The sequence below is a fragment of the Lolium rigidum genome, chromosome 6, assembly GCF_022539505.1.
Source record: "Lolium rigidum isolate FL_2022 chromosome 6, APGP_CSIRO_Lrig_0.1, whole genome shotgun sequence".
NCBI classification, from domain to species: domain Eukaryota; kingdom Viridiplantae; phylum Streptophyta; class Magnoliopsida; order Poales; family Poaceae; genus Lolium; species Lolium rigidum.
In genome coordinates this window covers 324,287,433-324,359,521 of record NC_061513.1, presented here as the reverse complement: position 1 = coordinate 324,359,521, position 72,089 = coordinate 324,287,433, and the positions used below count along the sequence as shown (strand labels likewise).

General features: G+C 45.7%; 4 protein-coding genes and 1 long non-coding RNA gene across 5 annotated transcripts in view; 1 reads left to right on the top strand and 4 right to left on the bottom strand.

Moving 5' to 3' along the window:
• The first annotated feature begins 27,380 nt into the window (after positions 1–27,380).
• LOC124661935 (late embryogenesis abundant protein 19-like) lies at positions 27,381–28,324 on the top strand. The gene has a single exon (XM_047199821.1). The coding sequence runs from the start codon at positions 27,500–27,502 to the stop codon at positions 28,175–28,177; it is 678 nt and encodes a 225-aa protein (XP_047055777.1). The 5' UTR covers positions 27,381–27,499; the 3' UTR covers positions 28,178–28,324.
• A 4,806-nt stretch (positions 28,325–33,130) lies between these two features.
• On the bottom strand, positions 33,131–36,563 carry LOC124661934 (39S ribosomal protein L46, mitochondrial-like). Its single transcript, XM_047199820.1, has 6 exons — positions 36,373–36,563; positions 36,217–36,282; positions 35,422–35,496; positions 34,599–34,728; positions 33,690–33,812; positions 33,131–33,578 (listed from the first exon to the last, which is right to left on the bottom strand). Exons 1-6 carry the CDS (start codon positions 36,561–36,563, stop codon positions 33,429–33,431), a joined length of 735 nt encoding a protein of 244 aa, XP_047055776.1. The 3' UTR covers positions 33,131–33,428.
• An 8,480-nt stretch (positions 36,564–45,043) lies between these two features.
• LOC124667297 lies at positions 45,044–56,121 on the bottom strand. Its single transcript, XR_006991214.1, has 2 exons — positions 55,327–56,121; positions 45,044–45,307 (listed from the first exon to the last, which is right to left on the bottom strand). It is a non-coding gene; the product is annotated as an uncharacterized LOC124667297 (long non-coding RNA).
• Positions 56,122–59,319: 3,198 nt separating this feature from the next.
• Positions 59,320–62,419, bottom strand: LOC124664725. The gene is made up of 2 exons (XM_047202174.1): positions 62,326–62,419; positions 59,320–60,694 (listed from the first exon to the last, which is right to left on the bottom strand). The coding sequence occupies exon 2, from the start codon at positions 60,658–60,660 to the stop codon at positions 59,320–59,322; it is 1,341 nt and encodes a 446-aa protein (XP_047058130.1). The 5' UTR covers positions 60,661–60,694; positions 62,326–62,419.
• A 9,337-nt stretch (positions 62,420–71,756) lies between these two features.
• The window catches only part of LOC124661715 (ABA-inducible protein PHV A1-like), a 618-nt gene continuing 285 nt past the window's right edge, over positions 71,757–72,089 (bottom strand). Inside the window, exon 1 of the mRNA XM_047199597.1 lies at positions 71,757–72,089. This exon is cut by the window's right edge and continues 285 nt beyond it. Within this exon, the coding sequence (XP_047055553.1) occupies positions 71,941–72,089 (149 nt within the window). The 3' untranslated portion in view covers positions 71,757–71,940.

The following is a 72,089-nucleotide window of genomic DNA, read 5'->3' as shown; positions in this document are numbered from 1 at the left end:
CGGCAACGGCGCCGAGAAAAGTGCTTGATGTCTACGGGAGCTTCTATTCTTGTAGACAGTGTTGGGCCTCCAAGAGCGAGAGGTTTGTAGAACAGCGGCAAGTTTCCCTTAAGTGGATACCCAAGGTTTATCGAACTCGGGGAGGAAGAGGTCAAAGATATCCCTCTCATGCAACCACCGCAACCACAAAGCAAGAAGTCTCTTGTGTCCCCAACACACCTAATAGGTGCACTAGTTCGGCGAAGAGATAGTGAAATACAGGTGGTATGAATGAGTAGTAGCAACGGCGAGAAAAGTGCTCGCCCGGGACGGTAAACAAGCGAGTAGTAACGCAGCAGTAGTAACGCGATAAAACAAGTAAACAAGCAGCAATAGCGGTATTTAGGAACAAGGCCTAGGGATTAGACTTTCACTAGTGGACACTCTCAACATTGATCACATAACGAGAATAGATAAATGCATACTCTACACTTTTGTTGGATGATGAACACATTGCGTAGGATTACACGAACCCTCAATGCCGGAGTTAACAAGCTCCACAATAATGCTCATATTTTAGTAACCTTTAGTGTAAGATAGATCAACACGACTAAACCAAGTATTAGCATAGCATGCACACTGTCACCTTCATGCATATGTAGGAGGAATAGATCACATCAATATTATCATAGCAATAGTTAACTTCGCAATCTACAAGAGATCATGATCATAGCATAAACCAAGTACTAACACGGTGCACGCACTGTCACCTTTGCACACGTGCAGGAGGAATAAAACTACTTTAATAACACATCACTAGAGTAGCACATAGATAAATTGTGATACAAACACATTGCAATCATAAAGAGATATAAATAAGCACCTCACTATGCCATTCAACAGTGAATAAGTATTACGTGAAATATGGCCTAAGAGACCCACACGGTGCACACACTGTCACCTTTACACACGTGGGACAAGGAGTCTCCGGAGATCACATAAGTAAAACTCACTTGACTAGCATAATGACATCTAGATTACAAGCATCATCATATGAATCTCAATCATGTAAGGCAGCTCATGAGATTATTGTATTGAAGCACATAGGAGAGAGATGAACCACATAGCTACCGGTACGGCCCCGAGCCTCGATGGAGAACTACTCCCTCCTCATGGGAGCAGCAGCGGTGATGAAGATGGCGGTGGAGATGGCAGCGGTGTCGATGGAGAAGCCTTCCGGGGGCACTTCCCCGCTCCGGCAGGGTGCCGGAACAGAGACTCCTGTCCCCCAGATCTTGGCTTCGCGATGGCGGCGGCTCCGGAAGGTTTTTGTGGTTTTCGTCGAACGCCCCGAGGTTTTTAGGTCGGGGGCTTTATATAGGCGGAGAGGCGGCGCAGGAGGGCTTACGGGGGGCCCACACCCTAGGGGCGCGCCCCCCTTGGCCGCGCCGGGGTGTGGTGTGGTGGCCCCTGCCCCCTTCTCCGGCGGTTCTCGTGTGTTCCGGATGCTTCGGGTAAAATAGGAACCCGGGCGTTGATTTCGTCCGATTCCGAGAATATTTCGTTACTAGGATTTCGAAACCAAAAACAGCAGAAAACGGAACCGGCACTTCGGCATCTTGTTAATAGGTTAGTTCCGGAAAATGCACGAATATGACATAAAGTGTGCATATAACATGTAGATAACATCAATAATGTGGCATGGAACACAAGAAATTATCGATACGTTGGAGACGTATCGGATGGCGGTCTATGTACTTTGTCGTAATGCCCAATTAAATCTCACTATACTTATCATGTCATGTATGTGCATTGTTATGCCCTCTCTATTTGTCAATTGCCCGACCGTAATTTGTTCACCCAACATGCTTTTATCTTATGGGAGAGACACCTCTAGTGAGCTGTGGACCCCGGTCCATTGTTTAATACTTGAAATACAAATCTGCTCGCAATACTTGTTTTACTATTTTCTCTGCAAACAATCATCTTCCACACAATACGGTTAATCCTTTGTTACGACAAGCCGGTGAGATTGACAACCTCACTGTTTCGTTGGGGCAAAGTACTTTGGTTGTGTTGTGCAGGTTCCACGTTGGCGCCGGAATCCCCGGTGTTGCGCCGCACTACATCCCGCCGCCATCAACCTTCAACGTGCTTCTTGGCTCCTCCTGGTTCGATAAACCTTGGTTTCTTTCCGAGGGAAAACTTGCTGCTGTGCGCATCATACCTTCCTCTTGGGGTTGCCCAACGAACGTGTGAAATACACGCCATCAAGCATATTTTACGGCGCCGTTGCCGGGAGATCGGGACACGGCTGCAAGGGGAGTCTCCACTTCTCAATCTCTTTACTTTGTTTTTGTCTTGCTTTATTTTATTTACTACTTTGTTTGCTGCATTATATCAAAACACAAAAAAATTAGTTGCTAGCTTTACTTTATTTGTTGTCTTGTTTGCTATATCGAAAACACAAAAAAATTAGTTTACTTGCATTTACTTTATCTAGTTTGCTTTATTTACTGTCTTGCACTCTATATTAAAAATACAAAAAAAAAATTTAGTTACTTTTGTTACCATGTCTAGCTCTGAACTTGTTACTTCTTCGCCTGAAGAATTAGTCTTTACTTTTAAACAAGGGGATGAGGAGAGTTTTAAGGATGCTTGGTCTAGAATTTTTATTTCTTATCGCAAAACTGAACCTCAAATGACTCTAAGTTTGCTCCTTAGTAATTTTTATTTTGGTCTTATGATTCGCTATAGATATGCCTTGGATGCTCTAGTGGGAGGAGATTTCCTCCATTGTAATGGGGATCAAGCTTTTAATGCCATAAAGAAGTTGGTTGCATCACATGATTCATCTAATAATTTTGATTCAGCCCTTATCGGCATTCATAATAGATTAAATACTCTTGAGACAAGTGCATCTCGCTTAAATGAAAATTATGGATACATTCGTAACCGTCTTGATCAAGTTTTAGTGAACTCTGAACCTTCATTGTGGAAACCTACTATTAAAATTGTCATAGGTAACCAAACTCTTCGTGCTAATTATGATATTATGACTGAATTTTGCCTAATGCCTAAGGGGATTCATAAATCTTTGAAACTTTGGGAATTCACGAAGGGGAGAAGGAATAACTCTTATTGATAACTCTGTTCTAATTCCAAAAGGGATAGCTGCGGGTGTGCATACAACCATTCTTGGGATAACAATATCCGTTGATTACCTTGTCATTGAATGCGCAGGAACAGGGACAAATCACACTCGGAAGATCCTCGCTGAAATTATTGGGAGCGAGTCATAGACGTGAGAGAAGGCACCATAAAATTCACCTCTACACCCGGGGGTAGTCATATATTTCCTAAGCCAAAGAGTAAGGATAAGAAAGGTAAGGGTAAAGCCCAAGGTAATGTCAATGCTTCACCCCACGATAATACTTGAGTTACACTTTCTGCGCCTAGGCGAAAGGCGTTAAAGAAAAGCGCTTATGGGAGACAACCCATGTTTTTACTACAGTACTTTGTTTTATATTTGTGTCTTGGAAGTTGTTTACTACTGTAGCAACCTCTCCTTATCTTAGTTTTATGTTTTGTTGTGCCAAGTAAAGTCTTTGATAGAAAAGTAAGTACTAGATTTGGATTACTGCGCGGTTCCAGATTTCTTTGCTGTCACGAATCTGGGTCTATCTCCCTGTAGGTAGCTCAGAAAATTACGCCAATTTACGAGCATGATCCTCAGATATGTACGCAACTTTCATTCAATTTGAGCATTTTCGTTTGAGCAAGTCCGGTGGCCTAATAAAATCCATCTTTACGGATTGTTCTGTTTTGACAGATTCTGTCTTTTATTTCGCATTGCCTCTTTTGCTATGTTGGATGAATTTCTTTGATCCATTAATGTCCAGTAGCTTTATGCAATGTCCAGAAGTGTTAAGAATGTTTGTGTCACCTCCGAACATGTGAATTTTTATTATGCACTAACCCTCTAATGAGTTGTTTCGAGTTTGGTGTGGAGGAAGTTTTCAAGGATCAAGAGAGGAGTATGATGCAATATGATCAAGGAGAGTGAAAGCTCTAAGCTTGGGGATGCCCCGGTGGTTCACCCCTGCATATATTAAGAAGACTCAAGCGTCTAAGCTTGGGGATGCCCAAGGCATCCCCTTCTTCATCGACAACATTATCGGGTTCCTCCCACGAAACTATATTTTTATTCGGTCACATCTTATGTACTTTGCTTGGAGCGTCGGTTTGTTTTTGTTTTTTGTTTTGTTTGAATAAAATGGATCCTAGCATTCACTTTATGGGAGAGAGACACGCTCCGCTGTTGCATATGGACAAATATGTCCTTAGGTTCTACTCATAGTATTCATGGCGAAGTTTCTTCTTCGTTAAATTGTTATATGGTTGGAATTGGAAAATGATACATGTAGTAACTCTAAAATGTCTTGGATAATTTGATACTTGGCAATTGTTGTGCTCATGTTTAAGCTCTAGCATCATATACTTTGCACCCATTAATGAAGAAATACTTAGAGCTTGCTAATTTGGTTTGCATATTTGGTTTCTCTAGAGTCTAGATAACATCTAGTATTGAGTTTTGAACAACAAGGAAGACGGTATGGAGTCTTATAATGTTTACCATATGTCTTTTATGTGAGTTTTGCTGTATCGTTCATCCTTGTGTTTGTTTCAAATAACCTTGCTAGCCTAAACCTTGTATCGAGAGGGAATACTTCTCATGCATCCAAAATCCTTGAGCCAACCACTATGCCATTTGTGTCCACCATACCTACCTACTACATGGTATTTATCCGCCATTCCAAAGTAAATTGCTTGAGTGCTACCTTTAAAATCCCATCATTCACCTTTGCAATATATAGCTCATGGGACAAATAGCTTAAAAACTATTGTGGTATTGAATATGTACTTATGCACTTTATCTCTTATTAAGTTGCTTGTTGAGCGATAACCATGTTTCCGGGGACGCCATCAACTATTCTTTGTTGGATATCATGTGAATTGCTATGCATGTCCGTCTTGTCCGAAGCAAGAGAGATCTACCACCTTCATGGTTGGAGCATGCATATTGTTAGAGAAGAACTTTGGGCCGCTAACTAAAGCCATGATTCATGGTGGAAGTTTCAGTTTGGACACATATCCTCAATCTCATATGAGAATAATAATTGTTGCCACATGCTTATGCATTAAAGAGGAGTCCATTATCTGTTGTCCATGTTGTCCCGGTATGGATGTCTAAGTTGAGAATAATCAAAAGCGAGAAATCCAAAATGCGAACTTTCTCCTTAGACCTTTGTACAGGCGGCATGGAGGTACCCCACTGTGACACTTGGTCAAAACATGTGCATTGCAAAGATCCGGTAGTCCAAGTTAATTAGGACAAGGTGCGGGCACTATTAGCATACTATGCATGAGACTTGCAACTTGTAAGATATAATGTACATAACTCATATGCTTTATTACTACCGTTGACAAAATTGTTTCATGTTTTCAAAATAAAAGCTCTAGCACAAATATAGCAATCGATGCTTTCCTCTTTGAAGGACCATTCTTTTTACTTTTATGTTGAGTCAGTTCACCTATCTCTCTCCACCTCAAGAAGCAAACACTTGTGTGAACCGTGCATTGATTCCTACATACTTGCATATTGTACTTGTTATATTACTCTATGTTGACTATTATCCATGAGATATACATGTTACAAGTTGAAAGCAACCGCTGAAACTTAATCTTCCTTTGTGTTGCTTCAATACCTTTACTTTGATTTATTGCTTTATGAGTTAACTCTTATGCAAGACTTATTAATACTTGTCTTGAAGTACTATTCATGAAAAGTCTTTGCTATATGATTCACTGTTTACTCATGTCATCACCATTGTTATGATCGCTGCATCCACTACATATGTTTACAAATAGTATGATCAAGGTTATGATGGCATATCACTTCGAAATTATCTTTGTTATCGTTTTACTCGCTCGGGACGAGCAGAACTAAGCTTGGGGATGCTTGATACGTCTCCGACGACGTATCGATAATTTCTTATGTTCTATGCCATATTATTGATGATACCTACATGTTTTATGCACACTTTATGTCATATTAGTGCATTTTCTGGAACTAACCTATTAACAAGATGCCGAAGTGCCGATTCTTCGTTTTCTCGCTGTTTTTGGTTTCAGAAATCCTAGTAACGAAATATTCTCGGAATTGGACGAAATTAAAGCCCAGGGGCCTATTTTCTCACGAAGCTTCCAGAAGTCCGAAGGAGAGACGAAGAGGGGCCACGGAGGGGCCACACTATAGGGCGGCGCGGCCCCCGCTTGGCCGCGCGGCCCCGTGGTGTGGGGCCCCGTGCCGCCTCTTGACCTGCCCTTCCGCCTATAAAAGTCTCCGTGACGAAACCCCCGGTACCGAGAGCCACGATACGGAAAACCTTGCGAGACGCCGCCGCCGCCGATCCCATCTCGGGGGATCCGAGGAGATCGCCTCCGGCACCTGCTGCGGAGGGGAATCATCTCCCGGAGGACTCTACACCGCCATGGTCGCCTCCGGAGTGATGAGTGAGTAGTTCACCCTGGACTATGGGTCCATAGCGGTAGCTAGATGGTTGTCTTCTCCTCATTGTGCTTCATTGTTGGATCTTGTGAGCTTCCTAACATGATCAAGATCATCTATCACGTAATTCTATATGTTGTGTTTGTCGGGATCCGATGGATAGAGAATACTATGTCATGTTAATTATCAAGTTATTACATATGTGTTGTTTATGATCTTGCATGCTCTCCGTTTCTAGTAGAGGCTGCGGCCAAGTTTTTACTTTTAACTCCAAGAGGGAGTACTTATGCTCGATAGTGGGTTCATGCCGCATTGACACACGGGACGAGTGACGAAAGTTCTAAGGTTGTGTTGTCTTGTTGCCACTAGGGATAAAACATTGGCGCTATGTCAGAGGATGTAGTTGTTGATTACATTACGCACCATACTTAATGCAATTGTCCGTTGTTAGCAACTTAATACTTGGAGGGGTTCGGATGATAACTCGAAGGTGGACTTTTTAGGCATAGATGCAGTTGGATGGCGGTCTATGTACTTTGTCGTAATGCCCAATTAAATCTCACTATACTTATCATGTCATGTATGTGCATTGTTATGCCCTCTCTATTTGTCAATTTCCCGACTGTAATTTGTTCACCCAACATGCTTTTATCTTATGGGAGAGACACCTCTAGTGAGCTGTGGACCCCGGTCCATTCTTTAATACTGAAATACAAATCTGCTTGCAATACTTGTTTTACTATTTTCTCTGCAAACAATCATCTTCCACACAATACGGTTAATCCTTTGTTACAGCAAGCCGGTGAGATTGACAACCTCACTTGTTTCGTTGGGGCAAAGTACTTTGGTTGTGTTGTGCGGGTTCCACGTTGGCGCCGGAATCCACGGTGTTGCGCCGCACTACATCCCGCCGCCATCAACCTTCAACGTGCTTCTTGGCTCCTCCTGGTTCGATAAACCTTGGTTTCTTTCTGAGGGAAAACTTGCTGCTGTGCGCATCATACCTTCCTCTTGGGGTTGCCCAACGAACGTGTGAAATACACGCCATCATACTACAGCAAGTAAAACAAGTGAAGAAATAAAGAAATGTTGTTTAGCTTTTCTATGCATATAAAATGTACTTGTTAACAAGGTTGATCAAGTCTTGCCACCAAATAAATCTTACATGACATAAGAAGAAATAAACCTCAAATCAATCATGTTACCTTATATTGTATTGATATGGACCCAATCATAATATTTTGATATCCTTCTTTAGGCTCATATATAGGACAATCAATAACTCCCACTTTGATAGTTCTCAAATTAGAAATTGTATTAACTCCATATACTTTATCAATCCTCTTGGGAAAATAAACAGTATGCTCCTTGTCATCAACATTGAAAGTAACCTTTCCTTTATTGCAATCAATAACAGCCCCTGCAGTGTTAAGAAAAGGTCTTCCAAGAATAATAGACATATTATCATCTTCAGGCATTTCAACCACAACAAAATAAGTTAATATTAAGCAATTATTAGTAACTTGAACAGGAACATCCTCACATATACCAACAAGAACAGCAGTAGATTTATCAGCCATTTGCAAAGATATATCAGTTGGTATCAACTTATCCAAATAAAAATCTCTTGTAAAGAGAAAAAGGCATAACACTAACTCCTGCTCCCAAATCACATAGAGCAGTTCTAACATAATTATTCTTGATGGAACAAGGAATAGTCGGTATACCTGGGTCTCCCAGCTTCTTTGGAACCTTGTCATTGAAAGAGTAATTAGCAAGCATAGTGGAAATCTCCTCATTAGGAATTTTCCTTTTGTTAGAGACAATATCTTTCATATACTTTGAATAACGAGGCAATTTAATAGCATCAGTCAAAGGGATTTGCAGGAACAAAGGTTTCATCCAATCACAAAATTTATTATAGTGTTCTTCCTCCTTTGATTTTAGTTTCTTAACAGGAAAAGGCATTTGCTTTTGAACCCAAGGTTCTCTTTCATTACCATGTTTCTTAGCAATAAAATCTTATTTAGTGTACTTTTTATTTTTAGCATGCTTTTCAGGTTCATCTTCAACCTCTTATTTATCAGAAATATCATTCTTATCATTATCTTTATCATGTTCATTACCACTTTCAGTTTCAGCATCAGAAATAGAAATACTATTAGGATCATTAACAGGTTCATAAGATTCTACAACAGTTTTATGTTTCTTCTTCTTTTTCTTAGAAGGAGCACTAGTTTCTTTAGTTCGTTGAGAATCTTGTTCAACTCTTTTGGGATGCCCCTCAGGATATAGACGATCCTGAGTTGAAACACCACCTCTAGTTGTTACTTCATAAGCATGTTTTTCTTTAGAAGTATTTTTAACAAGTCATTTTGCACTTTAGTGATTTGATCAATTTGAGTTTGAACCATATGAAAATGTTTAACAAGCATCTTAACATCATTAGAGGTTCTCTCCACAATATCATGCAATTTACTAATAGCTTGAGAATTTTCCATTAAATGATTCTCTACTCTCATATTAAAATTATCTTGCTTAACAATATAATTATCAAACTCATCTAAACATTGATCTGGAGGTTTTGAGTAAGGAATATCTTCTTTATCAAAGCGTTGAAGAGAATGTACCTCAATCATGGATGAAGGGGGAGTTATCTTACATAAATCTTCTATGGGAGGTAAATTCTTCACTTCTTCAGATTTAGTACCTTTCTCTTTAAGAGATTTCTTGGCTTCCCTCATATCTTCATCATTTAATTCAATCATACCCCTCTTCTTCAATATTGGTGTTGGGGTTGGTTCAGGTGTAGTCCAATCATCATGATTTTGGCCTATTCTAGCCATTAATTCTTCAGCTTCGTCTGGAGTTCTCTTCCGAAAACACAACCGAGCACAACTATCCAGGTATGCCCTAGACTCAATGGTTAGTCCACTATAAAATATATCAAGTAAGTCATGCTTTTCCAAATCATGTCCAGGCCGAGCTCTAAGAAGAGAGCAAAACCTTGCCCAAGCTTCAGGCAATTTCTCTCCATCTTCCTGCTCAAAACTATACATTTTCTGCAAAGCAATATGTTGAGCACTAGCAGGAAAATATTTCCGAAAGAAAACATCAAGCAAACCACTTGGACTATCAATAGAATCAGGAGGCAAACTATTATACCAAGTTTTAGCATCATCCTTTAATGAGAAAGGAAAATTTTTAGCAACAAAATAAGTACGCTTCTTGGTATCATCAGAAAACAAGCTACTCAAAGTAGAAAGCTCAATCATGTGCTCTACAGCACTTTCTTTTTCAGTACCACAAAAAGGTGTTTTCTCAACAATAGATATATGAGATAAATCAAGAGAAAAATCATAATCCTTATCCTTAATGTTTATAGGAGATGTGACAAATTTAGGATCAGGAGACAGCTTATATCTAACGGCACATTGTGCAAGAAGCTTTTTAATTTTACTTGCATTAGTAGTAGCATTGCATTTATCAATAAAATCATCATCAAGTTCCACATAATCTTCATCAAGATCATCACTAGAGTATTCAACGGACTCTGGTGAATTAACAGGTGTAACAGTATTTTCATTAGGAATTTCAGTATTTTCAATTTGTCTATACCTAGCAATTGTAGCATCTAGAAAAGGACCTAATGAACCATTATCATCAAGCACAGTAGAAGCATCATCAAGATTATAAGAGAAATTTTCAGATTCAGCAGAAGTACCAGCATGTGAAGCTTGTGGTGGTGAAACAAGTTGACTTATCACAGATGGTGAATCAAGAGCAGCAGAGGTACTCATAGTTGTACCTTTTCTTGTAGTGGATGGTAATATGGCGACTTTAGCATCGCGAGGTTTACCCATGATGGAGGATTTGCAGCGAACAATATCAATTCGGGTGAACTTGCAAATAAAGCTATGCTCCCCGGCAACGGCGCCAGAAAATAGTCTTGATGACCCACAAGTATAGGGGATCGCAACAGTCTTCGAGGGAAGTAAAACCCAATTTATTGATTCGACACAAGGGGAGTGATACGTCTCAAACGTATCTATAATTTCTTATGTTCCATGCTACTTTTATGATGATACTCACATGTTTTATACACATTATATGTCATTATTATGCGTTTTCCGGAACTAACCTATTGACGAGATGCCGAAGGGCCGCTTGTCTGTTTTCTCGCTGTTTTTGGTTTCAGAAATCCTAGTAAGGAAATATTCTCGGAATCGGACGAAATCAACGCCCATCATCTTAGTAATCCACGAAGCTTCCAGAACACCCGGGAAGGACCAGAGGGGGGCCACAGGGCCACCAGATGACAGGGTGGCACGGCCAGGGCCTGGGCCGCGCCCCCCTATTGTGTCACGCCCCCGTCAGCCTTCCGACTCCGCCTCTTCGCCTATTTAAGCCTCCTCGACCTAAATCTTCGATACGGAAAAGCCACGGTACGAGAAACCTTCCAGAGCCGCCGCCATCGCGAAGCCAAGATCTGGGGGACAGGAGTCTCCGTTCCGGCACGCCGCCGGGACGGGGAAGTGCCCCGGAAGGCATCTCCATCGACACCACCGCCATCTTCATCACCGCTGCTGTCTCCCATGAGGAGGGAGTAGTTCTCCTTCGAGGCTAAGGGCTGTACCGGTAGCTATGTGGTTAATCTCTCTCCTATGTACTTTAATACAATGATCTCATGAGCTGCCTTACATGATTGAGATTCATGTGAGTTTTGTATCACTATTCATATATGTGTTACTCTAGTGATGTTATTAAAGTAGTCTATTCCTCCTCCATGGTGTAAAGGTGACAGTGTGTGCATCATGTAGTACTTGGCGTAGGTTATGATTGTAATCTCTTGTAGATTATGAAGTTAATTATTGCTATGATAGTATTTATGTGATCTATTCCTCCTTCATAGTGTGATGGTGACATTGTGCATGCTATGTTAGTACTTGGTGTAATTGCAATGATCTATCATGCACTCTAAGGTTATTTAAATATGAATATCGAATGTTGTGGAGCTTGTTAACTCCGGCACTGAGGTGCTCTTGTAGCCCTACGCAATTAGTGGTGTTCATAATCCAACAAGAGAGTGTAGAGTGGTTTTATTATGTGATCAAAGTTGAGAGTGTCCACTAGTGAAAGTATGATCCCTAGGCCTTATTTCCGAACATCGAATCTCCGTTTATTTACTGTTCTGTTGCATGTTTACTCGCTGCCATATTTTATTCAGATTGCTATTACCACTCATATACATCTATACCACCTGTATTTTACTATCTCTTCGCCGAACTAGTGCACCTATACATCTGACAAGTGTATTAGGTGTGTTGGGGGCACAAGAGACTTCTTGTATCGTGATTGCAGGGGTTGCTTGAGAGGGATATCTTTGACCTCTTCCTCCCCGAGTTCGATAAACCTTGGGTGATCCACTTAAGGGAAACTTGTTGCTTCGTTCTACAAACCTCTGCTCTTGGAGGCCCAACACTGTCTACAAGAATAGAAGCACCCGTAGACATCAAGCACTTTTCTGGCGCCGTTGCCGGGGAGGTAAGGTAAAAGGCACTCATACTCCGGTCCCAGGTAACTAAGTACTTTTCTGGCGCCATTGTGTGTGTGCTCGAAGCTATTTCCTTTAGATCCTGCAATTGCATCTTTTTTTTTCTTGTTTTTATTTTTCACTAGTTAGGCATAATGGAAAACATCTGTGAGCTTTTTGTACTATTTCCTGAGTCAAGACATGAATGGTTTAATGCGAAAATTAAAAAACCTATGGAACCTTATTTGCATGCTAGTAGTAATATTAGTATGAACGCTTTGAACACCATTGTTGATAATGATATAGAAAATTCTAAGCTTGGGGAGGTCGGTTTTGATGAGAATGATCTCTTTAGCCCTCTGTGTATTGAGGAGAAAGTTTATGTTGATTATGATATGCCTCCCATATATGATGATTATAATGATAGTGGTCTTTTGGTGCCGCCTACTATGGAGGATAAGTTTAATTATGATTATACTATGCCTCCTATATTTGATGATGAGAATAATAATGATAGCTACTTTGATGAATTTGCTCCCACTATTACTAATAAAATTGAATATGCTTTTTTATGTTGGGAGTAATAATTATTTTATGCATGACACTCATGATAAGAATGCTTTATGTGATAGTTATATTGTTGAGTTTGTTCATGCTACTACTGAAAGTTATTATGAGAGAGGGAAACATGGTTGTATGCATCTTAATAATATTAAGTTTCCCCTCTTTATGTTGAGAATCTTGAAATTGCGCTTGTGTTATCCTCCTATGCTTGTCACTTTGCTCCTCATGAATTTATTTGTTTACAAGATTCCTATGCATAGGAAGTGGGTTAGACTTAAAGTGTTTCTTATTTGCTTCTTGATGCTCTCTTTTGCTTCAACTCTTATTTCTTGGGAGTGCATCATTAAAACTGCTGAGCTCATCTTAATGGCTATAAAGAAAGCAGGGAGCCAAAGAATATTTGTAAGCCTTAACAGCGGAGTTGTCAATTCAGCTGCACCTGGAAACAGACTTGCTCGCAAGAGTTTATCAGTAGCAACAGTTTTATAGCAGTAGCAGTAGTGAAATATAAGCAGCAGTGTAACAAAGACAGTAGTAGTGATTATAGTAAACAGCAGGATTAAAATACTGTAGGCATAGGGATGGATGAACGAGCGCTGCATGGATAAGATAACTCATGTAATAATCAAGACAAGGCATTTGCAGATAATAATAAAATAGTATCCAAGTACTAAATACCATAGGCATATGTTCCGTATATAGTCGTACGTGCTCGCAATGAGAAACTTGCACAACATCTTTTGTCCTACCAGCCGGTGGCAGCCGGGCCTCTAGGGAAACTACTGGTAATTAAGGTACTCCTTTTAATAGAGCACCGGAGCAAAGCATTAACACTCCGTGAACACATGTGATCCTCATATCACAGCCTTCCCCTCCGGTTGTCCCAATTTCTATCACTTTGGGGCCTCGGGTTCCGGACAGCAATATGTGTATACAACTTGCAGGTAAGATCATAAAACAATGAATATCATCATGAATCAATAACATGTTCAAATCTCAAATCATGGTACTCGGGCCCTAGTAACAAGCATTAAGCATAACAAGTTGCAACAATATCATAAAAGTACTAACAACGGATACTAGGCACTATGACCTAACAATCTTATGGCTATTACATGAACAATCTCATCCAATCCCTACCATCCCCTACAGCCTACAGCGGGGATTTACTCACACATGGATGGGGGGAGCATGGATGGTTGATGGAGAGGCGTCGGTGGTGATGGTGGCGATGATCTCCTCCAATTCCCCGTCCCGGCAGGGTGCCAGAACGGAGTTTCTGATCCCTAGAGTGAGTTTCGCGATGGCGGCGGAGTTCTGGATGTCTTCTGGAAAATTGGTTGAACCCCCGTGCATTTTTAGGTCGAGGGCTTTAAGTAGTCCAGAGGGGAGCGTCGGGGGCTGGCCGAGGCGGCGTCACCATAGGGCGGCGCGGCCCAGGGGCCCACCGCGCCGCCATATGGTGTGCGCCCCTCGTGGCCCCCCTCCGTCTCGTCTTCTGGCTCCGTAAGTCTTGTGTGAAAATAGGCCCATTGCAATTATTTTCGAGGATTTTCCTGAAAGTTGATTTTCTGCACAAAAATAAGACACCAGGGCAATTCTGCTGAAAACAGCGTTAGTCTGTGTTAGTTGTATCCAAAATACACAAATTAGAGGCAAAAAAATAGCAAAAGTGTTCGGGAAAGTAGATACGTTTTGCACGTATCATACATCAGTGAACTACAGGGTTTGGTTCAATTCAGATGAAACTGATACTTTTACTCCCACGAGGGGTATTAGGCAGGGGGATCCCTTGTCCCCTTTCTTATTTTTGTTATGTGCAGAGGGGTTGTCAAGCCTGCTAGCGCACGAGGAGTTGTCTGGTGGTATTCAAGGGATTAAAGTGTGTAGAAATGCACCGTTAGTGTCACACCTTCTTTTTGCTGATGATTCTTTAATCTTGATGTCGGCTGATATGTCAAACGCCATAGCTCTCCGTAATGTTCTAGATATGTATTGTGCAAGCTCTGGACAACTTGTGAGTGTTGCTAAATCGAGTATCTTCTTCATCCCAAATACAAATGTTTTGGTCCGAGAGGAGGTATGTGTCCACTTGAATATTCTGGTGGAAGCTTTATCTAATAAATATCTGGGATTACCAACTTTGGTTAGAATTGATAGGAGTGACTGCTTTCAACATCTGGTGGAGAGAGTATGTCAAAGAATTTGTGGATGGAATGAAAAACTCTTGTCGATGGGAGGGAAAGAGATTCTATTGAAGGCCATGGCGCAGGCCATACCGGCGTATGCGATGTCGGCTTTAACCTACCAAAGCAGATTTGTAAGGAGATCTATAATGCCATTGCCAGGTTCTGGTGGGGAGGGACTAAAACAAATCGAAAAATGCACTGGATGGCATGGTGGAAGATGAGCATCCGCAAAAGTGAAGGTGGAATGGGCTTTCGTGATTTACACTGCTTTAACCAAGCAATGTTGGCAAAACAGTGTTGGTGGCTGTTGAGTTAACCAGACTCACTATGTGCACAAGTTCTCCGGGCAAAGTACTATCCGGACGGAGATCTGATTAATGCCACACTGAAGAAAGGGGCATCGTTTACATGGCAGAGCATTATGTCTGGGCTTAAAACATTCAAGCGTGGTTGTATTTGGAGGTCAGGGAATGGAAGTACTATCATCATATGGTCTGATATGTGGATACCATCTAGCCCGTCACATAAAATAACAACCCCAAGAGGGCTCTGTGTTCTTTCCCGGGTTGAAGAGCTGATTGATCCATCGACGGGGACTTGGGATGAATATCTTATAAGAGATAATTTCCGAGAAGTGGATGTGGAACGGATCTTACGTATTCCACTGCCAAATTTTGGACAGTCGGACTTCATAACCTGGCACGCTACGAAGTCAGGATGCTTCTCGGTCAAGTCAGCCTACCATTTGGAATGGCGAGCAGAGTACCGTAGAAGAGCTCAAAGGGCGGACTCATCGGACAGATCTTCACCGCATGTGGTCTGGAAGAAAATTTGGAGTGCTAAAGTGTCACGGAAAGTCCAGATTTTTAACTAGAGAGCCCTACATGGAATTATACCATGTTTATGTACATTGGCAAACCGTCATATTGGTGCAGCAGTAAATTGCCCAGTATGTAATGTTGAAGCAGAAGATTTACGTCATATGCTTTTCAGATGCGCTAGAGCAACCGAAATTTGGGAAGGTCTAGGTCTTGGGGATGCTGTTGAGGCGGCCTCAAGGTTGGAATTGTCAGGTTCAGTGATTTTAGAAGAGTTGCTGTGCTCTCCTACACCTGGCGGAATTACATGCAATATTGATCATGTAGCAGAATTGATGATGACTGCATGTTGGTATTTATGGTGGTCGAGAAGACAGATAAAAAACAAAGAACCAGTTCCGACACCGGAGAGATCAGTTATAAATATCTCTGGTATTATGGCAAATAATGTGAAAATAAAAGGTTCTGGGAATGCCATCCGTAGAGGTGGATGGACGAAGCCTGCTACGGGTGTTTACAAACTGAATGTTGATGCGGCCTTCGATAGTGATTCAATGCGTGGAGCGTCTGGTGCCATTATCCGTGATGCGGGAAGGAATTTTTTGGCTGCTGCTTGTGACTATATAGACCGAGCTATTGATGCAGCGTCGATGGAGGCCTCGGCTTTACTAGCGGGGCTCAAACTTGCTGAACAGTTCAATGCTCAATCCTTGGTGGTGGAGTCGGACTGTATGGAGGTGGTAATGCCTGTACTCGATCCAAATGAGTATAGAGGTACAAGTGCGGTGGTGATCGACGATTGCTGACATCTGCTGATGGTGTTAGGCATGGCTACATTACAACATTGTCCGCGAGAAGCAAATGAAGCCGCTCATGTGCTTGCTCGCCATGGTTCTACTAGTAGTGCTAGGGAGTTTTGGTTTTCTGATCCTCCCTCTTTTCTTATTCCTGTACTGATGGATGACCGTGTAATGATTAAGTAATAAAGTGAGCCTGAAGTTCAAAAAAAAATATGGTTATGTTCCCTTACATGATACCATGTTCTATTGTCGCTCTATATAAAGGTCCTTCCAACATACGCCACAAAACACACTATAATTGGGTCAGGGTTTTGCCTCCTATCTGTGCTTACCACATCGTAGTCTACTCCATTTCAAGCCTTGGCGTGCACTAGCGAACGGGAGAGAAGACATTTAGAACAAATCTCCATTCTAATTTGTATATGTGAGAGGACGAATTAGATTTTTGAGAAGCGTTTTGTGTGATTGTTCGCATTCTCCATCACATGCGTTGTACTATCCAAGTCGAGCGGTGCAACGTGTCGTCGTCTCCATCGTCATCTATTTTCACTTGTCTTCACCAACATTGCCGTGAACAAATTCAAAGTTGCACTGGTGGCTACTTCATCTACCACCAAGCGGTATGTGCGACATATTTCGATGCCCTCTTTTGTTATGGATGTTATTGCATACGCGCTGCTATTGTTCATGTTGATTACTATATCTAGTGTGTTTGAATTTCACATGATATTAGCTATTATTGTAATGTTTAATATTCTAAAAAATAAGAAATTATTTCCTAATCATCCAACAATCCAAATATCTAATTGTAGGAAATTTGTTAAGTTAACTATGACTGTGTTAGCTCGTGCACTCAACATGGACAAATTTACAAGTGTGCACTTTAAGAGGTAGCAAGTTAATGCCAAGCTCTTTCTTAGTGATCTAAAAATCATGCGGGTGACTAATGGCATGCCTAAACAAAGGATTAGGCATGTTCCCTTTTCCCTTTCAGATTTTTGAAATAAGTATATGAACCATATTTGCGGTGGTGTTAATGATGACACCGGTGTTTGGCGATCTCGTTTATGTCACATAATTTTGGTTTAGTGTCTCACCAATTCAGTACGAGTTTAATTTAGAACTTTACTATTGCCAAAGGTTCTAGGTGGCATATATGTGTGCAATTAAAGCTACTTAGGAAGCCTTATAAGGCAGCCGAGAAGACAAACTTTTCACCTCTCGAACTCATACATTCTAATCTATGTGAGATGAATGGTGTGTTGATAAAAGTTGGAAACAAATATTTCATGACACTGAGATTGATGATGCGACTATGTTTTTCTATCTTTATTTGTTGCAAAATACAAATGAAGCTTTAGACTGTTTAAAAATTTATAAGTTAGGAGTTAAAAATCAAATAGAGAGAAATATCAAGTGTCTTAGGTTGAATTGTGGTGGTGAGTATTTTCCCAAAATATTTAAGGAATTATGCGAGGGACATGGAATTACTCATGAGAGGATGCCTCCGTACTCGCCCCAATCAAACGGGGGTGCCGACAGGAAAAATATACACCGACTAACTAGGTGGATCCCATGTTAGCCATTGTTGATTTATCAAAGCCATGGTGGGGCGGATTTCTTAACTTTGTGTCATGTATTGAATAGAGTTCCTAACAAGAATAAAGAGAAAACCCTATGTGGGTAGTGGGTTGAAAGAAAACCATCACTTTCTTATTTGCAGACTTTGGGATACTTGGCAAAGTTCAACATATGAACCCTAAAGAAAGGGAAATTCAGACCAAGGAAAGTGGATTGTATCAATTACGTTCAGAGGAGCATTGGAAATAGATTATTAGTATTTGAATCCATGTTATCTGATATATTGGTATTATCATGGAATCATATGATGTGATATCTTTTATAATTTGTTTACATATGAAAGATATGATAGCACTGTTACAATTTTTCCAAGGTAATTCCTGAATCTTGTGCATCTAATGAGTATTTTGAACAACCACATAAGAACCTACTTGAGAAGTATGGCAATGATTCTCCTATAAAGGAGCAAGATACAAATGATTACAAAAAAATTTGGAGATGATTTCATTGTGAATCTTGTGGATGATGCTCCCATGTCCATTGCACATGCATATGCATCTCCAAATGTAGATGATTGGAGCGAATCTGCCGATAACGAGATGGACTCGATTATAGTGTAACATGGAAGCTATTAGAATGACCCCATGGTCGTAAGCATGTGGGCTGCAAGTGGATGTTTAAAAAAAGCTAAGATATGATGGTATTATTGAGAAGTACAATGTGTAACTTGTAACAAAAGGTTACACATAGAGAGAAGTCGAAGATTATTGCAACACTTATTCCCTTGTCAATGGACTAACCACCATCAGAGTACTACTTTTCCATGTTGCCTCTAATGGTTGTATCGTTCATCAAAATGGAGGTAAAAGACAATTTTCCTCAATGGAGGTTGGAACACAAAATATATATGGAGCATCCTAATGGGTTTGTGGTAAAGTGTGAAGAGAGAAAAGTGTGCAAGTTCGTAAAATCTTTATATGTCCTAAAACAAGCACCTAAGAATGACATGAGAAATTTAATATAACTTTAACTTATGTTGGCTTTGTTGGTAATGCGGCCAATAAGTGAATTTACTATCACCATGGTGAGGCGAAGGTGTTATAATATGTTTTTATGTGGATGATATCCTGATGTTTATTGCAAACATGAAAGTGATCAACAAGGTCATGTTTCTCTTATGAAAGAGTTATGACTTGAAAGATCTGGAAGAATCTGATGTGATTCTAAACATCAAGTTGATTAAGAACGAAAATGGGATTATTTGACACAATCTCATTAATCATGTGGAAAAGATCTTGATCATGTTTGGATTTATTGATAGCAAGTCTTCTTCAAACACTTTATGGCCCCAGTGTGACAACACGAAAGAACCGAAGGATTGCTAGATATCAATTGAGATCGAGAGGAGGGCGGGCAGAAGTCATAACTATGATATCCTTCTAGCTGAGGCAAGTTAGACGCCGCATTTCATCTCGAAGATCATCCTCAGATAAATCAGTTGTGTTGATCCTCGATTTGTCCGTTACGCCAGTGTATAGCCAGAGTTGATGAGCCCTTGACATCGCTGGCTGCACCCGATGCTTCAGGAACACCGAGACCACTTCAGTGCCGCACATCATCTGGGCCCCTGCATTCTTTAGATCCAAGACCTTTTTCTACAGTTGATCAGCTATTGCGCTTTCTTCGGCAATCAGAGTGTTTTGCCAGGATTTCTTCGACACGACAACAAGAACATCTTCGAATGGTGGCAGGTTGGAGCGCCGTCCCGGTACTAGAATATCTCGAAGATAAAACCACTTTTGTCGCCAGCCTTGGACTACCTCCCTCATCGGGAAGTTGAAGTAGTTAACCTCCTTCCCGACGATGAAGCCAGCGTTGCCAACCATAGGAGGGCCATTATTGCCATTATGGCGCTTGACATAGAAAATCTTCCTCCACAAGCCCCAGTGGGGGTCGATGCCGAGGAAAGCCTCACACAAGGTGATGAAGATTGAGAGGTGGAGAACGGAATTGGGAGTCAACTGCCAAAGCTGAATCCCATAGAAAAAGATGAGAGAGCGGAGAAATTTATGGGCGGGGAGAGAAAGCCCGCGATACAAAAAGGCAGCAAACATAACAGTAATGCCTTTCGGAGGCCTTGGACGAGAGGCAGAACCTGGATGAGCAAAGTCAGTTTCGACAGATGAGATGAGGCCGAGCGACCTCATCTTGTTCTCCTCACGCTTGGAGATGGTGGATGCACTCCAGTCAAGACCAACCCTGGCTGCGCCTGTGGTGGCACTGGAGCCGGCGGATCCCTTCTTCTTGCCCATGGTCGCTGAGCTCATAGAAGCAGAGGCAATGGCGAGGAGGAGGCAAGGAAAGAAGATGAGCAGTATGAGGGCGTAAAAAGTGAAAACATGAAAAGGTTCCCCATTTATAATAGGGAATGACTGGAGATCGTGGCCGTTATTTTGGCATCGTGGGAAGATGGGCGAGAATCTAATCGTACACGTGTCAGCAAGGATATGTAAACCGGAGGCCCATTACTCCCACTACGTGCGGAAATCGAGGAGGCGCCTCGGTCAACGAGCAAGAACTAGTCATTTTGTAGCTGACCGCACAGAAGTAGGGTGGCCGCAGTGGCCACGTCATTAATGATATCATCAAAAACATCGGCTCCTCGTGAAGCATCCGAAGAAGTCTACGTCATTCGAGTAGTACAACTTGAGTCTACACACGATTGCGAGCATCCGTGCCTAGACTCGGGGGCTACTCCCATCGGGAGCGCTGGTCGCGCACCCAATACAAATTGTGGACTCGAAGATTTCATGAGATCCATAATCATGCCCGAGGACTTGATTTTGAGTAGAGTAATGTTGTTTTGCCATTGGCAGTTAACCAGTATCGATATATCGAGTAAAGCTGGGCACATTACTTGAATCCCTTACATGCTGTCAATTGGCGTGATTTTACCCAAAGTTATTGAAGACCCGATATACAAAAGATATTGGATGATTGCCATAGCTTGCAAAAAACATATCGGCAACTGAAAATATTCGAGTGGTACAACTTGAGTCTACACACGGTTGCAAGCATCCATGCCGAGACTCAGAGGCTACTCCCATCGGGAGCGTTGGATGTGCACCCGATAAAAATGAAGCTTTTTTGAAGAGATCAAGGTCTTCCAAAGAATTATGGATGTTTGACAGAAGATAGCTTTAGTACCTGCCCAAAGCTTTACTTAGGCCAGTCACTCGGGGGCTACTGATGTGGGCATTACCCTTCGGGTAACCCGTATTATGTTACATCTTACGGCCAAACTAGGGGCCCGTGAAGGTTCTCCACCGACCAAGGTGGGCCACTACGACGGTTCCGAAGAAATATACTTGAAGAACAAGGCAAGAAGACGAAGGACAAGGAAAGTCTAGATGTAGGACTCTTTGTAACCTAGTCGTACCCGGGCAGAACTCTCGAGACCTGGCTCACAATATAAGGGCCAGGAGAGGGTCTGCCGAGGGACACAATCAACATAGCCAGAATCACCACAAGTCTAGAGCTAGGTCAAAAGTAATCTTAGCCTCTCGATGAGATCTTAGTATTAGCCTTCAGCTACCCCATTGTAACCCGATAATTTCGATAATCAAGATCAGACAAGCAGGAAGTAAGGGTTACCTCCTCGAGGGCCCCGAACCTGGGTAAATCTCTCTCCCCATTTGTTTGGCATCTGATATCTCGTGTCAGCCTGCAGGATTCCGTCAACCCTAACCCCCAAAAGGTGGGCATTGCCGAGGAGTACCCCCGACACTACTTTCATCAAATGGATTTTCAGGAACAATCCAGTCAAAATTCTTTTCCCAAGCTTCATGCATTGCTACTAATTTGAAAGGTATTGGTATTTTACTTTCTCTCCTATTTTTGGTTTTGTCTATTTTTTTAAGTGGACCAAAGATATCTACACATGAGCCTAGCAACTCAAACCGATCAAAAACTTTCCTAGCTTCTATAACAACATATTTAAATTCTCTAAGCAAAGTTTCTAGGATAAAATATTTCTTTTCATCATGCTCAACTTCATGGAGTTTAAGAAACATTTGCTGCATTATAGGATTAAGGCTAACAAATCTAGCCTCCAGCATTTGAACTAAATAAGTTGCAACAGTTTCATAATTAGGAGCAAGTTCTACGAGGGATTTATCCTCAATATATTTATGCTTACTAACATGATTGAAGAATTTTTCAATGTTATCTTTCCCAATTATAGAACCACTACCTACAGATAGGTCCTTCAGATCGTACTTAGGAAACAACATAATGAACTAGAAGCAAAATAACAACTATGTAAGAAACTAATTTTTTTGTGTTTTTAATATAATGACGACTATAAAAGAAACTATTTTTTAGTGTTTTTGATGTAAAGAAGCAAAAAAGACAAAGTAAAGTAAACTAAGCAAAACAATAACAAAGTAAAGAGATTGGAGATGAGAGACCCCCCTTGCAGAAATCCCCTTTCTCCCCGGCAACGGCGCTAGAAAATATTGATGGTGCTCCGGTGATGACGCCAGACAATCTTGGTGGCGGTTGTTGTGTAAGCGGTTGGGAAACCCCAAGAGGAAGGTGTGATGAGGACAGCAACAAGTTTTCCTCTGGAAGAAACCAAGGTTTAATCGACCAGTAGGAGAAAGGCGTGACTTCTAAAGGTGTTGCTAGCTGACTAGTGGCACGACGCACTACCGGCGTTAGCAACGACGTGGAACCTGCACACAACACAACCAAAGTACTTTGTCCAAACTTACAGTGAGGTTGTCAATTTCACTGGTTTGCTGAGCACAAAGGATTAGACATATCAAGTGGAAAGAGATGTTTGCAGTAATTAAAGAGAACAGAGCTTTGCAGTAAGTAAAGGAGCGGGATTACAGTGGTTGAATTTATCGGTGTAAAGGAAAGGACCGGGGTCCACCGTTCACTAGAGGTGTGTCTCCATAGAGATAAATAGCATGCTGGGTGAACAAATTACAACTGGGCACTTGGCAGAATATCGATCATACATGAAAAGATGATTACTATGAGATTCGTTTGGGCATTACAACATAATACATAGGCCGTAATCCAACTGCGTCTATGACTAATAATCCACCTTCCGGTTATCGTCCGAACCCCTTCCAGTATTAAGTTACAAGCAACAGATTATCGCATTAAGCAATGTGTGTAAAGTAAACAATAGAATTACCCTTGGATAAAACATTGTTTTTTTCTCCCTAGTAGCAACAACACATCTACAATCTTACAAGTTATTGTCACTCTTCCAGAAAACTAGAGGCATGAACTTACTATCGAGCATAAATACCCCCTCTTGGAGTCACAAGCATCTACTTGGCCAGAGTTTCTACTAGCAACGGAGAGCATGCAAGATCACAAATAACATATGACATGAATATATAATCGACCTCAACATAGTATACAATATTCATCGGATCCCAGCAAACACAACATGTAGCATTACATAAGGAGATCTTGATCATGTAGGGCAGCTCACAAGATCTAAACATGAGGCACAAATTGGAGAAGACAACCATCTAGCTACTGCTATGGACCCATAGTCCAGGGATGAACTACTCAAGCATCACTTCGGGGGCGGGCATGGCGATGTAGATGCCTCCGACGATGATTTCCCCCTCTGGCAGGGTGCCGGGAAGAGCTTCAGAACCCTCCGGAGATGGGTTCTGCAATGGCGGCCGCGACGAAACTTTTTATGGATGGAGGCTCGGGTATTCAGGGTTTTACCGAGACCGTGAATAAAGAGGCGGAGGGGCGATGTCGGTGGAGACCAGGGTGGCCCACACCACCCCTAGGCGCGGGCCAGGGTTAGGCCGCGCCTAGGGCTAGCGTGGCCGCCCTGTTGCCCCCCTTCGACTCCCGTCTAGACTCTGTCTTCGTTGCGGTAAAATATTGACTTTAGCTTTTGCTTCGTTCAATTCCGAGAATATTTTCTGTACAACTTTTCTGAAATACAAAACAACAGAAAACAGAGAACTGACTCATTTAAGGTTTCATCTGGTGGACGCGCATGGAGAGGCAAACAACATAGCTCCTTGGCACCCGCCAAGATCCATAGACGAGCTTCTTCACACTTTGGCATGGTGCCTAGCTATTGGCATGTTTGGGATGTATACTAAGTACATCATACTTTGCTAACCACAAGTTTGATCGAGTTGGCTGTTCAGTGGAAGAAGCATATACCTACCTGCTACCTTCCGGCTCCCGCTACTACTTTGGTGTTGTGTGGGGGGGGGGGAGAGATGATTTTCGACGTTTTATCCGGTGTAAAAATATTGATTTTTTTTTATTTATTATGGTGTTCTTGCAATGTTTTTTAGATAGTGGTGATTATGTAGTCTCGATTAATTTCCCAGGTTTTACGAAAACCATGAGATTCACATTTTTTTGGCTGGTCTCATGGTCACAAAGATTTTTTTTCCTTTTTTCTCTTTCTCCATTAAGGATGAATCTGAGATAAGGTTTTGGAGGATAAATGGCTAGGGAATGCCACACTCCGCAAACAATATTCTGCTTTGCATAATATCGTACTGTCATAAGGGAGATACCTTAGCCAAGATGATGGATTCTATCCCACCGGCTGTGACGTTCGAACGAGACCTTGTTAGATTGCGGTTGGCATCATGGAATGAATTGCTACAATAATTAGCTCATATCCATCTGACACCGGGATCTGATGAGTTCAAGTGGAATCTTATAGATAGTCGTAAATTCTCTATAAGTTCCATGTACAAAGTATTGATTCAACCAGCTGAACCGATAATTAATAATAAATTCATCTGGATGATGATAATACCACTGAAAACTAAGGTTTTCTGCATGGTACCTATCGTCGCGGTGTTATTTTTATCAAAGATAACCTTCTAAAACGCAACTTGCATGGATGTAAGAAATGTGTATTTTTTCATCAAAAATAAGACAATAAAATATCTATTCTTCCAATGACAGTTTGCGAGATCTACATGGTCAATCATTCGATAGATTTTTTCTTATATCCACCGTGTAGCGTTGCAAATATTTATGGCAACTAGCTTAATGGAGTACCATTAAGAGCATCTCCAGTCGCGTCCCCCAAACCGTCCCCCAAAGAGCGCCGGATCGAGCGTTTGGGGGACGTGTTTTGTTCGTGCCGCGTTTGGGGGACGTCGCTCCCCAGCCGCGTCCCCTAAACGCCGCCCCCAAATAAATATTGGTGCATGAAAATAAATGTTTTCATTCAAATTTGATTATATATTACAAAATTTGAATGAAAACGGTTAGATTTCATCTAAACCTAGACTACTGACCGCCCGACGGTGCGTTCGACGGCCCCGCCCCGTCATCGCCTCCCCTCCGCCGCAGCTCCTGCTGCGCGCGTCGCCTCTCCTTGCATTAGGCGGTGGCCAGACGCCGCCGCTCTAGCAGCGCATCGTCGTCCGCCCTCCCCTGCTGTGCCGCCTGGAGGGAGAGCTCGACGGCGCGGCGAATCTGCGCCTCTTCGCGGGCACGGGCGTCATCTTGGAGCTTTTTCTCCGACTCGAAGGACTCGACGAGCGCGCGTTGCTGATCGGCCGTCTCGTCCGGGTGCGGCCAGTCGTCGACGGACCACTCGAAATCGTCGTCGTCCTCCTCCACCTCGGTCTCCTCCTCCTCCGCCTCGGCCTCCTCCTCCTCCTCCACATCCGTTGGCGCCTCCATCATCGCCGCCGCCTACTCGTCCGCCCGCCTCCCCAAGATCGCCGCCAGCGCCGCCTCCCGCTGCTGACGCTCCTCCGTCGCCAGCTGCTGCTGGCGCTCGATTGACTCCCGCCGCCGGCGCTCGATCGCCTCCCGCCGTTCACGGTACAGCGCCTCCCGCTCATCGCGCTGGCGCCGGCGCTCATCAACCCACCGCTGCTCCATCTCCTCCGTCCGGAGCCGTCGCGCCTCTTCTGCCATCGAGGAGTCGAACACCGCAATGGTGTCCGCCATCGCTTCCTCGTGCCACACTGCCGCCTCCGCGGCCTCGTCAGCTGCGGGGCCAGGGGCGCAGAACGCCGCTAGATCTGCCGCGTGCGCCACCTCACGCTGCTGGCGGGCCTGCTGCTCGAGTGCCTCCCGCCGCTACTGACGATGTGCACGCCAGTTCTGCAGCCCTCGCCGCCGCCGCTCTTTCCGGGCCGCGGGGTTGGTGTCGACCTGCGAATCCGGGACTGGAAGTGGAGGAGACGGCGGTGGAGGGAACTGGCCAGCGCCTGGGCGGTTCGCCATTGCCACTGGTAGTGGAGGAGACGGCGGTGGAGCGACGAAGACTGTGTTTGTTGCCGGCGGCTGTGGTGGCTACCAGTGAGCCGAGAGACCTTTTATAGACGCCGGCGTCGGGAAGAAAGCGCGGGAAGAGGCGAGAAGAGGCGGGAAGATCGCGCGGGAACGGGCGGTGGCGTGCGAATGCCGGCGACGCGTGGAGGCTGCGCAGCACCGACGAGACGTCTCGCCTGCCCCTCTGTCGCCATTAAGGCAAAGATGTCGTCGTGTGTCACTGTGTGCGAATAACTTCCGCTGCGAGGTAGGCGACGGTTAGGTTAAAATTTATTGTGCCGCTGGCGCGTCGGCCCCGCCACTCCCCGCCTCGCTTTTCGTTGTGTCCGGCGTGCCCGGAGCGTCCCATGTGGGATGGGGACGGGCTCGGGATGCCGGACACCGTATCGGGCCGCGTCGGACAAAATTGGGCTTTGGGGAACGCGGCTGGAACGATTTTTTGGTCCGGCGTGCGCCAAATTGCTTTGGTCTAAGCTAGTTGACAAACATCAATGCAAAAAGAAATAGGCAAGAACACTCCTATAGTACGTACATGGAGCCGACCAGCTGATTCGCGGCGCCATGATCCCGGGCACCTAGTACATGGAATTCCCTAGTACATCGAGTAAAATTGCCCGCCAATCTGAGAGTTCTATTGTGGAAACACGCTGGACTCTCCTAGTAGTCCGGTGCCGACCATGCCACATCGACTGCCTCTTCCTCCTGTGAAATCTCTCCAATGAAATGGTCACCAATAGGATCGAAGCCCTATTGGACACGCTTGGAGCTATACTAGGATCGGAGCCTAGATCGACTTGGACATTGTTTTGGAGAGAGGCCAGATGTGGGTGAAGTCGCTCCAAGGGATCAGATTTGTCAGGCAATACTAGAAAGAACATTATGAAACCACATATTGATGGACAGGTGTCAAGGGATTGGGTTCTGCCGACATGCCGTTAGCCATCCAAGCTGCTGAATGTACAAGTGGCCGACATCTCTCGTAGGGAAAGCATCCAACACAAATCGTACACACCATGAAGGCGATGCATTGTCTCATCTCACTCTCTCAGGTCTCAGCAATGGCGCGGGCGCTCTATTTAAACAAGGAACACGGGTCTCCACAATAAGCAAACGAAGAAGAGAGAACACAAGCTCCATCATCGACCTGTGAAATGTCTAGCTGGTTGCAGGAGAAGTCGGGGGAGGTGCAGGCTAAGGCCGGCGAGGCCACGAAGATAGCCTCCGAGACGGGGCAGTCCGTCCAGGACCGCGCCGTCGAGGCGAAGGACCAGGCCGGCAGCTTCCTCGGCGAGAAGACTCAGGCCGTCACCACGGCGGCCTCGGAGACTGCCGAGGCAGCAAAGAAGATGGGGGACGAAGCCGTGGGGAAGGCGTCCGAGGCGGCGCAGGCCGGCACGGACCGCGCCGTCGAGAGCAAGGACCAGACCGGCGGCTTCCTCGCCGAGAAGACCGAGGCTGCCAAGAAGGCAGCCGTCGAGACCGCCGACGCCGCCAAGGAGAAGGCCACCGAGACCGCGCAGTATGTCCAGGACCGCGCCGTCGAAGGCAAGGACCAGACCGGCGGCTTCCTCGGCGAGAAGACCGACGCCGCCAAGAAGGCGGCTACGGAGTCCGCCGACGCCGCCAAGGAGAAGGCCAACGCGGCCGCGCAGTACGTCCAGGACAGGGCGGCCGACGCGGCAGAGTACACCAAGGCCGAGCCCAAGGAGAACGTCTTTCAGAAGGCCGGCGGGAATGTGCTGGGCGCCGCCGTGGGCGCCAAGGACGCCGTCCTCAGCACGCTCGGTATGGGAGGAGATGCTGCCGCCGAGAAGACCACCAAGGACTAGCTCTCTCGCCCGCTTTTCATTCCGTTATTCCCTGATTCCCGCCGTATAGGGTTCCATTCTCCCTTCCACGACTGATTTCTACACGCGCATTTGGTTTTAACTTCGATGTACGCGACCAAAGCATGAATATACTTCACCTATCTGAATTGATCATGAGTGTTTTTTTAAGAATCATGAGTCTCTTTTTTTTTTAGGGAAGAATCACGAGTCTCTTTGTCGTGAATGAAATTCGATGTATACACATTACTAGAAGGAAATAGTTTTTCGTCGGCGTGCCAAAAACAGGCTTAATGGCACGCTATCTTATATCGCCGCTAGTAAATATAATGTTATTTTTTTTTCGAAATGGGTATTACCTCGGCCTCTGCATCAGATAGATGCACACAGCCATAGTAAATATAATGTTATGGCATGTCACAACATCACCGGTAACATAAATGATTATCTGAATGATCGTGAGTGTGTTTTTCTTGGCAGAATTGTAAGTCTGTTTTTCCCAAATGACCCGCGAAGGGATCGAATTTCTTTACCAACAAGATAATGAAACAAATACCAAATGGCCTACAACATCCTAGATAGGTGCAACAAGCAAAGAAAGGAACCCGCCGAGTTTATCCACACGTGGAGTTAAAATAAGATAAAATGAATGGTTAACACCAATTCAGATACCTCGCCAGAACTCAAGAATTCAGATCCATGTCCATTTATGGGATCGGATTAAAAAATGGCTACAACTCAGAAGTACCAATGTAAGAAAATAGCCAAATAAAGAACACATTTAATACAAAGATAGAGCAGAATTAAAGAAAATCAAATCATCAAGATCCAGATGCATATATCCATGAGCCCATCACAATCATGAACACAAGAGATCCATCCATCTTGGACCATGCTAACATTCTACCATATTAACATCATTGTAGATAAATTTGACTCTTCCAAATTAGCTTTAGAACAATGAACAATACCATTTTGTAACACTCTTAGTGAACTGACAGTCTTCATGTGCATCACCACATCACCATCTTCATGTACATGATCACAATATCACATCACCAAACTCAGTGTTCTCTTCATAATGCTGCTGACCCAAGGTGAGCCTCACTTTCCAAATTTCATGGAAATACAATTTAGCATTAGGGAACTTTGTTCCCAATACCACATTCGTGGCTTCATAGAATACCGCCAGCAGCCTGCAAATAGCATCAACATTTTCCCAATCCTCAAATGAAGGTTTGAAAGGATAATTTGTATCTTGAACGGCCAACAAATTGAACACTTCACGATACTCTCTTGCTGTACCAATCATCTTGTAGGTTCAATTCCAACAGGTTGGAGTGTCAAGGCTTGGATATTGTCCACAATATATGCCTAGTTGCTCAACTATTTTTTTTTCAAACTTCTTTTTTTGAGTTTGTGAGCTTTGAATGTATTTGATACTGTCTCACATATCTTGCTGATCATGGGGTCAAGAAAATCTAATCCAGCTTGACATGCAAGGTTGATGACATGAGCAACACAACTATAATCTGAAGTCAAGATATCTTGGATTTGGAGTGTAGAAACATCACTTGTAGCCTACGTGTCCAGTCATTCTACCGACCATTTTGAAACTCAGATTTAAACTCGAGACAAATCTTCTAAAGCCATCATATTCCTCCTCCTCGTTTTCTTCTTTCTCTTCTTAATCAGCAACATCTTCAGAATCAACCATTGTGTATCACGTGAGCAAACTGCTGAAAAGCGACTAAAGAGTTAACATTGCAATGACGTAAGAACTTATCATCTCTTAAGTTGCATCCCTTTAAATGAAATATTAAAAAAGTTCTCACCATGATAATCTCTGCAAATGTTTATCCAAGAAGGAGGAAAGCATTGGGGGTGGTGGAGCCCTTGTCCTTGTTGCACCGGATATTAACAACGAGCTACCACGTTGGTGCTCTTCATTACCCCCTTCTTCCTCGTCCATGTTTCTAATCAGAGTAAAATATATGAACATTAGAGAGCATCAAATTTCAAAATCAAAACCAGATGTACTACATGGACATCTTTATCTTATGAAGCTCAATCAAAATTGAATTGATTGTAAATTAAATTAATAAGCAATGGAACAGTTGCAGATTCTGAACTAAAACTTATAAGTGATGTCACTGCAGCTCATGTATGTTCAGGTTCTAAACTAAAACTTAATTAGCTCTGCTTCTTCCACCGGACGGCCAACTTGATCAAACCTGTGCGTCATCAGAGTGGAACGTACCTAGTAAGCCAACCAAACATGCCAATAGGCAACGTGCCATGACTGATAGCATACCTTTGAGAAATTCGTACAACTTCAGCTAATCTGGAAGAAATGAACACACCATATTTAGACTTTCAGAGCACCGACAAGGCAGGCAATTGAACCAAGAATAGATCATTAGTTGCTAGAATGGGAAAATCATTATCAGTAAACAGTAACTGCAGAAGCTAGAATGTTGCACGTTCAAACGACTTCGCTCAGCATGCAACACTCGTTTTTTTTTTGCAGATAAAACAGCAACTTTCTGACGTTCATACACATGGAGTGGAGTGTATTCAGAACAAGATACATGACTTAAGAATAAAACGATTCTGCAAAACAGAGCCAAACATTACTGAAGTTTTTAAGAGACCGTCGACTCAACAACTGATTTATTAAGACACCATCGACTGGTCAGAAGTTTATGCCAACATCAACTCCTAAACCTTTGACCCAGTGCTCAGCAGTGCCTCAAATAGAAATCCTCATTTGCTTCCACTAGTCTTTTTGCTCCAGCGCTGCTTCCGAAGTGATCACGAACAGGCTGCAGCATCATGTTTATAGCCTTTGCAAGGGCGTGCTTCACATCAGAAGGATATAGAGCTCCTCTTTCATAATCAGCATTAAACTCTTCCATGTCCACAAATGTCTTGCTAGCACCATTATCTCCCTTCCGAACCACCTCAAACTTTCCGAACCAAGGTAATACCAAATACTTTACGTAATCCAAACACGGATTGCCTTGGACAGATTCTGGAGGGCAGAACCCATCACTAAACCTATCGGGATTCATATCCCCATGGCCCCTCGTATGAATCGACGCATGGAGATGAAGCCCCCTCGCGATGTCCGTAGCAAGCGGCCAGTATTCACCCGCGTTCCTGCACATCAATTCTGACAGCCACACGAGCTCTACCCCATCGAGATCCATGCCGGCCGCTCTCCACGTCTCGGCATTGTAGAGGCCAACGCTCTGCATTCTACTTGGGTCGCCGCCAGTGGCTTGCACAATGTGACCAATCTTCCAGTCCAGCCAAGCAAACCAATCTGCCATCAAAATCTTAACTTTGCAGCCGGCTTTTATCATCTTGTTGACGTTGAGTGCCATGCCATCAAGATGCCCTGGGTTATGTGCATCCAGGGGGAGACATCACACCAAACGTAGCAAACAGGGGCAGCTTTCTCGGGCCGAGCTCGTACTGGTTGACACACTCCCCAATGCTACGCAGTGTTGCAAGCCTCTCTTCAAAGCTCCTGCCACTCGTAGAGTCAAGAGGAGTGTCATCTGAATTCTTCACAGTGCCATCTGATTCCAAGGTACAGGTAGCGGCAGGAGGAGCTCCAGTGCTATTATGCAGCGGGAAACTGTCAGCTGCTGGCTCTGGTTGAGCAAGGAGATGGTGAAAATGTCGTGGCATCTTGGAACCTAAGCGAACCACGGCAGATGATGCATGGACGAACGGATCTAGCGAACATTTGGACCCCTTGCCCAGCACCTGAGAAAACGCCCGCGATAGCATTGTTTCGACCGCCAACACACACGCGATCAAGAGTCTTGGACGCTCTTTCAAATGGAACTCGACGCTGGGGGTATCCTGCCTGAAAATCCGATCCGCCCGGGTAGCCCCAGCCGCCGCCAGAGAGATAAGAATGAAAGGTTTTTAGGGTTCGGATTTCTGAAGAATTATGCCTGACAACGGGCTGGGCATAGGCAAACCTGAAAGGCCAAGGCGACCACACATGTCCCTCTACAGCAAGGGTCCGAGTAATCTGCACACACATTGACATGGAGCGTGTTTATTTTGCTCCACGGCTTGTCAATATTTGCCCCCCACCATTTGATACTCATGAATCATGCCTAGGTCTTAGGTGATCAAAATAAACTCCACACTCGTGATAACAGACCGGCGACCTTCCTCGCAGAGACTCGGATGAAGGAGTTTGTCGAAGATGACTTTATCTTATCGCCGGTCATGACCTTGGAGCTGCTCCAACAAACAACAATCTGCTCGCCGTCCATGAAGACCAACGGGAGCAAAAACTCAAAGCTCCTCGACAACGTGAAACCAAGTGACACCGACACGGGGATTGGAGGTGGGGTATTTTTATTCGAGATAACAGCGTCACCACTATCTAAACAACATCGCCACAACACCAAAAGTCAAACAATCCAAATCTTTTTACACAGGATAAAACAATGAAAATTCAATCCCCGCCCCTAGGGTGCAGTTGCTGGAGGTGCAAGGGAGCGGAGATTGGACCTGGAGGTGGCAGCAAGGTTCCTGCTTCCACAGGATGGCCAACTCAATCAAACGTGTGGTCTTGTGCAAAAAAAAATTAAAAAAATCAAACTTGTGGTGCAGCAAAGTGTGACCTACTTAGCATACCAACCAAACATTCCAATAGGCTGCCATGATTGATACTCGTAGAGAAACTTGCATAGTAGTAATATCTTCGTAGAGAAATTTGTACAACTTCAGCTGATTCAAAAAATAAAAAAAAACACACCAACACGACAAGGAGACGGGCATTGCACCAGGAAAAAAAATCTTTTCATCTACTCGAATGAAAGATGGAACAAAAGTTGCTAGAATGGGAAAATAACTATCAGAAACTAGAATGTTACATGTTCAAGCGCCTTAGCAATAAAAGTTTGCAGGCGTCAGACATCAGAAAATAGGGAGACCATAATGCCCATCAATTATGTCACCTAAAAATAGCAAATACGTATATCATGTGGCAGGAAAGCTGCCATACATTTTTTTAATCTAGCATCGCCAACCAAAACAGAGAGTCAACAAACACAAGTCTGAAGTTGTCTCTATCGAGAAACGTCCACAGCCGTCATTTCTCGTGGCCTTCTTTTGTGAATTCATAGGACGGTACACAGGTCAAGCAGCATTATGCCAGATGCTGGAATGCTCGATATTCAGGTAGCCTCAGCTCTGCCACTGCTCCTGCTAGATTACAGAGCTATCTTATGTGAATGATCATCTTGTCGAAGAGCGCCTTATGCTCTGGAAAATATTCCAGCAGCTCGTCTTTGGTCACCCACGCGTGGTCCTCACATTTCCTGATATCGAGTTTTGTGGTGCCAATCACTTGCGACTTGAAGAAGAAACGCTGCCAGAAGCATTTAGAGGATTAAGAGACAATACCATGGTAGTGCATCATGTTGAACTAAAGTATAGTACGGAAGCTATCATTATTTTCATGTGGTAGAAAAAAATTTACCTTGAATGATGAAACACTAGCATCTTCTGTTTGTTCAGCTACCATATGAGCCATTGGAGCATTGCCAACAAAATATGTGTTGTCAAGTCCACCAAGAACAGATTTTAGCGCAGATTCAGCACACTGAAACCAAATACCCAATATGTGAACATATGAAACGTGATAGTCTAAAACCACATTTCTAATCTGGCTGCGCAAACACAAAGGTGAAAAATAGTACTCCCTCCGATCCGAAAAAACTGTCTGAGGAACAGTACAATTACGTTTTGCATTAAACCCTTTCTAAAAGATCGTCCGCGTTTTCCGCTGTGTTGGTCAAAGAAGAGAAAATTGTGCTCGATCTGTTGCGTCTCTCCCACGCAGAGGTACCGCGGGGCCCCATCACTGGTCAACGCCGGCGCCGCCCTGCGCCCCCACCTCGCCTCCGCCCTGCGCCCCCGCCTTGCCTCCGCTCGATCTCATCACCCACCGCGCTGACCTCCGGGTCTGCTCGCCACCACACGCTCGCCCAGCCAGGCCGCTCGCTCCCCACACCCCTGGCCCAAGCCGGCCTAAGGGGAGTAGAGCCCTGATCCATGGCGCTCGACCGCCTGTAGGACTCCACCGCCCGCAGAGGCAGCGCGCGAGCACCGGTGACTTCAAGATCTGAGAAGGGGGGTCGGGGCGTTGGGGTTCGGGGCGCACATCGACGACGCACACAAGGAGCCGAGGAGGAGTTCTCTCGTCTGGTTCATTGCATGGGGGTGTGTGGGTTAACGAAATAAAAAGCTTAAGGGTGGGTTTGCAAAAATGTCTTTCCGACGCTTTTTCCGGATCGGAGGGAGTACAACTAAACTGGAACTGAAGTACAGCATGGAACATATATATATATATGGAAATTTAACAGGTACTTTTTCTCAAAATGCATACCAAACGCAAAGTGTCTTCATTCTCATACACTTTTTCTGGAAAATGCCAAACAGGCTTGCCATCATGAGCCCCAAAAGTCTTGCCAAACAGAAGAAGATACAGTTTATTATCTAGAGCACGCTGTAGTGACCTGTAGAAAACATTAAATTAGCATAAGCTAGATACCTTGTTACACTTGCACTCACAGAGCAGCATTGTCACGAGAGTTCATTCACAAGATATATTTGAGTTTCAGCACATGGTGAGTGCTCGTGTGTAACAAAATATGTTATTACATAGGAAAGTACATGCAAATAATAGCCGTTAAATAGGCACATACACTCAAGACTCAACTATAGGCTCCAGCAGCGATGCATGTGTCGTCTGGAGACAGTATCACTGACAGAAAATTGCGCAACAAGAGGATTACATCACTAACATTACACCATAATTTCAGATTTTTAAAATAAATAGGCCATTATATTTAAGATGAGGAACAAAAGAAGTAAACAGATGGCACCTGGTAAGGGTATACAAGGTAGAGGGGATGATAAACTGAATCAGTTTACTACAACCTAGAATGCAGTTATATTAGTATGCTTGAAAGAGAAACCAGACTAAGATTTAATAGTATTAATTAAATTACATGTTTATATGATACTATCTAAGTAATTAGAAACATTCAGGGCAGCTCAATGTACAATATAACTAGCACATGCATATGTGATAAGAGAAAAATTAAAACTGACAATAACCACAAGAAATATTCGAGAACGAATGCAACCGAGCAAGTTAGGCAGAGAAACAAAACGACATGAATCCTGAATGAAAGCTGAAAACTTACTTCCGATCATTTATTTTGTCAGCTTCTGTGATTCTTGGAGCAGGCACATAATCTATCTGGTAATCACCCTTGCCCCTACACACAAAAACGAGAAAGTTGCAATGTATTTGAGACCAGGCATATATAGTGAGAAGAAAATAGCTGAATCAAAGACCATCCACAAGCGTCCATTGCCGCATTCAAGTCACTGTATATAGTCAAAAGCCTAAAGTGTCATGCATGATCTATGTTATGGAGCAGGTAACTTTGGCAGCAGGTGTAATTAACGGCCATATAGATATGCAAGGGATTCTGAAATTTTCCATGTCTTACTATGCACAACTCTTATGCCATAGCACTCAAATTTCGTGCTGCCCACAAATACAACAACGAAAATGTTTTACAGCTACCACATACTCTCTCCGTCCACAAATAAGTGTACGTGCGGGTTTTCAAGATAAATTATGAAGTGAAGTGAAAAATACATTGGAAACATGCATCTTTCCTCTTTAATTCTTTCACCACCAATGAGCTAAATGCATGTAGAAAAAAAAAAAAAGAACATGTGCTCAACATTATTGGGTTTGATTTCTCTGCGACGAGAGAGAAGCAATTAAAGTGCATTGGAAAGATAGGAGTACACTCTTTTGTGGACAAAGTTTAGAGCTAGATGTACACTTATTTGACTTATTTGAGTACGGAGTGAGTAGTGCACTAACAACCCATTGATTTTGCTAGCATCAAACCTAGGGTAAGAACATAGACCAGAAATGGCACCAAACACGAATAACGCAAGGGGGGAAATGGAAATGTCACCTCGCCTCCGCCTTGCCGAGGACGTCGTCGGGGTACTTCCGCCTGTACTGCTGCCTCCAGCGGAACCTAGCAAAGAGGAGGAGACGACGGGATCAGACAGAGGAACGACGAAGCGTGGTGTTTACTGGACGGGAGGCGGGCTAGATCTGGAGGTACGAGAATTCTTGGAAGGCGTAGACGACGGGGTTGATCTTGGGGATGACGACGGGGAGGCGCTCGAAGACCACCGACGCCACGATCTTGCCGTCCGCCGTGGAGGCTGAGGGCGAGGGAGAGGACGACGCGCTGAAGCCTCGGGCCCACCGGAGCCGCCGGAGGTGGAGGCTCGCCGGGGATCGCGGCAGCATGGTGTAGGTGGAGAGTGGCGCCGCAAGAGAGGAGGCCAATGGTGTGGGGAGGAGGCAGCGAGCGAGGGAGAAGAAAGAACCCTGCTTTAAACCCGGCCGCTCGTGGGCCTTATGCTTTCTTTGCAGTTGGGGATTTCGGGGAGTCTCGACGGGGAAGACGACCCTGATGAGTGGGTCCCACTCGTTAGCGGCTCAGCCAAAACGTTTTAGGCCTATTTCGGAATGGAGAGCCGGATTATTGGATTTGATGAAAATACAGTGTTTCAAAACAAAGATTTATAACAGGTACTAGTAATTACTTTCCATCCAACAATATTTCTCGGCACTAGTAAGGGAAGCCACAGCGTTGTGCGAAAAGCAGTTTAAAATTGAGTTTTTAGCTTTCATCTTTTTTTAAAAAAAATGGGGGTAAAACTTCGGCCTCTGCATTCAAAGATGCACACAAATTTTTATTGCATCGGACAAACAAAAAGTATATAGTTATGAATATATAACGAGCAAACGATCATGGATCGGCTAAAGTTGCGACAAGAATCAACCATCAAAACATGGAAAACATAGTCGGCCTAACCAGTAAGGAGCTCGATGGATAGACTGCACAAATTCAGAAGGGGCCGGCACCATTAAAAACAACATCGTTACAACAATTCCATATTGTCCAAAGTAAGGCGCAGACTCCTACACGAATCCACACTTTAACAACTTTGTCAACACCACTTTGCCACTTCCCAAACAAGATTTTAACATTTGTTGAAGCAGGTATATTAAACGTGAAGTAGATGACTCTCCAAAGCAAACTTGTAAAAGGACAACTAATAAAAAGATGTTCTAGAAGCTCCCTAGAATCACAGAACACGTATTTAGTACATCCAGTCCACTTTCGTTTTGCCAAGTTATCTTTAGTAAGTAAAACTTTCTTATTAAAAAACTACATGAAAATTCTAATTTTCAGTGGTACTTTTAATTTTCACAAGTATTTAAAAAAACCAAGTGTGTTCACTCACGAAATCTATGTACAGAGACTTAACTGAAAAGGAGTTAAGTCTAGGAAAGCTGCCATACATTTTTAATCTAGCATCGCCAACCGTTTGTGGGCCTTATGCTTTCTTTGCAGTTGGGGATTTCGGGGAGTCTCGACGGGGAAGAAGACCCTAATGAGTGGGTCCCACTCGTCAGCGGCTCAGCCAAAACGGTTTAGACCCCATTTCGGAATGGAGAGCCAGAGTATTGGATTTGATCAAAATACAGTGTTTCCGAACAAAAATTTATAACAGGTTTTTTAGGGCGAAATTTATAACAGGTAGTAATTACTTTCCATCCAACAATATTTCTCGAGCCTAGTAAGGACAGCCACAACGTTGTACCAACTTTTCTTTTTTTAAACATAAGGCTCGATAACCCTGATTTTAAATTAACAAATCCATCAACCGGTCAGGAATACAACAAGAATGAAAACTGAAAAGAAACCAAAAACTGGAATTATCAGCTAGATATACAAGCACAGAGGTGATGCAAAGCTATAGCCTAAACCAAGAAGAGACCAGGAACTCTCACTTGACTTTATCTCTTTATATATACAAAAATTCTTATTTTAATTGGTGTGAAAAAACACTGCTTTCCTTTCCAAGTACGCAAGGGTCGGCTCAAGCAAGATACAATGGAAGGAAAAGTATGCATAGCTCTAGTTCCGTTCCCTTGGCCAGACAAGATAATTATAGAGTTTTCGTACCATGCGTTTTTTGTCGCTCTATAGAAGCAGTAGCGTTTTGTTTTCCTCTTTGTTCCGGATGTCAATTCTCTGATTCAAGCCCATAACTTTCTTTAATATAGCTTATGTTGCTCTTCTCTAGCTAGGATCTTACTTATATGGCCTTGTTTTATTCTTTTGTTATGCCAGCAGCTCAGCCAAAACGTTTTCAAACAAAAATTTATAACTATTAGGGCGTGTTTGGTACTAAAGTGTTTGTGGGGATTAGTGGTGATAATATTCTAGAGTATTGGGTGAACCGCTAGCGTCACCCAATCCCACAAAACCCCATTCTCAATCCACTAGGTAGAGGTAGAGTATTGGGGATTGAGAAAAATACACTGAGATTTGGGAAAAGGTGGGGATAAGTGGGGTTTAAACTCGCCCAATACTCTAGCACCAAACATGTATTTAGAATAAGTGGAAATTTGAAGTTTGTTGCGGATTACCCTCACTAAAACTCTAGCGCCAAACAAGGCCTAGAGTATATCACGTTTAGTCATATCTCTGGTAAACTGTCGTGGTTGGGGAACGATCCGGTAGTTCACGCGCTTGTGGATGTACGTATAGAGGCAATGTAACCCCGAGGTATTGTTTTTTTTTTGTTGAAGACTCACCTCGAAGAGATCTGGCTGAATGCTTACGGTTAAAGATGGATTTTAAGATGATTCAGAGAGTGATGGTCGAATGGGGGAATTATACTATGCTGGAAAAAGGAGGTTCATGTTCAACTTTTGTTTTCACGCCTGAACTACATTGATGTGAAGATTGTGGAGAGTGACAAACAATGAAGATTTGGAATTTATGGGAAATTCAAATGGGAGAACAAATATCGTACTTGCCAAAGGATGAGGGACATGAAAGGTAATCATAGTTTGCCGTGGGTGATGAACTGATGATGGGATATTTTAAAGAAATTTTGTACTTGCATGAGAAGGAAGGCTGAGACCCGAGACCCCAACAGTACCCGAGAAATTTTGACCGTGAGCTCGAAGATTTGGGGTTTATTGGTGACCAGTTTACATGGCGAAGGGGAAGAATCCGAGAACGTCTTGACAGGTTGTTGCTAACCCACAGTTTATGAACCTAATGCCAAATGTTGCAGTAACCAACATGAAGTTTAGTCGCTCAGACCATCGACCGATATCGTTAGACACTGAGCACCACCCCATGCAAAATCAGGTCAACCATGCTGGGCCGAGACGGTTTGAAGCCAAGTGGCTCAGGGAGGATCACTTTGGCGACGTGGTCACCAATGCATGGGAAGAAGCAGCCATGCACGTGCACCCTGGTGGCATTCTCGACAAACTAAATCATTTGCATGCAAATCTGCATGTTTGGGATCATGTGGTGTTAAAGAAACCAAAGAAGCAGCTAGAACAAGCCCAACGAGAGCTGGAGTGAGTGATGTGTGCACCAATGTCTGACGAGAATAAGACGAACTGAATTAGCAAAACGCATTGAGAGGCCGTTAGAGCAAGAGGAACTATATTGGCAACAACGATCCCGTGCTAACCGGCTCAAGAATGGAGATACAAAATACAAGTTACTTTAATAATTATGCAAATGCTAGGAGGAAAAAGAATTTCATTTCCAAACTGAAAGATGATGATGGTGGATGGGTGGAAGGTAGCACACTAAACCCTCTAATTTTGAACTACTTTTCTAACCTCTTCATTCGGAGCCCGGAGGTGCATGTTATAGATCCTGCGGATTCATATCTCTGTCATGTAATTGTGACACTTGAATGTTTATCCTTGTGTAGGGTAAATGATGTTCACCCAGCAGGAGGTTATGTGAACTTTTTACAAAATCCTACTAATTTCCCTTTTTCGCAACAACTTCCTAGCCGTCCAAACATGCCACAAAACTACAATTATGTGTTGACCAGCTTGTTTAGGTGCTAATGCTTGGAGCCAGCACATCATTGGATTTCTTGAGTGCATTTGCACAAGGTATTATTGAGGTTTTTGGCGGAGAATATCTGCGCCCCCCTACGCCTAAAGAAATTCTTCAGTCTTATGGAAATTGGCCATGCTCGTGGCTTCCCTGCCAGGTTAGGAAGTATTAATTGTATGCACTAGCAGCGGAAGAACTATCCAATGGAATGGAGGGATCAGTTCACAGGTCACCACGGAGGTCCTACTATGATACTTGAAGCTGTTGCGTCATATGATCTCCGCATATGGCATGCTTATTTGGAGTTGATGGATCAAACAATGACATTAATGGTTTGAATCGGTCATCATTGTTCATCAGTACTTTGAAAGGAGAGGCGCCTAGGGTTCAATACACTGTCAATGGAGGCAATATGACACCGGTTATTACCTTGCTGATGGCATATATCTAGAATGGGCTACGTTTGTTAAGTCAATACCGCTTCCTCAGAATGACAATAACAAATTGTTTGCAAAGCGTCAAGAAAGGGTAAGGAAGGATGTTGATCGGGCTTTGCTGCACTCCAATCTCGTTTAGTATTGTCAATTGTCCGGCAAAATTTTGGAAACGTGCAACCACTGGATCTATAATGAACGAGTATCGTTATCATTTCTTCTCAGTGGCGGCATCTCCTAACATGCCAAGCGTGTTCATGATGGCGTCCTTGGCGCCCATGGCGGCGCCCATCACCTGCCCACCGGCCTACTGGAAGACGTTGTCGTGGGCGGCCTCCTCCTTGGCGGTAGCGGGGCCCTTGGTGTACTCTACAACGTCAGCGACCCTGTCCTAGACGTACTAGGAGTTAATAGTCCACCAACTACATATCCCGAGGAGGTTCCATGCCGGCAGAACCCAATGAGTTCTTAAAGCACCTCCAGACGTCTCATCGACCAGGCCCCCGGCAACCATTTTTTTCATTCGGACGCCGTTATTCGGCCCAGCCTCGCCCCCGGTTCCTCGTTTACCCCCGGAATAGGCCCTTAATCCATCAAGAGAGCCCAGGCCATCCCCGGCCCCCCGGGGTGCGCCCGGGGACTCCGGACGAGAGAAAAACGTGGATGGGCCTGCTCTATCGGCGAGAGAACACGCGAACCCCACCACTTTCTTGTCGCAAAATCTCTCCCCTCTCGTAGCTCTCTCGTCGTCGGCACCACCGCTCGCCAATCCGCTGGCCGGTTGCCTGCACTCCATCGTCCCTCCTCCCACCAGCCTATATTCCGCCATCCATCTTGTCGTCTGCCTATATTCCGCCGTCGAGCAACTCCTCGCGTCACGCCTCGTCGACCACGCCCGGCAGGTGTTCGTCCATTTTCCTGGGCGAACATGGACTTGGACGACGAGGAGGGGTAGATGTTCGCCGAGCCTTTTGAAGAAGAGATGGCAACCGCCGCCCAAGACAAGGAACACATGTTGATCCTAGCTTGCTTGTCCGGCTTGTACGCGGAGAAGGCCATTGGTCGCCGTGGTGGGTCGGCACTAGGTCGCCGGAAGTGCAAGTTGAGGCAGCGAATGGAGGGCTACTGCATGCTCTACGCCGACTACCTCGCCAACAGTCCATTGCACGGTGAGGCTGTTTTTAGGCGTCGTTTCAGGATGAGCCGGAAACTCTTCCTGAAAATTGTGTATGCCCTTCGAGACTACGACTCCTATTTCAGATGCAAGTTGGATTGCACCAGCATGGCAGGGTTTTCCGCCCTCTAATAGTGCACGGTGGCTATGCGGATGCTGGCATATGGAGCTCCTGATGATTCTGCCGATGACTATCTTCGGATGGCGGAGTCCATCACCCTTGATTGTTTCTACCGGTTCTGCAGGGCGGTGATAGCAGTGTTTGGGGACATCTACTTGAGATCACCCACTATCGAAGACACTGCTCGGATCCTCGCTTTCAATGAAGCTCGAGGATTTCTGGGGATGCTTGGAAGCATTGACTGCATGCATTGGAAATGGAAGACCTGTCTGTTTACCTGTCAGGGAATGTGCAAGGGTCACAAAAAAGGCTGCATTGTGATACTTGAGGCAGTGGCTACCCATGATCTCTGGATTTGGCACTCCTTCTTTGGTATGCCGGGATCCAACAACGACAACAACGTTTTGCAGTGCTCGCCGATCTTCTCCAAGCTTGTTGAGGGTCATGCTCCCCCGGTTGACTTTGTGATCAATGGTCGGCACTACAACAAGAGATATTATCTTGCAGACGGTATCTATCCAAAGTGGGCAACAGTTGTGAAGACTATCTCAAGCCCCGTCCTCCCGAAGGAGGTGAAGTTTGTCAAGGAACAAGAAGGTTGCCGAAAGGACATCGAGCGTGCATTTGGTGTCCTCCAGCATAGATTTGTTGTAGTCTACTTCCCAGCTATGACTTGGTCCAAAGATCAAATGTGGGAGGTGATGAACTGTTGTGTGTGCTTACACAATATGATTATTCAGAATGAGCGAAAGTATTCGGTTCCTCTTATTGAACAAGGTGCACCATATGATAGAAAGGGTTCTCTTGCATAGCCTAATCACAAGGTGCCGGCATCGTGAGCTTCATTCAACGCTATGCGTCAAAAGATTCGAGACTCCACAATGCATCAATAGCTGCAGGATGATCTGGTGGAGCACATATGGAGGCTTCGAGGCAACACCAACTAGTTTCCATTTGATTTGTGTCAAAACTTGTCAAATTATTTGCTTACTTTGTTGAACTGTAACATTTATTTGTAAAAATAAGTTAAATATTGGCAAAAAAAAATTCAAACTCACCCAACTGTCAATTTATTTGTGAAACTAAGACAAAAACGCCGATCTCCGGGCGTCTACCTGGGGAGACGGCTGGAGTTCGACGCTTCCTACACCAAAATTTCGTTCAATCCAACGCTATTTACCGTCAAATTTGATCGTAGGAAGCACGAACGGCTGAAGGTGCTTACATATGTCCGCTGTGTCGGCAGAACCCAATTGCTTCCGCATTTGAAAGCAGGCAAGTCACAAAATGAGTAAATAACGTGCAAACAGAACAACCACATAAAAAGGACAGCCATCCATATGAAGAATTATTCTGTAAGCCAGTACCTTCCTCGCTCGCGGCGCGATTCTCTACCCTGCAAGAAGCAAGGCAGAGGTACAGTACCCAATCTTGATCCTTGGATCGAAAATAAAAGACAGAGATTGAGACAAACACTGTAGCGACGGAACACTGCAGAGACGACACTGTAGCGATGACACTGTTCATTGGTCCCTGTAGCGACTGACCTGAATCGTCAGACTGGAATCCAACGGCCGAAAAATGATGGCAGGGCAGAGGTACTGTAGCTCTCTGCCCTGCAAGAAGCAAGTCAGAGAATCCGGGGCGCCTCGCTTTTGAGCCTTGTGGGTCGCTGGATTTCGGATAGGAGTTATCTTGGCCATTAACTCAGGCCACTAAACATTTTTCTTTTAGTTGCGAAAGGGTTCATGTTAATAGTCCACCAACTACATATGCTTAGAGCAATAATTCAATATCAGTCATTCATCACACGTATGGATGGAACCTCCTCGGATGTCTCCACAAATACAGGATAGTAATTAAACCCCCATCTGGATTCCAGTAGGCAAGTTGCCCGGTAATCTCCTTCTGACCACCTTGGGGACCAAGTTGCCGACTCAAAAGTAAGTCAGAATCTTTGATACGTGCATTTTGTATAATGTATTTTGCATCATATATGTGTAGTTCATAATGTTGTTTGCATTGTTCTTGCATCTATCATTTTTAGATAGTTTACGAGATTTTCTTCAAGAATCTCTTTGCTTCGGTATTTAATTTTGTGAGGCGAAAAACTATTTTTTTTCTTCGAAACATATACCCACCCCTATGAACGCACGCACACCCTACCTCTATGAGCAAGAAACTGATCTAACGGGCGTCTCGCTGTCGACGGGAACGTTGCCTCACAGTGAAGAATATTACGTCTTTTAATGAGACACCAAAATGTCAAATCTGTGATTTGAACTCTGGTGTGCTGAGGGTGCCACTGCCCTCCTAACCATCCAACCACATGAGAGCATATGATCCATTTATTTTGAAATGCATGTTACAAACATTTTGAAATTTTAAAAAATTCAAACGTGCATCTTCACGTGCTACGTGCTCACAAAATTGTTTCATGAAAAATCGACTTGCCGTGCGGCATGTGTAAAAAAGACAAAACTGAATGCTAAAAATTACGCTTTTCAGACGACAAAGTTTCTCTTTTTTTTTGCAGATATCACAAAAAATATTGGGTTCTCACGAAACTTGACAACAAATGTATTGTGGAGATGTACATGTAGAAATTTTGTTAATTTTTTTTCGATATTTCAAAATATATTTTTTAGGTAGAGGGAGCATATGCACCCTGGAGACGAATTGAATTTTCGCCTTTTGTTGCATTTTGTTGTTTCACGGATCTTTAGCACTCCAAATAATAAATCAAGAAAGGAATACCACGCCACTTTTTAGCCAAGACGAGGACCACCAGCTTTGGCGGCCCACAAGGAGAGCCACGAGGCTCCAGATAGGGCCCACGACTGATCATTCGAATTTTAACCACGTACTATTGCCAAACTAAATTGCAATCTAAATTACATACAAACATGTATGGTCAGTTGGTCACTAATATGGTTTTGCGCAAGTGTAGCAATAATAATGCACGTCAAGTGAAACATGATTATATCCATACTGATGTACATGTGCTTTTTTTTATTAGCATGATATTTTTTTTTTTTTGAGATGTATTAGCATGATATTTTTGGTAGCTATACAATCGTATTATTTGAAATCATAGAATATGTGTATATATAGGACACCCGGAGTTCATTTCTAGGACAACTTTAACACATTAAAGAACATCCTCACATTTGTCAGGGTAGCTGTGCTAGTTAATAACTAAGCAACCATGATTCACTAAGGCGTGAATGCAGGTTAGCCAAAATCATCAAGCTGAGTTGAGGCAATGGAGAAGGGACATGGGAAGCATACGATGATATGAAGTCTGGTCATGTCGAACACGTAGTCCTCGAGCACTCTGTCTCTCTATGTGTGCCGTAAGCAACCGATCTAAGGAAATATACACTAAGCAAATAATTAACATCAGACAAATATAAGTGGTTAATAATACAAATTAAATTAATGAGATATGCTGCATGGTGCATAGCCTAGCAAGGAAATCATGTTGAAATATTGGCCTGGCCCAAATTAGATTTCAGTTTTTCCTATAAATCTCAAAGCCCACATAGTGGCAGCCTTGTGAGTTTGAGCCCAAGTTGGTGGCAGCTCACTAGGGAGTGGCAAGAGGTGGGAAGTTTAGTCCCACATGGAAAGTTGGGAGGAAGTTAGACCACCTTATAAGGTGGGTTGTTCCACCACTAGTAAGTGAGTGAGAATAGGAGTGCTACACGCGCGCTCCTCCTCCTCCTCGCTCGCTCGTCTCGACTCGACTCGACACGTCACGTCACGTCACGTCACGACGCGCGCCGCGCTCGTGGTGAGTGGATTGAGCCTCGAGTTGGACTCGATTCTTTCTAATGGAACTTGGGAGTTGTCAGAACGACCCCATGGATGCAAGCCAGTAGGCTGCAAATGGGTGTTCAAGAAGAAGCTAAGACCTGATGGTACTATTGAAAAGTACAAGGCACGGCTTGTAGCGAAAGGCTACACACAGAGAGAAGGCGAAGATTACTTCGACACCTATTCACCTGTCGCTAGACTTACCACCATTCGAGTACTACTATCCATGGCTGCCTCCTATGGTCTTATCGTTCATCAAATGGACGTAAAGATGGCTTTCCTTAATGGAGAGTTGGAAGAGGAAATCTATATGGATCAGCCTGATGGGTTTGTAGTACAAGGTGAAGAAAGAAAGGTGTGCAAGTTGCTGAAATCTTTATATGGCCTAAAACAAGCACCTAAGCAATGGCATGAGAAGTTTGACGTGAACTTTGACTTCGTAGGCTTTGTTGTCAATGAGGCTGACAAGTGTGTTTACTATCGCCATGGTGGGGGCGAAGGTGTTATACTATGTTTGTATGTGGATGATATTCTGATCTTTGGTACAAACATGAAAGTAATACACGAGGTCAAGTCTTTCTTGTCAAAGAGCTTTGATATGAAAGATCCGGGAGAAGCCGATGTGATTCCGAACATCAAGCTGATTAAGAACGAGAGTGGGATTACTCTAACGCAATCCCATTATGTTGAGAAGATCTTGAGCCGGTTCGGCTATATTGATAGCAAGCTTTCTTCAACACCTTATGATCCCAGTGTGACATTACGCAAGAACCGAATGATTGCCGTAGATCAACTGAGATATTCTCAGATTGTTGGCTCACTCATGTACTTAGCGAGCGCGACTAGACCGGACATCTCTTTTGCTGTTAGCAAGTTGAGTAGGTTCATGTCAAACCCGGTACTCGATCATTGGCATGCACTTGATAGGGTCATGCGCTACCTATGTGGTACAATGAGTTATGGGATTCACTATTCAGGGCACCCAGTCAGTGCTTGAAGGATATAGTGATTCGAATTGGATCTCGGATGTAGCTGATCTGTACGCCACAAGTGGGTATGTATTTACCTTTGGAGGTGGCGCAGTGTCATGGAGATCTTGTAAGCAAACTATATTGACGAGGTCAACTATGGAAGCAGAACTAACTGCTTTAGACACAACCACTGTTGAATCAGAATGGTTGCGTGAGCTCTTGATGGACTTGCCTGTGGTTGAAAAACCTGTTCCGGCAATCCTTTTGAATTGTGACAATCAAACCGTAATTGTCAAAGTGAACAATTCTAAGGATAACGCGAAGTCATCAAGACACGTCAAGAGACGTTTGAAGTCCGTCAGAAATTGCGAAACTCCGGAGTAATAATCGTTACATATATTCAAACGAGACAAAAACCTGGAAGATCCCTTTACAAAGGGACTATCACGTAATGTGATAGAAAGTGCATCGAGGGAGATGGGTTTGAGACCCGTTGATGTTACGCCATAGTGGTAACCCAACCTTTGTGATCGGAGATCCCGTGAATTAGGACCTGGGAAGAACAAACTAGTGGTTTAATTAAGGAGAGTATTATGTAACCCTCTCTATGTGAAGATGCACAACTCTCAATTGTCAGAAGGCGAGGTTGGCAAAAGCCTTAATGTGTTTATGTTGGCTATTTTAGCAAAGATGTCTGTCCTACGAGCATTCTTGAAATAACACACCTATATGAGTCCGATTGTTAAACGTCGCAATCTATGAGATTTGGGTGATCTCTAGTAAACTCATGAAGAGACCACGAAGTATGACGCATATGCTTCACCCGCGGGTAGGCTACTGGCAGCCATGTACTCGGTCATGACTTTGAGTGAAACCCCTGTTCACGCAAAACTTGCAATTCAAGGCTTAGTCCATTGTTCAAGTGTGAATGGATGTAGCTTAAGGTTCTAGGCGGAAGTTCAACTTAACAGTCTCCGTCGAAACACCGGTATATAAACAAGCAGCGAGTATTGGTAAATCTCTAAATGGGGATTTGAGATCTCAGTGGGGGATTGTTGAAATATTGGCCCACTTTTAGTGGCCCAAATTAGATTTCAGTTTTTCCTATAAATCTCAAAGCCCACATAGTGGCAGCCTTGTGAGTTTGAGCCCAAGTTGGTGGCAGCTCACTAGGGAGTGGCAAGAGGTGGGAAGTTTAGTCCCACATGGAAAGTTGGGAGGAAGTTAGACCACCTTATAAGGTGGGTTGTTCCACCACTAGTAAGTGAGTGAGAATAGGAGTGCTACACGCGCGCTCCTCCTCCTCCTCGCTCGCTCGTCTCGTCTCGACTCGACACGACACGACACGTCCACGACGCGCGCCGCGCTCGTGGTGAGTGGATTGAGCCTCGAGCCGAGACTTTCCTTACTTTTGCAGCTCAGAAAACGAACGAGTCCTAGACGGACGCGTCGCCGCAGCTTAGTCGGTTCGGGTCGCTCCCGGATCGTGGGCTATCTCAGTAATCGACTCGAAACGTTCGTGCGACGTGGGCGTGGCCCACGTTGCCTAGGGTTTCCCGAGCCTATATAATCTCCTGCCCGGCTACCGCAGAAACATATCCAATACACGAGTTAGGGTTTCCACCTCTCTCTGCTTGAGCCGCCATCGTAGCCTACTCCATCGGGCGGTGCCGACGTGCATCGGCGAACGGGAGAGCAGGTCTCCGGAACCGCTCGTCCTTGCGATCCTGTACGGGAGAGGGCGAATTAGGTTTTTGGGAAGCGCTCTGCGCGACTGCTCAAGCTCTTCATCACGGTCGTCTTCCGTCCAAGTCGGGCGGTGCCGCATACCGTCGTCTTCAACGCCGTCTACTTCGACCCGTCGTTCCCGTCATCAACAACGTTGTCATCAACAACGTTATCGTCGCGACATCGTCCGCTACACCTCGACCGCCACCACCACCGGATCGGTACGTGCTACATATCTCGATCCGTTTAGCGATGGATGCTTTACCGTTTGCGCTCGCTGCTACTCATGTTGATTAATGCATCTAGTATGTTTGAGTTTCACATGTTAGTAGTTACCGCCATCATGTTTTATATTCTGGAATTAATCATGGAAATTGTGCCTAATTATCCAACAATCCAAAAACCTAATTGTAGGCAATTTCCCGAGTTAACAATGGCTGGTTTTTCCGATGCACCGAGGCCGGATAAGTTTACCGGTGTGCACTTTAAGAGGTGGCAGTATAAGGCCATGCTCCGGCTTACTCATCCGAAAGTGTTCGAAGTTACTAATGGTTTACTCGAAGGAACTATATCCCGACCAAGATCGAACAAGTTCAAGGAAAACAATACTCTCTTCGTCGGATGCGTTCTAAGTATTCTTGCCGATCGTCCGTGTGATGTGTACATGCACTTAACGAGATGGTAAAGAGCTCCGGGATGCACTCGAATGCTAAGTTCAGTGCAACCGATGCAGCAATGGAACCGTACATCATGGAGAGCTTCCATGACATCGGGATGGTTAACAACCGTTCAGTAGTCGAACAAGCTCATGAGATACAGATGCATTGCGAAAGAGCTTGAATTCCTTAAGTGTGCCTTACTCGACAAGTTTGTGGTCGGATGCATCATCGCTAAGTTGCCCCTTCGTGGAGGAACTTTGCCACAACTCTCAAACACAAGAGACAAGGAGATATCGCTTGAAAATCTGATAGCATCTCTTGATGTTGAGGAGAAAGTTCGGGCTAAGGATAATACCGAGAAAGGAGAGGGTCGAGCCTAGCGCCAACATGGTGCGTAAGAAACCCTACAGCAAGAACAAAGGAATAACAAGCCCTCCTTCAATAAGCCTATGAAGACTACAACCTTCAAGAAGAAGAAGATGATAAACAAAGCAGATCCGAGTCGCTTTACATGTGGAGAGGCTGGCCACTTTTCTAAGGACTCGTCCTGCAGAGGGCGGACCGCAAGAAAAAGGGGAGGCAAGTCAACACGGTGACCGCTAGCAATGCCGATGGGTACGGTAATCTCTTTACTCGTTCTTTCGGTATTTCAATCTCCATGTTGGTGGATTGTTACTGGTGCTAATGTTCATGTGTGTGCCGACATATCCATGTTCACTTCTTACCGAGTCGCCCGGGATTCTTCCGTCTTGATGGGGAATGGGTCACATGCTTCGTTCGTGGTGTTGGCACTGTAGATCCGAAGTTCACTTCGGGAAGATCGTGCACCGAGGAACGTGCGAGCATGTCCCTACTATGAACAAGAATCTCGTTAGCGGCTCCCTTCTATGCGAGAGATGGGTTTAAGGTTGTTTTAGAGTCGAATAAAGTAGTTGTTTCCAAGTTTGTACAATTTATTGGTAAAGGCTATGAGTGCGGAGGCTTGTTCCGCTTTTCGCTTTCCGATTTCGATAATAAGTCCGTGAACCATATTTGTGGCAATGTTAGTGATGATACCGAGTGTTTGGCATTCTCGTTTATGTCACATTAATTTTGGTTTAATGTCTCGGCTATCCAGCTTAAGTTTAATTCCGAAATTCACCATTGCCAAAGGTTCTAAGTGCCATAGTTGTGTGCAATCAAAGCAACCTCGGAAGCCCCATAAGGCGGCCGAGGAGAGAAACTTGGCACCTCTAGAACTCATACATTCGATCTATGCGAGATGAATGGTGTGTTGACAAAAGGTGGAAAGAGATATTTCATGACATTGATTGATGATGCGACTAGATTTTGCTATGTTTATTTGTTGCGAACTAAAGATGAAGCTTTTGACTACTTTAAAATTTATAAGGCCGAAGTTGAAAATCAACTAGAGAGAAAGATCAAGCGTCTTAGGTCGGATCGTGGTGGCGAATATTTTCCTAAAATCTTTGATGAATTCTGTGAGGAACATGGCATTATTCATGAGAGGACGCCTCCCTATTCACCCCAATCAAACGGGGTTGCCGAGAGGAAAAACCGCACGCTGACTAACTTGGTGAACTCCATGTTAGCCACTGCTGATTTATCTAAGGCATGGTGGGGGGAGGCTTTATTGACTTCATGTCATGTCCTGAATAGAGTTCCTAACAAGAATAAAGATAAAACCCCTTACGAAGAGTGGGATGGGAGAAAACCATCACTTTCGTATTTGCGCACATGGGGATGTTTGGCGAAAGTCAATATTCCAATTACTAAGAAGCGCAAACTTGGACCAAAGACAGTGGATTGTATCTTTCTAGGTTATGCTCCTCGGAGTGTAGGATATAGATTTTTAGTAGTTCAATCCGAGGTACCGATATGCATGTTGATACTATTATGGAATCTCGTGATGCAACATTTTTTGAGAATATGTTTCCTATGAAAGATATGCATAGCATTGCTAGAATTTCTACCGAGATAATTCCCGAGTCTAGTACATCTAATGAGTATTTTGAACAATCACATGAGAATGTTACTGAGAAGGATGACAATGAAGCTCCTAAACGGAGCAAGAGACGAAGGATTGAAAAATCCTTTGGTGATGATTTCATTGTGTACCTTGTGGATGACACTCCCACGTCCATTGCAGAGGCATATGCATCTCCAGATGCAGATGACTGGAAAGAAGCTCGTCCATAATGAGATGGACTCGATTCTTTCTAATGGAACTTGGGAGTTGTCGAACGACCCCATGGATGCAAGCCGTAGGGCCGCAAATGGGTGTTCAAGAAGAAGCTAAGACTCGATGGTACTATTGAAAAGTACAAGGCACGGCTTTGTAGCGAAAGGCTACACACAGAGAGAAGGCGAAGATTACTTCGACACCTATTCACACTGTCGCTAGACTTACCACCATTCGAGTACTACTATCCATGGTCGCCTCCTATGGTCTTATCGTTCATCAAATGGACGTAAAGACGGCTTTCCTTAATGGAGAGTTGGAAGAGGAAATCTATATGGATCAGCTCGATGGGTTTGTAGTACAAGGTGAAGAAAGAAAGGTGTGCAAGTTGCTCGAAATCTTTATATGGCCTAAAACAAGCACCTAAGCAATGGCATGAGAAGTTTGACGAACTTTGACTTCGTAGGCTTTGTTGTCAATGAGGCTGACAAGTGTGTTTACTATCGCCATGGTGGGGGCGAAGGTGTTATACTATGTTTGTATGTGGATGATATTCTGATCTTTGGTACAAACATGAAAGTAATACACGAGGTCAAGTCTTTCTTGTCAAAGAGCTTTGATATGAAAGATCCGGGAGAAGCCGATGTGATTCCGAACATCAAGCCGATTAAGAACGAGAGTGGGATTACTCTAACGCAATCCCATTATGTTGAGAAGATCTTGAGCCGGCTCGGCTATATTGATAGCAAGCCTTCTTCAACACCTTATGATCCTGAGCGTGACATTACGCAAGAACCGAAGGATTGCCGTAGATCAACCGAGATATTCTCGCATTGTTGGCTCACTCATGTACTTAGCGAGCGCGACTAGACCGGACATCTCTTTTGTCGTTAGCAAGTTGAGTAGGTTCATGTCAAACCCGGCATCGATCATTGGCATGCACTTGATAGGGTCATGCGCTACCTATGTGGTACAATGAGTTATGGGATTCACTATTCAGGGCACCCACTCGTGCTTGAAGGATATAGTGATTCGAATTGGATCTCGGATGTAGCCGATCCGTACGCCACAAGTGGGTATGTATTTACCTTTGGAGGTGGCGCAGTTGTCATGGAGATCTTGTAAGCAAACTATATTGACGAGGTCAACTATGGAAGCGGAACTAATCGCTTTAGACACAACCACCGTTGAATCGAATGGTTGCGTGAGCTCTTGATGGACTTGCCTCGTGGTTGAAAAACCTGCTCCAGGCAATCCTTTTGAATTGTGACAATCAAACCGTAATTGTCAAAGTGAACAATTCTAAGGATAACGCGAAGTCATCAAGACACGTCAAGAGACGTTTAAAGTCCGTCAGAAATTGCGAAACTCCGGAGTAATAACCGTTACATATATTCAAACGTACAAAAACCTGCGCGATCCCTTTACAAAGGGACTATCACGTAATGTGATAGAAAGTGCATCGAGGGAGATGGGTTTGAGACCCGTTGATGTTACGCCATAGTGGTAACTCCAACCTTTGTGATCGGAGATCCCGTGAATTAGGACCTCGGGAAGAACAAACTAGTGGTTTAATTAAGGAGAGTATTATGTAACCCTCTCTATGTGAAGATGCACAACTCTCAATTGTCGTAAGGCGAGTTGGCAAAAGCCTTAATGTGTTTATGTTGGCTATTTTAGCAAAGATGTCTGTCCTACGGAGCATTCTTGAAATAACACACCTATATGAGTCCGATTGTTAAACGTCGCAATCTATGAGATTTGGGTGATCTCTAGTAAACTCATGAAGAGACCACGAAGTATGACGCATATGCTTCACCCGCGGGGTAGGCTATCGCGTACCATGTACCGGTCATGACTTTGAGTGAAACCCCTGTTCACGCAAAACTTGCAATTCAAGGCTTAGTCCATTGTTCAAGTGTGAATGGATGTAGCTTAAGGTTCTAGGCGGAAGTTCAACTTAACGAGCCTCCGCTGAAACACCTGGTATATAAACAAGCAACGAGTATTGGTAAATCTCTAAATAGGGATTTGAGATCTCAGTGGGGGATTGTTGAAATATTGGCCCACTTTTAGTGGCCCAAATTAGATTTCAGCTTTTGCTATAAATCTCAAAGCCCACATAGTGGCAGCTCTTGTGAGTTTGAGCCCAAGTTGGTGGCAGCTCACTAGGGAGTGGCAAGAGGTGGGAAGTTTAGTCCCACATGGAAAGTTGGGAGGAAGTTAGACCACCTTATAAGGCGGGTTGTTCCACCACTAGTAAGTGAGTGAGAATAGGAGTGCTACACGCGCGCTCCTCCTCCTCCTCGCTCGCTCGTCTCGTCTCGACTCGACACGACACGACACGACACGACACGACACGACACGACACACGCCGCGCTCGTGGTGAGTGGATTGAGCCTCGAGCCGAGACTTTCCTTACTTTTTGCAGCTCAGGAAAACGAACAGAGTCCTAGACGGACGCGTCGCAGTTAGTCGGTTCGGGTCGCTCCCGGATCGTAGGCTATCTGTAACCGACTCGAAACGTTCGTGCGACGTGGGCGTGGCCCACGTTGCCTAGGGTTTCCCGAGCCTATATAATCTCCCCGCCCGGCTACCGCAGTAAACATATCCAATACACGAGTTAGGGTTTCCACCTCTCTCTCGCTTGAGCCGCCATCGTAGCCTACTCCATCCCGCGAGCCGACGTGCATCGGCGAACGGGAGAGCAGAGTCTCCGAACCGCTCGTCCTTGCGATCTTGTACGGGAGAGGGCGAATTAGGTTTTTGGGAAGCGCTCTGCGCGACTGCTCAAGCTCTTCATCACGGGTCGTCTTCCGTCCAAGTCGGGCGGTGCTGCATACCGTCGTCTTCAACGCCGTCTACTTCGACCCGTCGTTCCCGTCATCAACAACGTTGTCATCAACAACGTTACTGCTGCGACATCGTTTGCTACACCTCCACCGCCACCACCACCAGATCGGTACGTGCTACATATCTCGATCTGTTTAGCGATGGATGCTTTACCGTTTGCGCTGTCGCTACTCATGTTGATTAATGCATCTAGTATGTTTGAGTTTCACATGTTAGTAGTTACTGCCATCATGTTTTATATTCTGGAATTAATCATGGAAATTGTGCCTAATTATCCAACAAATCACTCACAAGGTTTCCTCTTCCCATTGGGTAGTATAGATCTATGATAGTTTGTACTCCAATAACTGTAAGAAGAAATTGTAGAATTTTAAGTTCTACAAAATTATTCTATATCGATTGTTTAATACTATATAGGTTTAGAAGTCATAAGAATGTTTTCTATAGATCGCACTTAGTTTCTAAGGAATATTTTGTAGAGTCCAACCTTTTGGAAATATATACCATGAACAATATAATTATTTATTGAAATTGTTCAGTAGTTTTTCTGGATGACCATTATGCAGATGATATAATTTGGTCGTTTGTAATTATATACACATATCATCAAGAATTGGTTATCGAAACTATACCTAACATCACATAAATACTATCGGGGAGCTCGATCGCGCTCTAGTACAAACAACATGTAAGGTCATTGATATGGGTTGTTTGGAAGTGGAGTAGTAATAATGAACCCCAAATTAAGGATGATTAAAGTAACATATTGGAGAAATTCTATGTTATTTAGCATGGTATGTGTGGTAGCTATAAAACCATATTATTTCTAATCACGTAATATGAGAATATACGGCACCTGGAATTCATTTCTTAGACAATTCAAAAAACTAAACAACCATATTCAGCAAGGCATGAATGCAGATTAGCTGAAAGCTCATCACTGAGAGTTGCAGAAACCTAGCAGGGAAATGTAAAGCATAGGAATATAGGATGATATGACGGTATGACCTAAGGAAAGAGACAACAAAGAAATCAATTTGATAAATATATGTGGTTGCTAGTATAAACTAAATTAATGGGATATGCAGCGTATGGTGCGTAGCCTCACTAGCCTTAAGTCAATACCAATAAGTTAATAAACATGAAAAAGTGTGGGAAAATGAAGTTATATGTTACCTCAGATGATGGCATCAATTTGCTGTGAATTATGATCGAAAGTCAAAGGCGTAAAATCGCACATCAGTCATAGGTCCAAAAGTAGAAGGTGGGCTAATAAGATCCACTGGAGTGGCCACTGAAGACCCAACGTTTTTGTGTGCCATGAGCAGCCAGATGAAGGTAAGGAACTCCCCTCCTCTGGCTAGCTGTGTGGCGTGAGTCTCCGGCCGCGACCTGCCAGCGGCGTACACGATGATCCTCACCCACATGTCTCTCATCTCCTCCAGTGTTTCTTTACATGGTTCGGGCAGAGACAAGGAGGAAGACTCCTCCAATAGTAACTCTTTGAGGTTTTGCAGAATGGCATGTTGCTGCTTGCCGATGCTGCTTCCGCTGCCTGTCATCATCGTCACAAACTTGTCGCGGAAGCCATCTAGCACTGATTTGGCGCTGGTAGCAGTGACCTGCAACATAACTGGTTGTGTGACAAGAAGGTACATCATATAATTGGATAGTTTTCGGCATACACCAACCAAGGCAACTGTCTCCACATCCACACTTGAAACCTCACTCAGGTGTATTACTGTTGATATATGCAAACGGATTATGACAGCACTAAAATTGTTAGACAATTCTCTCGCCAGACTGCGTATGAACCCCTCTAGATGTTGCCACTCTTTTTTCTTGCCACCACTAGTTGATCGTCCAAAAGGGGACGCAAAAATGGTTGTAATCTCTTTCACAAAACTCTCTATGGTATCCTTGTCCACCTGTTCATACTTGGTGTCTAATAACTTGCTCAACCAAAACAATATGCCAAGGGCCTAATAACTTGCTCCACCTGTTCATACTTGGTGTCTAATTGCGCGAGGTCCGTGCTGCGTGCCCCGGGCCTTGGCTGCTCTGCGGAGATTTTAATCTCATCTACCGCGACGGCGACAAGAACAATTCCAACCTAAACCGGCGCATGATGGGACGCTTTCGCCGCGTGCTCAATGACTTGGCCCTCAAGGAGATCTGCCTCAACGGTAGGAGATATACCTGGTCCAACGGCCAATCGCCGCCTACGCTCGTGCACCTTGATCGCTTCTTCTGCACCGCGGACTGGGAAGAAAGCCACGGAGAATGCCACCTGCGCTGCCTCGCCTCCGTCGTCTCCGACCACTCCCCGCTGCTGCTGGATTGCTCGCCCATGCCCGCTGGCCACCGCCGTTTCCGTTTTGAGGAGTTCGGTTGCGCCTGGACGGGTTCCACGACACGGTCACCGCGGCCCGGAACTCTGTCCACCACGCCGACCCCTTCCAGCCGACTCTGGCTTCGCCTGCACGCCACGGCGCGCAGCCTCACCAGCTGGAGCTCGAAGACTGTGGGTACGTAGCGTCCGGATGCGCATGGCGATTGCCAGGGACCTTATCCTACGCTTCGACACAGCCCAGGAGGGCCGTGACCTATCCGCGCACGAGACCTGGCTGCACAAGCAGCTTAAGGCCACTTACCTAGGGTTGGCGTCCCTGGACCGCACCATCGCCCGCCAGCGTGCACGGATCGCCTGCCTCCGCGATGGTGATGCCAATACGGCATTCTTCCATCAGCAGTGCACCTACAGGAGACAAAAGAATAGGATCTACGCCATCCGCGTCGGCGACCAGACGATCACCGATCGAGGCCGCCATTGCCGAGGCTGCCTTCGCTCATTACGACGGCCCGTCGGGCACCAATGTCGCGCGGGACTGCACGCTGGATTTCACGCAGATTATTGAGCCCACGGACAGCCCGGACGCTCTTGAGGCCCCTTTACCGTCGACGAGATCCGGAACGCCGTCAAACGCATGCCGGCCCGCAAGGCTCCCGGACTCGACGGCTTCACCGCGGAATTCCTCCGTGCGTGTTGGACCACCGTCAGCGGGACGTTGTCGACGTGTTCTAGCAGCTCTTCCGGCTCCGCGGCAGAGGGTTTCATCGCCTCAATCGGGCGCCGATGACGCTGCTTCCCAAGCGTGCGGACGCGGCCGCCCGGGTGACTACCGGCCCATAAGCCTCATCCACCCGGTCGCCAAGCTCTTCGCCAAGACGCCGTCGCTTCGCCTAGCGCCGCACCTCGACGGCCCGGTCGGCACCAACCAGAACGCGTTCATCGGCGGCCGGAGCCTACACGACAACTTCCTCCTGGTGAAGCAATCCGCACGCCTCTTGCACCAGCTCGAAGCACCTCGGGTCCTCCTCAAGCTCGATCTCACGCGCGCCTTTGATTCCATCTCGTGGCCCTTCCTCTTCGAAGCGCTACGGCAGTACGGGTTTGGAGATCGCTTCCTCGAGTGGATCGCACTCGCTGCTCTCTCGTCGAGCACGAGGGTTCGGTTAATGGCGAGCCCGGCCCTCCTATTTGGCACCGCCGCGGACCGAGGCGGGCGACCCTCTCTCGCCCCAACTCTTCGTCCTCGGTGTCGATGCTCCGGGCCGCCTCATCCGGCGCGCGCCCATCTTGGCATCCTCGCGGCGTCTACACCCTACGCGTGCCGTCCCCGCGTTCTCGCTTTACGCCGACGATGTGGTCCCGTTCGCTGCCCCACGCCGGAGGACGTCACCGCCGTGCGCGAGATCCCGCAGCTTGTTTGGCCGCGCCTCCGGCCCGCGGGTCAACTACTCGAAGAGCTCGGCCACGCTTATCCGCCGCGACCGAGACGATGCCACACCGGTGGTCCAAGAGCTAGGCTGCCCCATCGTCGATCTTCCCATCTCCTACCTCGGCATCCCGCCGACCCCGAGGAGGCCCACGACGCTGCGGATGCAACCGCCGGTTGAGCGCGCCGCCGCCGGCCTCGCCTACTTGGAAAGCCAAGCTTATGACCAAGGCAGGAAGAGCGACCATGGTCAAGGCCGTGATCAGTGCTATTCCGATCCACCAACAGCTCGTCCTTGCACCGCCTAAGAAAACCCTCAAGCTCATCGATAAGATCAAGCGGGGATTCCTCTGGGAAGGAAAGAGGGAGGCCAAGGGCGGCAAATCGCCATGTCAATTGGAAGCGAGTGTGCCGGCCTCTCGCCTACGGCGGCCGGGCATTCCCGACATTGAACGGACCGGCTCGGCCCTGCGCTTGCGCCGGCTATGGCTTGCCCACACCGACAACGAGCGTGCCCGGAGGGACTCGGACCTGCAATTCTCGGCCGAGGAGCGCGCGATCTTCTTCGCCTCCACCAGCATGGTCATTGGGAACGGTCGGCGAGCGCTCTTTTGGGAAGACGAGATGGATCGATGGCCGGGCTGCACGCGAGATCGCGCCTCGCGCTGTTTGATTGCATCCCCAAACGCCGCCGCAAAATCAGGACCGTGGCGCAAGGCCTCCGGGGAACAGCTCGGGCCCGCGACATACATGGCATCCTTAGCATCCACGAGATCGGCCGCACTGCAGCTCCGGATGGCCATCGCCCACACCACGCCGACGATGGAGCCTGGACGGACTCGTGCGGAAGTGGACGGACGAGTGGCTCTTACACGGCCAAGTCCCGCTACCTCGCGGCCGTTCCAGTGGCTCGACCATGTCCGGCCTCGTGGAAACTTACCCGGAAGACATGGGCGCCGCCGCGCGTCAAATTCTTCAGCTGGTTAGCGAGCATGGACCGCTGCCGGATCGCGGAGAGATCGGCCGGCGAGGACCGCAACACCATCCTGGGTGCTTGGCTGTGCGACCGACCGCCGGAGACGATGCATCATCTCATCCTAGCACCGCCCTTCTCTAGGCGGGTCCGGCATGAGGTGTTGGCGCGCCTACGCATGACTTGCCGCCCACCTACCGACGCCGACGCAACCCCGGACGACCGGTGGCGTCGAGCGAGGTAGGGAACCCCCAAGACCATGCGCAAAGGCCCGGACTCCGTCACCCTGCTCACGCCGTGGCTAATCCGGAAACACCGCAATGCTCGCGTATTCGACGAAGCCAACCATCGGTCTTTGGATTGGTGGACGACATCATGGAGGAGGCTGTTCAGTGGGCTAGGGCAGGAGCTAAGGGTTTAAGGGTTGTACTGCCGACGACTTGGGACGTACACTGATGTTGTTTTCATTTTCTGTTCTCTCCCTCTTAGGAGGCTTGTAAAACTCCCTATCTTTTCAATGCAATGAAACGCAAAAGTCTTTTGCGTTTTCTCGAAAAAAAAAAACAATATGCCAACTACTTTTGCCATTTTCCTGATCCCTCGTTCCAACGAGCTACTCTGCTTTTCCCCCTCGCAGCCCACATGGCTCAGAAACTTGTATTGCCCCATCTTGTTTGACCACAGAGGCTTCTCCTCCGGCCATCCAATAATATTACTGGAGACAAGCTTCCAGGACATGCGAGTGAGCCAAACACTACACTTGTTGACCTTGAGCCATGCCCATGTCCAAGGTGACACCATCACCATCATAAACATTGCACAGAATTCCAGAAATAAGCTTCCAACAAATAACGTGTAGGTGATTGCAACGTCAGCTCTGCTGTGGTATCTATGTTTGTTGTCACCAACTGTGAAGAGCACAAGGGCAACCATTGCTGATACTTGAGATGTGCACCGAAGCATAATGCCGCGCCTTGTCCGAAGCACTGCGGCCTTGGTATAGATATCACAATACATGATACCAAGTTCAACATCAACCAACTTGGCCAGCTTGGCCACCTGGACTTCATCTGACCGAGCATATTTTGTCCAAGTTAATGCATGAAAGCCTTCTGGTATCTGGAAGAGTGTAAATCCAGCAAATAAATGTCGAACAATTGGCGCTGAATCCAATGAAAAGCAAACAATGCTTGAGTAGCTATCATCCTGATGAAGTTCTTGATGGGTGAACTTGTTACTTTCTTCACTGTTGTATCCAGTGCTGATGTTTTGTAGGTTCCCGTACATGAGAGCCATCGTCCTCTCCCCGTACTTGATGATTCCAGCAACAAACATGAAGATGCCCGGAACAAGAAGCTGCATGCGCCAAGCAGTGGACTTCCAGAAGACATACAAGGCTAGGACCACTTGGACTATCAGATTCAAAAGATGCCTCAACCACAAGCTGTTGTCCTCCAAGGAAAAAGCAGTGATGGTGTCCTGTCCGCCAAGATGAATGAGTAGGAAGGGCGCCCAAAAGAAAGCTAGTGGGTGCTGGTTTTCAGTCACCGTTTTCTCTTCTTGTTTTGAGAGCAGACCAAGGGCGTAAACCGCTACCAAATCTGCCACCAAATAAGCTACCCAAATGGTGCCACTAAGAAACTTGGCACCACGTTGACGAAGGTTACCGGTAAAGAACAGAAATATTTGTAGCACGAAGCTGAGAAGCACAAGCAGCTGGATCTCCCATTCATTGAATAGTTGCAACAAGCTCCCCATTGTTAATCAGATTTCACCCTATGCCACAAAACCACTAATTAAGGGCATCAATTTGTTAGCAACTTAGCATGCAAATTGAAGTTACAGCCCAAAATACATTCAGGTACCGACAAGACTACTATAAGTTGGTATGTACATTTAAGTTATATAAGCATTGGTTTATCAAGTTCTGTAACAGATTGAGATTTTTCCAGAAAATAACTCGGTAACAGATAAGAGTTTTAACATTTTTTTTTTGAAAATTAGTTTTAACATTTAAAAAGGACACGTTTTGAAAACTATAAACATGATCAAGAAAACGTAGAAATTCAAAAAAAATTGAATATGAATTTATCATGAACTACAAAGTTAAATGTTCCAATGGTATGAAATTAGCACTATCTTTTTATTCCAGGCACCAAGTTTTAGGTCTAAATAATAGGAATTCCCATTGAAATGATTAGTACAATAAAACTCATATTTTCTTTGCACACGGTAGTACCTAAATATGGAACGTGCCAAAGACCAGTGTGTCTTGGGTGACACAATGAAAGATGCGGCGCGGCTAGGCGAATCTAAGGCGTCAATAGCCGATAAATCTAATTCATTGGATAGGAAAAGTATAGGAATAGAAAAAGTATAGGATTGAGATGTCATGCCTACTTAAATCCTATAGAAATATGAAGTATGTTTGATTGTAGCAAATGAATTTTCATAAGGTATGACCTAATTTTTTTTCCTATAGAATTTACGCTACATGATTCATATATGATTACTTCCTATGAATCAAATAACCTAGGTAGAAACAATTTCCCAAAGGATCAAAATCCTATACAAATCCCTATGAATGAAAGGAGACCTAAGGTGTCGGAGTAGCGACTCGTGGCAGTCAGTGCTGTGGCTCTAGAAACGGTGATGATTATCATCAATTTCTTGCCAGATACTAGAACCCGGGCCCTTCTAGGTCGATCACATGTCTTGGAGTGGTGAACTCGATCAAGTTAGGTGATAGGGTGTGTCATCCTTTGCCTCCATTCCAATGTTGTAATCTTGCTTGGCAGAAAACTGGATCTTCTTATACGTGTTCGCATGTTAGTACTGCAGACTACTTTCAATATTCTATTCCCGGATCTAGAAGAACTGACATGAATAATGAATTCTCGAAGAATCGGAAGAAGGTTTTTAAAAATTGCAAATTCCCCAAAGTGGCAGGCAGGCCTTTTAGAGATAGAAAATTAGCATCGAAAATTAATTTGTTCCAAGTAACTTTTCTGGTGATAAATAATTAATCGCTACACAAAATGACTCCAACTCAAACAGCAAGTCTCCAAGATACATGGATCTGAACAAAATGGCGCATACCCCCGGAATTGAAAGGAGGATGCATTCCTAAAATTACTACACTAGCAGAATCCAGATCTGGAGCAGATTGGGGGATGGATTCAGAGCTTGGGAAGCATGCCATGGTGGCAGGGGACAGGTGTAGTGCGACGGCGACGCCGTCGCATCGCCATGGAAGCACCCGCGGCTTTTCTGCGGACGGAGCTCGGTCCGAGTGTCGCCGTACCAAGTCCATGGCAGCCGGAGAGGAGATTTCTCGAGGATGGTCTCTTTCATCGGGCTCACTTACTACTATAGTAATATACTACGATGCCTTTGGATAAGCTAATCGAAGATTGTGCATACCTTTAGAGAAGGTGCGCGGATGTTTCTCCTACTCCGGACAAACGCAGCAAGCTCTTTTTGAAATCACAAACGCAGCAAGCTCATTTTGGTTGGCGTGTAGGAAACAAGAGCAGAGGAGTAAAGAGGAAGCAAACGATGGTCTAGAGTACTGCCGTCCTTTTCGAAAGTTCGCATGTCGCATTGTGTGGATTAAAAGTCATGGTTATTGAAGTTGCGTCCTCCAATAAATTTGGGCGCCGGATATATTTTCGGCATCAGTCGCACGCCAAGTCTCCTTCCGCGCGGCGTGGGTCCGACGTAGCTCATCCCCGCTTCATAGAGGGATGCTTCAGACACGCTGGATACACTGGGAAGCGAAACGGGTACCCACCCGTCGGCGACCACATCCAGAACGTTGGTTCCCACCTTTTATTTCTCGTCGCGCCTCCCCTCCCGTGCCTCCCACCCCTTCGGCGCCACTCGATTTGCCGGTCGTCTCGACAGCAATCTCTTCTGAGTCGGGCACCGTCATGACGGCTAGCTCCCTCGCCGTCCTTTTCGCCGCCGCCACTTCGGCAACGCGTCCCAGAACGCGCCGGCAAATCCGCCCCTCCTACGCTCAGAAGGTGTTCGGCGCCTTGTCTGGTAGGCGCGATAGGTCTCTGTTCGTTGCCTCCTCTGCCACGACTGAATTTGAACCATTTATTTTGCTTCAGACATGGATATCGACGATGAGATGATCGTTCGAATGTTGGAGGAAGAGCAAGCCTTCGACGACGACATGCGGGAGCATTTGTCGATCATCGCGTCCCTCTAGAACATGCTTGATGCCAAGGCAGAGAATAGAAAGAGGTCGTGTCGCGAAGGTTCAAAGGCGGAAAGAAAGAAGTCGAAGCCCCGAAAGAGGATGGAGGGGCATACCATGCTGCACAACGATTACCTCCCATATGAAGCAACAAAGGCCGACAATTTTTGGCGCGGGTATAGGATGAGCAAGGGTTTATTCATGAATATCCTCCACGGCGTTCGAGATTTTGACCCCTGCTGCAAGCTGAAGCATGACGTTGTTGGAATTGCCGGGTTCTCGTCGATTCAGAAGTGCACCGCTGCCATGAGGATGCTTGCATACAGAGCAACTGACGATACACATAACGACTAACTTCGCAAGAGTGAGTCTACTGCCAACTGAAGAAGAGACTGCAAGGATCATGGCACAAAATGCAGAGAGAGGATTCCTGAGATGCTTGGAAGCATCGATTGTATACACTGGTCATGAAAGAATAGTCTGTTTGCTTGGCAAGGTATATACAAAGAGTGTCATTGATATTGCAGTGTGGTGTTTGAAGCTGTGGTAGATTATGCCCTATGGATTTGGCATTCTTTGTTTGGCATGACGGGATCACACAATGACATCAACGTGTTGGAGCGGTCACCGGTGTTCATCAAACTAGTGAAAGGTCATGCTCCACCATGCAACTATGATATCAATTTCCACCAATATACCGAAGGCTAATATCTAGCCGATGGTATATATCCAAAATGCGTGACTTTTGTGAAAAAATCCCGGCTCCATCAGGTTAGAAAAATTGCGACTTTGCTTCACGACAGGAGGCTTGCAGGAAGGATCTCGAGCGGACATTTGGTGTGCTTAGGGCTCAATTTGCTATTGTTCGGTACCATGCTCTAAACTGGTCTCACGATCAAATGTGAGAGGTGATGCAGGATTGTGTGATCATGCACAACATAATCATTGAGGATGACCGCAAGAATAAGATCAGGAGACATGTTGGTCCCTATGAGTGTCAGGGTCCTCCTGCGGAGGTTGATCATGAGGTGTCTGAAGATTTTGTTGATTTCCTCGTCATGCACGCAAAGATCCGTGGCAGCAATGTTCACGAACAACTTCAAAATAATATCATTGACCATATGTGGAGGGTCAAAGGATTATCAGCAAATGCGGTGGCGCCTTGATCTAGCCCCACTTATTATATTTGTTTAATTTTTTATTATTTATTGATTTTAATTTGAAACAAAAAATAACAAACATTTTTATTTGTATGCTATGTTTAATAAAATGGTTGTGTTTTCGAATAGTGTATCAAAAAAATTAGGGCCTCGTTAGGGGGACGCGGCTGGGCCGCGACATCCCCCAAACGCGGCACGGGGAAAAAACGTCCCCCAAACGCTCGATCCGACGCGACTGGAGATGCTCTCAGTCTTATATTTCGATGATTCTGGATAAAATTCACGATCTTTAATGACCTCCACTGACGTGTCGAACCCTCGGGGTGGCACGAGGACGAAACCCTAGCGCCACCAACGACAAGACCCCACTGGCCTCCTCGGCAGGGGTAAGGGACGCGGTGGCGGCGGCCCAACGCTGAAGGGGTCGGGTTGCATCGTGACGGCAACTACTAAGTGGAGGTTGGGGATGGGACCGATAGGTTTTCACTCCGCACGGCGGTTGGGGCGATGCCCCTAGTCGTGCGATGGCTTTCCCATGGGCATCGCACTTGAGGTGGAGGCATCGAGTCGTAGGTCTAGCCTTTCGCCTAGATCCGCCATCGACGCGGCAGTGGGGCGTTCGGAGGTGCATGGAGAGGGGGTGTGATGCAAGTTGTTGGCCTTGTTCTAGCGTCATGTTGGGCATCTTGCTCGATGCGGACTAGCGGGCCCACGGGTGCACACTAAGCCCGAATGCGCTTGCCTGCTCTTTCGCCGGTGGGGGTCTACTTACGGGCGGCGTCGAGGGGGGCATGCCGATCTTCCTAATAAAGGCGACGGTCATAGGGTTCCTCTCACGCCAATTTGAAGATCTACTTGATGCTTGCCCTCTTTGATCTGCTCGGAGTGTCGAGTTCCGGAAGGCTTTGCCGGCGAGCTCCATTGGGCGCATCTTGCCTGGAGATTGCTGGATCGGATGTAATTCGGTCGTGTGTACCCATGTTTTTCCTAACCATTTGGTTTCAGAAGGGAGTGGCGCAAAACTATGTGGGCAGGGGTGGTGGCAAGAGTGGGGTCTGGTTGGGGTGGCGGCGCGTGTCCTGCAACATCCCACAGGGGCTTCACGAGCACGGACTAGGTGGTTTTGTGCTCGGGCGGGCCAGGTGGGCCTGGTGTGCCCCTTGTCGGCATGTACAAACTGGTACAACCATTGGCAGTGGAGGCGGTTCCCTCATGCATGACCAATACCTCGCCGATCCTTGGTTTCGGGATCCTCCTTGGTCCTGCTGGCCTCGGTTCGTTGGCCACGGTAAGATGGCGGTGATATCTCTATGGCCATGGTGGCGCACGTTGGTGGGCGGTGTGGCTGGTAGAGCACGATGGAGCGTCCGGGGCGGGGATGCGAGGGTCGGGAGAAATCTCCGTTGATCTGGCCGACACCGACGCGGTGACGCCCGAAGGGCGTTGGGTGAAGTCTTCCTCCCCTATCCATGTGTGTACCGGTTGAACCCCAAGATCAGTCTGGGCAGCAACATCGTCGTCAAATCCCTTCTTGGAGGTGTTGCTTGGTACGTTGTGCATGAGAGTGCTAGAATTATGGTGGGAATTTTTCGAAGGGCTCAACGACTACATGACATCTTCATTTTCGCCGATCCGACCTTTTCGACTTTCTTTCTCTTTTTTCTTTTGTGTTTTCTTTTGAGCGTGCTTGTGCTGGTTGTTGTAACGTGTGACAGTTGTATCGAGTCGTTGGTATATTAACATAGCGGGAAGAAAGGCTATTTCGAGGAGTATATGAATTTTCATTCCTCCCAAAAGGAGCCTCGAGATGTACAACGTCCAGAAGTATTTATACGAGATAAGACATTTGGTGTAATTTTGTATGCCTTATATGACACTCTAGTTCATTTTGACAACAAGCAATATACCTGGGCATCTGAAAGGCCGGTTTTGCCGCTGTGTATATTGCAACCAAAAAAATATGCAAGACACATATTTGGTCATGGTTAATCCATGTAAGCTAGTTTGTAATAGCTAGTTTGTACATTAGCAGGCAACGTATTGAACATGTTAATTCAAAATATTAGGCACCACCTTCCCTGTAGCATGTACATACATCTAATTTTCAGTAGCACAAGATTCCAATTAGACAATAATTTTTAGTCCCGAACCTGCAGCCAAGTCATTGATTCTCTCCCGTCGTTGGGCCTTGGCCACCCACCGCCGCAGCCCCACCTTGGCCGTCCCCCACCGCGCCTTGGTCGCCATCCCTAAACCTGCCATGGCCGCCCACCGTCGCGAGGCTTGGCCCGCCACCAGCCCCTGCTGCCACCACTAAATCCATGCCGCATGTCATAGCTCACGCCGCATGGCAGGCTGCCATCGTTGCGGGCAAGCAGGCTACCGCCGGCGCTATGGTTGAGGTGGGGAGGAGGGCTTGGTCAGAGCATCTCCAGTCGCCCCTCCCCACCCCACCCCACCCCCCTCCCAAACGACTATGGGGGTGCCGACACCCTTTGTTTCTAGTCGCGCACGCCCAAACTTCTTTTTGGGCCGGAAGAAGGCGTTTTAGCTGCCGGTGCTACCATCCCACTCCCAACCCGCATGAGGGCGAGCGGGCACCGTCAGAACGGGCATGCTTGGCAGGCCCCGTCTAGCCGCGAGACATTTCGGCGTTAAAGCCTCGTCTCCCAGGCCATAGGATTTTTCCTTCAGCAGGCGAACATGCTCCCGTCACTTCAATGACATCTGACGGTGTAAATGTCGTGCCACCCGTCCCGACGTGGCTCCCCCACCTATTTTTACCCCTTCTACACTCTCGTTGTTATCCAAATCTCGTCTCCTACTCTCCCCTCGGACGCACACAAACCCTAGAGCCCAGCACCGCCACCGTCCATCTCCGCGAGCATCAAGGGATATGGCGCCGCTGCCAACGGCTTGGGTGGCCGCACCCTGCACGAGGAGGAAGCCCGGGTGTTGTACGAGTCGAGGTATATGGCCCCGCCTGACATGCACGCTCCCGACAATTGGAGGCTGAGCGCGGGTGGGATCCGCGTCCTGCCTGAGCCGCGCGGCAGCGATGGTCGCGCACTAATAGACCGTCAGCACGCTGGAGCAGCGGGCGGAGCTGCGCTGGAACCTGGACAATGACGGCTCGTGGGACTCCTTCTTCCGCCAGCGTAGCCTGTTTGAGTTGTCCCGCTACGACGGGAACGACCCACCGCCGCCGAAAAGAATTCCTTGGCGCGCTGGTTCTGGTGGGGCCGCCCAGACGCACGCATCCCGCCATCTTCGAGCACATCGCGGCCGGCAACGAGCCGCGGCTGGAGTTACAGGCGCTCCCACGACGGTGGGTGACGAGGGATCACCTCGCCAAGGCCTACATATTGTAGACTTGGTTTTCAGGAGAGAGCGACGATGGAGATTCCGGGAGCGAGATTAGGCACACGACGTACCCAGCTTCGGATCCCCTCGGTGGAGGATCCCTACGTGCTGCTAGCAATCTAGTATATGATCATAAATATGTTTACAGAGTGGCGCCATAGGCGGGACTATGTTGTCTATCTATTGTCCCCCCATATCGAATGCCCTGGCTAGCTTTATATATGCAACCAGCCTAGGGTTTTACAAGAGTCCTAGTCGACTACTTCTTCGGGTTACCTTCTTGGGCCTTCTCCATATTGGGCCAAGCCAGGTATACTAATAATGGGTACCCGAATGGTATGCCCATGACATTAGCCCCCGAGTGTCTAGGGAAGTCAAAGACTTGCGTAGAGACTCCAATCATAATCATCTCTGAAGTCGAAGAAATACAAGGTGTGACCATTGATGTCGATGTCGTAGATCACGTATAGCGTAGATGATGTCGATGATTCTCGAAGTTATTTTCTATTGGGTGTGTGGCCAGCGCTCCCGATGGGAATAGCCCCCGAGTCTCTGTGCAGGTGCTTGCACCTGGGCATAGACTCAATTTGTACTACTCGATGAAGAACTTGACTATATTTCTGGGCGCAACCCCTCTTTTTACCGACTCCTGTTGGAGGACTTAATGAAATCCATGTGCTCCTGATGGGAGTAGGCTCCACTCGAGTCGCAGAGTCGAGTTTAGTCTACAAACCTTTATATATTTACAGAATTGAATGAAATTTTCGTGTTTTTTTCTCTTTTTAAAATTCTTCGAGTCCAAGGAGACGCTATATTTTTTTCGACAAATATATTGTACATGGATATTGGTAAATGCGGCTGGTTCATCTGACGGATCAGGTACCAGTTAATTGCTCTAGGAATAAATCCAGATAAACCTACTTCAAACTCGCGTCCCCAGACACGAATTTGGGATACTCGCGTAATTCAGAACGTGCCGCTTTAGGACTTACCGAAACTGAATTCCAGCAAAATTATCGGATCCACAGCGCGTCCGCTGGGATTTTTCTTCACATCTGTTGATGTGGATAAAGTGGGAGAGCGCATTTGGGTGCGATGCCACGCCACACAGGACGGATCCTGGGGTCTTACCTTCGTGACTTTTTTACGAGTCACGGCATTCGGAGTTTTTACCGCGGTGGACGCGCTCCGATAATATGTTGTTTAATGCCTTGTTCGGCTGATGCAATGACCCATTTTTCAGGTTCTTCTATATTTTTCGCGGGCATGATGGAATAGCCGAATATATTGGGTTCTTCTATTATTGTCAGGTACATCGCCGGTGCTCTCGATCGGAATAATTGACGACTCAATGGACCCGAAGATTTTTCCAATTTTTTTTGGGTTCCCCTTGAAGAAAATTTCGTCGAGTTCCTCCTCGAAGAAAATTTCGTCGGGTTCCTCCTTGAAGAAATTTTGTCGAGTTCCTCCTTGTAGAAAATTTCGTCGGGTTCCTCCTTGAATTTTTTTGTCGAGTTCGCTCTTGAAGAAATTTTGTCGGGTTCCTCCTTGAATAAAATTTCGTCGAGTTCGTCCTTGAAGAAAATTTCGTCGGGTTCCTTGCAGAATTTTTTATGGAGTTCTTCGTTGATGTAGATTTTTCTAGGCGTGGTTCTTCTTTTGTCTACCTGGGATGTAGAGTGAATCTATACGGCGCAGCCCCAGAGTGTCGGGCGCGATGAAAGTAAATGATAATCAACTTTGTGTAAATTAAAGGAAATACTTAGCTTATTGGGTACGACGGAGTTAACGGAGATATGTCGTGCAGCTAAGTCGTTGAAGCCTTCGAGTGCGATGAAGAAGTCGAGCCGAAGTAGCAACCACCAAATAGCGAAAATAGGTGGCGCCAAATTGTTAATGAAGAAATAGCCGAGCCCCCGAGCGCTGCTGGGGTGATGTCATGATTGTTGCTTAGGCGTCGTGTCGCAGTTGTGACCCGCGGCAAAGTCGTTGTCGATCTCCCGAGTGTTAGCCATGACGTCGGAAGAAGTTGACGGAGTCGCGGTGTTATATAAGGTGAAGCCATTTAGGATGAAGCCATTGACAATAATATAATATGAGTCCACTGAAAATTTACAACATCGGAGATGAAATCGTTCGAAGATTAAACCATTGAAGATCACGCCATTAAAGATGAAGTACTGAAGATGAATCCAAGATGCAGTATTCAAGATAAATCCACATTGAAGATTAGACCATTAAATATGAATTATATATTGAAGGTGAATCCGCCGATATCATAGAGGATGAATCCATTGACCCGAAGAAAATAAGTCCAGTAATAACCATAGAAGATGAATCCATTGATCCATAAACGCATCGGGTAGTACTGTATAAGAGTAAACCAGTAATCTCCATATAGGTGAATCCGAATAAAGTAAATTCACTAACCCGAAGAAAATAAATCAAGTAATAATCATAGATAATAAATCCACTAACCCGGAAGTGCGCCGTGGAGGATGGCGTCGGGGTCCTCCCCCTCCTCTTTGTCTTTGAGGTCCTCGTCGAGGGCCTCCGCGAGCAGCGCCCTCCGCATGGGAGGGTCGCAACCGTCCGTGACCCACCGCCCAAAAAGAGAGGACGACGAAGGCTCCACCTTTGGGCTCAAGAAGCCGAAAGCAGAGGTGCAGAAGGTGGCGTGGGCGCCGCCGCCTGATTACCCAGCGGGGCAGCTCAGTTTCGCCGCCGCCGACGACCCGGAGGATTTCCTGGGTTAGCGGGCGGCGATGCTCCCGTCGTACAACGATGTGTTGCCAGCCACGAACGACTTCACGGAGGCGTGGTCGAGGTCCGGGGCGAAGAAGGATGCGGTAGAGTGCACGCACCACCTCGACATTGTCATCGAAGTGGAAGACTCTCCACCGCGCCGCCGTGGAGACCCCGGCCAAGGCTGCAGCTTCTCCTCTCCGCCGCCGAAGGTGGAGCACAAGGACGAGAGCTCCGACAAAGACGGCGCCTACATCGTCTTCTACAACCGCCTCGGCCTTAACTAGTTTTTTTCATGTTTTAATTTCATGTTCCTAGAGTTCGCGCTATATATGTATCTACTTAGGGGGCACCGCTAGAATAACAGCACTCTCCTTTGCCTAGGGGGCGACTGAAGATGCTCTCACGGTCTGGTCTAGGAGTTTTCGATATACTTATTTATTTTTGTTTTGCTTGCACAGCTAGTAACTAACGCAGAGTAGTTTAGTCCACCAGATAAAGATCTGACGGAACACATACGGTAGTGTCATACTCCAAATGTCAAATAGGGAAGGCAAAAAAAATTGAGGGTCAAATAAGAAATCATATTTAAAAGTAGTGTTAAATAAGAAATTCTCTCTATTTATACGGTATACCTGGGTCTCATGCATGCCTAAGGCTGGTGCCAATGCCTCACCTCACTCTCACCCGCCACGTCAGCTTTTTTCCCTCACTCTCACCCCACTCTCACCCCACTCTCACCCCACGGTGCCAATGCATGGGCTATAGTGCCATCTCTCACATCTCTCTCCTCCACATCACCATTTCTTTTTCACATTAAATTATTTCACTCGATTTTTTTAGACATTCAAAATAATGCAAGAAAATTATTTTATTCAACTTAAAATGTTACCGATTACATAATAATTAATAAAAATAAAAATACAAATAGCCTATATGACAAGTGTGTACTTGTGTTTGTATTTTGAACTGAAAGAGTAATCATTAGTGACCGAAAATCATACTGGTTAGATTACAAACTTTCCAAAGTTGGTTTGAATCAATTTGGTAGCCTAAAGCGATTTCAAGAATAAAAGAAGGAAAGAAAATAAAATAAAAACTGACCGGCCAGGGCAGCCGAGCCAGGTCGTCTCCTACCTCCAGATCGCCCCCACTCTCGCCCGCGTCGCCGTGCCAGCGCTGCCGCCCCGCCTCTCGCCCGCCTGCCGCCTCGCTCTAGCCCCCGGCGCGGCGGTGGCCGGCGGCAGCGGGCGGTACCGCCCGGCGCCAGCCCCAGCGCCCCGCGCTCGCGTCCCGCCCCACTCCCGCCCCGCCACGGGCGATAGCGCCCCCGCTATCGACCCCATTGGCACCAGCCTAACTCACTCACGACCGATTCAGACAGGTGGAAGTATCCTCATATTCATACCCCAGTCGCATACATCAAAGTTACACCAATGCACGCGTACAAATTAGTAGTGGAACCGAAATCAGAAGTTCAGAACAGTACATATAGGGGATAATAACGAAATAAAAAGAGGACAAGGCAAGAGCTAGCGAGGACCACGCAAACGAACATCATTATCATTTCTTCTCGGCGGCGGCATCTCCTCCCATGCCAAGCGTGTTCATGACGGCGTCCTTGGCGCCCACGGCGGCGCCCATCACCTGCCCGCCGGCCTGCTGGAAGACGTTGCCCGGGGCGGCCTCCTTGGCGGCAGCGGGGCCCTTGG

Bases quoted from the DNA above. Each gene is read 5' to 3' on its own strand.
- LOC124664725 (XM_047202174.1), bottom strand. From the start codon at position 60,660: ATGGGGAGCTTGTTGCAACTATTCAATGAATGGGAGATCCAGCTGCTT.
- LOC124661934 (XM_047199820.1), bottom strand. From the start codon at position 36,563: ATGCTGCCGCGATCCCCGGCGAGCCTCCACCTCCGGCGGCTCCGGTGG. The intron at 35,497-36,216 runs GTGACATTTCCA...TTTTGTGTGTAG, and splicing joins CTCGGCAAGGCGGAGGCGAG to GGGCAAGGGTGATTACCAGA. The intron at 33,813-34,598 runs GTATGCATTTTG...ATTTGGTTTCAG, and splicing joins ATGAAGACACTTTGCGTTTG to TGTGCTGAATCTGCGCTAAA.
- LOC124661935 (XM_047199821.1), top strand. From the start codon at position 27,500: ATGTCTAGCTGGTTGCAGGAGAAGTCGGGGGAGGTGCAGGCTAAGGCC.